The sequence below is a fragment of the Anoplopoma fimbria genome, chromosome 6, assembly GCF_027596085.1.
Source record: "Anoplopoma fimbria isolate UVic2021 breed Golden Eagle Sablefish chromosome 6, Afim_UVic_2022, whole genome shotgun sequence".
Taxonomy (NCBI): Eukaryota; Metazoa; Chordata; class Actinopteri; order Perciformes; family Anoplopomatidae; genus Anoplopoma; species Anoplopoma fimbria.
In genome coordinates, this window is record NC_072454.1 from 13,568,726 (window position 1) to 13,631,265 (window position 62,540).

General features: G+C 41.0%; 3 protein-coding genes across 4 annotated transcripts in view; 1 reads left to right on the top strand and 2 right to left on the bottom strand.

Moving 5' to 3' along the window:
* Positions 1–313, bottom strand: part of sfrp5 (secreted frizzled-related protein 5) — a 13,040-nt gene extending 12,727 nt beyond the window's left edge. For both annotated transcript variants that reach the window (XM_054600327.1, XM_054600326.1), the window contains exon 1: positions 1–313. This exon is cut by the window's left edge and continues 673 nt beyond it. The gene's annotated coding sequence lies outside the window, so the exon portion shown is untranslated.
* A 21,820-nt stretch (positions 314–22,133) lies between these two features.
* On the top strand, positions 22,134–33,316 carry golga7bb (golgin A7 family, member Bb). The gene is made up of 5 exons (XM_054600634.1): positions 22,134–22,203; positions 26,918–27,043; positions 27,857–28,009; positions 32,021–32,122; positions 33,230–33,316. Exons 1-5 carry the CDS (start codon positions 22,192–22,194, stop codon positions 33,314–33,316), a joined length of 480 nt encoding a protein of 159 aa, XP_054456609.1. The 5' UTR covers positions 22,134–22,191.
* An 11,091-nt stretch (positions 33,317–44,407) lies between these two features.
* Positions 44,408–60,658, bottom strand: crtac1b (cartilage acidic protein 1b). The gene is made up of 14 exons (XM_054600543.1): positions 60,477–60,658; positions 58,365–58,561; positions 57,863–57,999; positions 55,236–55,392; positions 53,021–53,155; positions 52,751–52,893; positions 49,327–49,463; positions 47,768–47,850; positions 47,432–47,532; positions 47,167–47,335; positions 46,330–46,475; positions 45,051–45,093; positions 44,805–44,948; positions 44,408–44,535 (listed from the first exon to the last, which is right to left on the bottom strand). The coding sequence occupies exons 1-14, from the start codon at positions 60,656–60,658 to the stop codon at positions 44,408–44,410; spliced, it is 1,902 nt and encodes a 633-aa protein (XP_054456518.1).
* Between the last annotated feature and the right edge of the window lie 1,882 nt (positions 60,659–62,540).

Genomic DNA, 62,540 nt, shown 5'->3' on the forward strand with positions numbered 1-62,540 from the left:
CTGTAATCCCTTTTTTTGTCCTGAGTATGGACGCTGTGGATTGAAAACAAAGTGTTTAATTCCCTTCTTCCCTGCAGAGTCAACCCTCTAAGCCTCCCTGAAACACCTCCCTATGTGTGTATGTGTGTGTGTGTGTGTGTGCGTGTGTGTGTGTGTGTGCCTCAGGTAGTGGAGTAGGGAGGCAGCAGCCAAGGAAAGGTGAGCACAGGACTGCTTGTTTTCTAACTCTCCCTGTTCACAAGTTCTCACTGTCCTTCCCTCTCCCTCTCTTAGACCTGTCTCCAAACCCTCCCCTGCTCGCTGTCTATCAGTCTCTAGCTGTAATGAGGAGTACCTTAGGTTTTAAGAGGCATTGGTAGTTGCTCTCTGTTGCTGCCTGCCCCCTAGCAGGCACCCAGACCACTCACCTCTCTACTGGCCTCCCCTGCACTCACTCACAACAGCCTCAGCCAATCACAGACCTGGGGGGGAGGCTCCCAGCGGCCTTCAGGACACTCCTCCTACCCCTTGTTCTCCACCAAACCCCTCCTCTACAACAAGTTAACATGAGAGAGAAAGAGAGAGAGAGAGAAACTATGGCAAGTTTTTTATTTTTTATTATATAGGTCTTTCTAATATGCACAAGATTCCTCTGGTCAGAAACAAACCCACAAACACTCATAGCAGACATTGTCACCCTCTTAGTCATTTTGTTTTTCTCATACATTAGGAAACTTTATTAGAGGCTCAACCAGCTCCCTGCACATTTCTCAACACATAAAAAAAGATGTCTGCTTGCCATTCAAGCTTACTCACTTTATGAGCTCAAAACAGTCTGGTGTAACAGGCTTCCGCTGGCATCAACAGTGACAAACATGTACTCACACACACACACACACACACACACACACACACACACACACACACACACACACACACACACACACACACACACACACACACTCTCTCTCTCTCTCAAGAACAATTGCAAGTGAGAGAAATCCAAAAGAAGAAAATGAATGTAGAAGCTGAGAAAGAGCTGCAGTGAGGGTACTGAGTGTGGGCTGTGCAGCTACAGGTGGCTAGGTGGTTTACCCACGCTATGGGAGTTATGCTAATGTGTATGTCGGCTGTGAATAGAGGCACGCTGCCCCTCTGTCTCTTTCTATCAGTGCCACTGACACAGTGAGGGCCTTTGCCTTGGCAGCGAATTCTCTAGAAGGGTCACATTCAGACTCAAAGGGAGCAGGATGTGGGATTGGTGGCTCACATGGAGGGTGTTCTTGCATCTGGCATTTGATCTACGTCACGCACTTATGCTTTTCCTCATGTGAATTTGCTGTAAAAGCAGGTTAAAACAAATTATGGTGAAGAGTTTGTTTGCTGGTGCAAGCTAACATTTTATCATGATATAGAAGGATTGTCGGGACACAATCTGGTGCATACTTCGGCTGGATATACTGCTGACACTGAGATGAAGTAGATAGACGTGAGATTTTGGAGTAATATTATTATCTCTATGTGGCAGTACAAACAAGGAGAATAAGAAACCGTGTGTGTGTGTGTATGTGCGTGTGTGTGTTTTGCAAACCGTCGGAGGTGCATTTGGATGAGAACCAGGGATACTATTGTTCTTTGCCTGTAGTGTAGAGGAGGAAATTCCAGAAACAGCAGTCAGTCCATAAAAACTAATTCAATAAGAGGAAATCAAATAGATAAAAATGTGGATCAGTATCAGGCCACCAGGTACAGCAATAAAACCCTGCACATTATCTAAGCACCCATATAGTTTTACAGTATCTTGACCATACTTATTTCCCAATCAAGGGGATTAGAAATACAATCACTGTACCATCCATTTTTCTCTACTTGAGAATGGAGTTGATAATGTTTCAGCCTTATCTTCTCGAGCTACAGTTCAAATCCCTGTTGATTTATTGGTGTGCTGCAGACACTGCGGAGTGATTTTTTTATGGGAATCGAAAAGCTGCCAGCAGAACAAACAAGCTCAATCATCTCCTGGAGCAGTTCTCATAACCTGCCATGTGGAAAGATGAGACGGCGGTGATCTGAATTCACCCCTAACGTGTCGTCATCGTTACTAAAAGCATCATTGAGTGGATATAAAGATATATGTTTTGGTTTGATAAGTTTATAGCCAAAGCTAATTGACTACATTTCCTCACCCTTTTCTCTCCCATCACTCTGCTCCTGCTCTCATTGTGTTTTGTTATTCATGGATAGAAACTGCTCCGCTAACCTTTGCACCACAGCTAATCAATATCACTCACAGCTAATAATCTGTGGACCTTACTCTTTCATGAAGGGCTGGTGAGATTGTCTTGTGCACACCTCGCTATCTCTGTGACATGTGTTGTGTATTCACGTTAGTTCAGTGGTGACCTATTTTAAGACCGCTAGCGTTTCCTCTTGATACAGGCACAGTGCACTGCCTTCAAGTCGGTAACAAAAGTGTCTTTCATGGTAATCAATCAACAATGGTTGTCTCCTCTTGTTCTCCTTCCCCTAACTGGCCCCTGTGGCCAACGGCCAATCAATTCCACTCTTCAGTTTCCAGCCTTCTGATTGGACAAGGGCTATAAGATTAGGGCCAGCCTGTATTGTTGGGCCTAAAGGTTTAGCATGGTTTGAAAAGAGTGTCTCAGCAATTGTATGACTGAGTGTGTGTGTTTGAGGACAGTGATGGTGGGTACTGGTAGTTGTGTGTGTGTGTGTGTGTGTGTGTGTGTGTGTGTGTGTGTGTGTGTGTGTGTGTGTGTGTGTGTGTGTGTGTGTGTGTGTGTGTGTGTGTGTGTGTGTGTGTGTGTCAGTATGATTGTAAAGAGGAAAGGCTGAAGGGTGTGGGTGAGGTGGCCAGACGCCCAGATATGTCCTCCAAGCAGAGTTTGAATTCCAAACCACACAAGAAGATGGAGGCGATGATGTGAACGACAACAGACACATCCACATGTTGCGTGTCCTTCTCCGGCTGGACAAACTGCAGCAAGTACAGAAAAAAAAGTGTCTTTTAAGTACTCTCAGTAAACTCAGTAATCAATTACTTCTATTTTATTCAAATTAGAGTGAATAAAAACTTAAAAGTTTACTGAAATGTTTTTAAACTGCAGTATAGTACAGGTGCTATTTAAAGAAACTTTTTTTGAATATGCTGCAATGAAAAGAACGTAAACAGATTTAAAACTCAAAGTAGACATATCCATGCAAAGTTATTTAACTACAATGTACAACAAGAAAATGTTGTGGAGGAGGCTTTATCCATGCTGTTAACAGGTTTTCTCCAAGATTAAACCCCCACCTCCTCACCACACACACCTCCCAGCGTCGCAATGCAACAATAGGGATTAGCTTGCAGAACTGTCAAAACATGTGTGAAACACACAGACCAGTGTCTCCCACAAATACTTTCTCTTTCTTTTCCTTTTTATCCGTCTCTCTCACACTCACACACCCTTAGACTGTTAGTGTTACTGTCTGTGGTGGAGGCAGAACCGCTGAAGGAGACACTGCTGTCATGCCACAAGAGGAAATAAATGGACATTTAGATAAATCTGATTTTTCAGGATGCAAAAGTAAAAGGTTCAAAATCTGTAAGGGGCAGTAAGTAAGACTCAGTTCTTTTTTTATCTGCCTTCTCAGATGGTGCTCTATTAGATATCAATAATTCAGGATGAATACAGGGTGAGAAACACCTATAGCTCCCACTGTTTGTTTCTTTTACTTTTTCTTTTACCTTTGAGCTTTAATCTTTTTAGTCTTTGACTCCTCAAACTGTGCATTGCAAAATAATAGAAGTAGAAATGCTTACGGTCTAAACAGTTTGACTTCAATAATAGCTCTAGTTTTAAAAATGAGCAGTATAATCTATGATTTAAATTTATTATGCAGTCCATGAGGGTTTCAGGCTTTTGAGTAATTTGCCCCGATATCCTGCTTGTTTGCAAACAATGTAAAGAGGGTCAGGCAGTCCACGGACCACAGTGGATGAAATGCAATAAATCAGCAGAGAGCCTTAGTTCTCCAAGAATGTCACAGACTTGCACAAAAACTGGCAACTTGGGTGCCACCAGGAAATATCAGGTTTATACACTATGACTGATTTCTGCTCCAGCTCAAGCCTTAGGCCAGGAGCGACTGCGTCAGTTGGGACTATTGCACGTAGATGCTGAAATTTGATGAAATAATGTTGAAAGACTTTGGCACCACACAGTCACAGATGTCTGTCACAGCGGGCAGTGGTTAAGAGATATGCTGACAAGTATTTGCTCCCTCCTGTCTTTGACCTTCTTGTCTTCACTATCACCTCAAGTATTTTTTGTTTGATACTTTCCTCCTGCTTTAGTTGTTCCTGATCCAACGTTAGATGCTTCTCCTTTAGACGTCCGGGCAAACACACAAGGGGTCGGAAGGTACATTCAGTCACACAATCAGACAATGTGACAATTTCTCCTCCCTCTGCCGGCCCGCCACACACACTCAGGCACAGACACAGACACACACACACACACACACACACGCACACACACACACACACACACACACACACACACACACACACACACACACACACACACACACACACACACACACACACACACACACACACACACAGACACACCTCCCTGCACTGTCAACTTAAACCCTTACCACTGGCTTTAGCTTCCCCCAATCGGAGTCTTTGTAAAGGCGCTTTGACCGGATCACCGTCATGGAGCCCAATGTAAAGAGACGGAGAAGAGAAAGGGATACCCAAACTGGGGCGGAGGGCTTTTTTTTCAGTGTGTATGTGTGTGTGGCCAACATCTAGTCAGCTTCCAGTAAAACACTTTGAGTGATGGGAGACCTTCTCTGAATCTCGTGACACACATGCACTCATAAACATAAGCAGCAGCATACAGACTGCTATTGTAACGCGGCCAGAGTTGATCTCGTCAGCATTTTGGGTAAAACTTGCTACCACGGTGCTAGAATTCACACAATTGGTACATGTGTGTAAGCATGAGCACGCTTGCATATCCAGTTCAATATCGCTACATGGAAAATGTGTTTCCTCAAACCGGGGTATGTAAGTGTCAGCTTCAGTCTCTTCAGTCAGCTTATTTAAAGCAGCACATGTCCAACATTTGATCTCGATTTCGTCCACGTGTGGACGGATACATGTACTTAAGTGCGTAGTCAGCTAGTATGACAGGAAATGAGATGGGAGAGGAGAACAGGAGAGAAGTAGAAAAAGTTTAAAAGAACAATGCGACTAATGTCCATCCCCAAAAATAATTTCAAAGATCTCTTGACAACAAAAGACAGTCGGGCACATTTAGTCCACTTAACATGTCAAAAAACTGAAACTGCTATTGACTTATTTCACCAACTTCATTACAAGCTGGATATTAACCTTCCCCCTTAATCCCCCTTTTTACTATTTGATCCGTGTATTTTTAAGAAAATGGGAAGGGATCAGTTTAACGTAGGGATTTAATTTAGTTTTGAATATTCAACACAAGCTCAGCGAGTGCCAGGCAGTGAAACCTCTCTGTACTGTAATAGTTTTTTCCAAGGGGAGTTAACCTTTAGTTAAACGCTCAAAGCGACCACAGGTCAGGCTGAGCCCCGGCAAGTTCAGCTACATTCACATTATTGGATATGTAGAATAAATAAATGAGGGGCTTTTCGAAACGCTGATTTATTTAAATAAAGGATGTCGACTGTTTTGAAGCTCTCCAGGTTCCTCTTTGACCCCATATCCATTTGACTCTCAACCTGTATGTGAGCTACTGTATAGCTGAGTATTTTAGCTCAGCTCTCAGTCTTTGGTGTTGTTCCAAGTGTTACTGTTCGTAATCTGAACCCAACTGTGAGTGAGTTGTGTGTTTAGGCTGTAACTGCAAGGTCTGCTGTGATTTATGAGCTGTGGACTTGATGTTAAACACTTTCCTGTCACTTGATCTGTTTGCTGTTTGTGTGTATGTGTGTTTATCGATCCATCGGCTTGTCTTTCAACATATAATCCTAAATATGTCAGCGAGGACAGTGAGAACCCATTTTCCTCTTCACGCTATCTCTTCATCTTTTTGTGTGTGTGTGTTTGTGTGTGTTTATGTGTGTGTGAGTGTCCAAATACCTGATCTGCTCGTCTCCGTTATAGCCGGGGTCATCAGTTAAGGATCAGACCTCACCTCTGTTGAGAAATAGAGAGATAGGAGTTTCAACAAACAGGGAAGGATTTTCCCATATCTCAGTGAAAGATCACATGATAACATTTTTGGCTGATGGGAGAAAAGGTCTTGGCATTTATGTCAGCCTTTAGCCGTCTTTATTTAAAAAAAAAAACCTGTTAACTGCATATTTCTACTTTCCTGGTGCCATGTTTTATTATTTGAATAGTCATCTGCAGAGCATCTTTGAAAGGTTATTTTCAGTATCAAGTTTATCAATGTGAACAAGGAAAGATAAGAACAAGAACGTAAGGGCCCTTTTTATGGTGCCATCACAATATAAATTCTGGAAGTCCTCCAGTAAACAGACTCCTACAGGGCTATTCTTGTTCAGGATGACGATAAAATGAAACTCAATAAGAAGGAAAATAAAAACTAAGTAAGTTTTATCTCAAGCAGACGAAACAGTAAAGGTCAACTGAAACACCTTATTTTAACCGCCTCTTATTTAGCATTTATAAGCAGCAGATAACCATTGAACTACATTTCATTCATTGATTGTACAAGGCAGCTTAAAATAACAAGTACATTCAAACTCAGAAGGAGAAAGAGCTGGATGTCATCATAAACTATAAATGCTTTGTTTATTGTCTTTGTTAACAACTATAACTCCACCTATGAAGCAAGATTGAGTGGTGTGTAAACTGTTAAGGAAAGGTCATAACACAGGAACATTATGATATAGTTGTAGTTATATAGTCATACTGTATGTCTTCAGTATTTATAAATAGATTAAGAAATGTTTTGATTTAAGCTGTGAATGATTTGTATGAATTAATACAAATCATTCAGTTAATAAATTCAGTTAATAAATTAATCTAATTCTCAAATCAAAAAGTCTAATGTGTGAATATTAGAAATAACATTCTTTAGACAGTGGGAGACCTAGACTGGGATTCATCCATTACCAATGTTCTTCCATTGCAACTACTGTATATTTTACAGGTCCTTGAGCAAAGCACATAATTGGAGCTGTTGGAAGCCAGCAGCAGTAGACGACTGAAGCACAAGTGAACTTGGCATGACTGAAAGAATGTGGCATATTGCGTAAGACCATGTGTCCCGAACTCTGCCCAGATAAATGAAGGTAAGAACAAACTAGTTAATTGTTAAATACAATGGCTCTTTTCACCAATGCAGTGGGCAGACATGCTACTGTACTGTGTTAATGGAAGAACAGCAGTCTCACATTGGCAGCAGGGCCGCTGTTCCAAACCACTGCATCTGTCCTCTTCCAGTGTGGTTACCATACACCTATGCTGGTTTTGGACAACACAAACTTTGGAACGGACAAGAATAATTCTCTCTCTCTCTCTCTCTCTCTCTCTCTCACTTACTCACTGTGACTCTCTCTTTCTCATGCACATTTGCCCCACACATACCAATTTGCACAGATGAAAAATGTCAGGGGCGGACCACCTTGCTCTTCCATGCCTGGTCAGAGGAAAATCTTCCCGTCTTCATCAATGAGGCGCAGTGTGCAGCGTGCTCTGTCCCGCTCACATATCACAGCCATTAGACAGGCATGTGTTGGTCTGGCTCCAGGGCTGTAACTGCTGCTCCGCTCACTGAAGTCCCATTCAAGGTAATCGACACCGACCCAACCAATTTCACAGGTGCAAAAATGTGTAACAAGTAGAACTTGAAACATTATTGCGCCGTTCAGATGAACTTTGGGTGAAATAAGCAGCGCAGAAAGGTCTATTTCACAAGCCCAAAAGCTGTTGAGTAGAGTATGAAAAAGCAATAAAGTACATCAGGGGTTCTGAAACTTTTCCACTTAATGACCCTGAAACCCAGCCTCACTCAAATATACACTTATATATCTGTCATATAGGCTATTACAGAAAACAGTGTTTTAACAAAGAAGCCAAATAGAAACAGTAGTAACATTTGTTATATTTCCATCAAAATAGAACATTTTGTTACATGATTCAAAATATTTTTTTTGACATTGTGGTCCTCCAGAATTTCATGAAATGTTAGCCATAACAAGATTATTATAAAAATAACAATTATAACTGGCTCATTGTTGGTGGAGACCAAAGCAGAGCTCAAAGAGAGTGAATATTGGACTTGTATTTTTGTCAGGTGGACACAAACATGACTCCAAATGCCTCTGGATGTGTAAATAATGTGCTAACACATCAACCTAGAAGTTGATGACATGTCAATATTGTGTTCACTACTTATTTTCACTGCCTTAAACCTAACAGTTTTTTCAGGATTAAACCTTTATCTAAAGGTTTGTTGTCGTCAAAGTTTGTTGTTGGAAAAAACTTTAACCTAACCCAAACAAAAAAAAATGATCTGCCAAAAATAAGTGTTGTAAACCTCCTGTCCAGTTTGTGCTATAATTTGTCACATCATTCCAATTGGAGCTAGGATCGTTAAAAGTTGTAAAAAAAAATGTATTCTATATCGATTTTATTTCAGTAAATTTTATGTCTTTTTTATAAAAAATATTTTTTTTATATTTTATCATCTTGATTTTAGTAATGCCCTTCATGTTGCTGATCAGTGCTGTGACTGGTTCAGGTCTTGCCCGAGTTTATACATTGAACAAAAATCAAAATTCTTGACACATTTGCTTTCAAATGTTTTTTTACTTATGTTTTGTGTCTTTCGGTAGCAAGGATTTTTTACCATATTGTGACCTGTGACACATACTGCCCTCAGTGAGGGTACTATTGTGGGTACACCCAGATACTCATACAAACAGACACACTAACATTTTCCTTTCCTCTACTCATTATGAGCTACATCATAGGTGACCTGAATAAGTCAGGAACACAAAGAACAACCACCTAAAATGTAATGAAAACAATTTAGCTTGGCAAGAAAGTCTGTGTTTTTGCTTACATAAAAATATTCCTGTTTAACATGACCCCCACTCTATATGATGATCCGTCCTTTAGCCTACAGTCATGAAAGTCACCACAAGGTGTCCATACAGAGTGTGTAGATGTAGAGAAAGAGCTGCTGGCTCTAATTCTTATGAGCCTGAAGTCCTGGTTTTGAACAGACCTGTCTCAGCGAGGTGAGAAAACAACCTGAGCAGCTGTGGTTTTCTTCAACAGTAGAAACAGACTCTCTTAAGCGCCAAAGATCATACAAAATAAGCTGGTTTTGGATGGAATTACAATATAGCTTTTATTGTGGCACTGTTGGCATATCCCAGACAAAAGTTTAAGAATTTCTCTCTCTCTCTGTATGCCGTGTCATTTTAGATTAGCAGGCTCAACGCTCTGCTTACTGTAATTAATCTAAATCCATCCAGATGGGGAATGGTTTCAGTTTCATCTACTACAAGGAAGAGCTATTAGACGCTGGTTCCTTTGGTTATTTACTCTCATTCTCTCTTTCTTTTTTTGTGACAGTACAAGTGTTCTTCTCGTGACAGCAGAGTAGTCACAAGACAGCTGCTCTCCTCCCTCCATGTATTCAGGTCCAGTCCGGGTGCTGACAGATACTCTCTCCGTCATTTTCTTTCTGAAGCGATCTCCTGATCTCTTTCTTCACCTTCATCCCTCACCCCATCCTTGTGTGATTGTCTCTGTCTCCCCGTTTGCTTCCTGGGTCACTGTTCTGATTAAAGTCACAGTCTGGTTACACTTTGTGCCATTTGACAGTTATAATTTTCTAGAAAAAACATTCCTCCCTTCCTGTACCAGACTGCTGTCATGCTGTATGTATGGCTTTTTATAGCACTAATTGTTTCCATTGGATATGGTATATTATACATCAGCTATGGTACTGTGGAGCTATGAACATACAATAACCACTTTGTCCTGTCTATACCAAATGTCATATGTTCAGAACCAAATGAACCCATTGATAAATCAAGTCTTACATTTCTCTTTTTGGAAATAAACCAGAAATACATATACCCATTGTGTATGGGTCAAGTTCTTTTTCTCGCTTGTTTCACATTTGCACAAACCCAAAAAGACAATTTGATTCTGACAACTGTCTGGAAAACTTAATAGATTAGATCGATCGTTCAGCTCTATAAAATTCTCTATAAAATCATTGTTTCACTTTAAAGTGGATTCCTGGCAGTATTGTGAATGCCTGCGCAGCTACAAAACCACATTCAATAACCTCTTTTCACATTCTGCAAGATCCCAGACAAATGTATTAAGGTCTCAGTATGTGTCTGTGCTTCCACATGAAATACTTGCAGTATTGGCTCCAACAGTCAAACCATTCCCACAGTTTGTATGCATAATCCTGCTCATCTTGTCCCTAAAATGCAAACCATCTTTTCTGACATGTGGACCCCTGACACCATGCTGCCAAAACATTATAACACAAATCTATCTCCTCCTCGCTGTATTTCCCTTCCCTTTTACTTTCACCTTCTCACTCCCACTGCGGTCTCACCTTTCTCCCTGACTCTACTCCCCTGAAAATGTCAAAACTGATTTCTGTTGACTGCCCTAGTTTGTCTCCTTCACCGTTGGAAGGTGATGGGATATTTGGAGGACAGATAGAGCTCATGTTCCTTTGAGTCAAAGAACAGGAGGAGTTGTAATTTCCTGAATCTAAGGTGGTCTCTAAAAATTACCCTGGGCTTTCTCTTGCAGTTTGGAAAATGACTAGTTGATTAAAAGTACCTGAGAAAAGAAACTCTGTCAACTGGTCAATCGACGGGAAAAACCGGGGGCACTATGACGGCCAAGTTTATGGATCTTCATAATGTAGCCACCCCAGAAAGAGACAAATAAAAAAATAAAATATACTACTGATTGTAAGTCGCTTTGGATAAAAGCGTCTGCTAAATGACTGTAATGTAATGTAATGTAATAAAGCATACAAATGTAAAATACCTGTCTAGGGAGTGACAGTAGAAGACATGATATGGTATAATTAGATGTAGCAAGGCTGTGGAATTGATGATAATATAAATGTGCAGCAATACACACACACACACACACACACACACACACACACACACACACACACACACACACACACACACACACACACACACACACACACACACACACACACACACACACACACACTGCTATAATTAACAACGTTTCTGGGTTTTGGCCCTTCCCTGTCAAACCAGGGCCAGAGCTCTGCACAGGGCAGGAAGGCTGTCTGAATGTGGAGAGCACAAAGCACTTCAAAGCAACAGAAGACTGGCAAAGACAGCAAGATGACTGGGGAGATATAGAGAGAGAGAGAGAGAGAGAGAGAGAGAGAGAGAGAGAGGAAGAATATCTCTAGATTTCACTCCAGAGAAAGAAAGGAGAGACAGGCAGAAACTGAATGCACTTGATGCTGAAGCTCTTATCGTGTTTCTTTACATATCTGTGAGAATTGATGTTAATATGATTTGGGAAAGTTTTCTGGTAAATTATTCTTGCATGTGTAGATGTTTTTATAAGAAATAACAGAAATCACTATTAATGTAAACGCATGTCTATCCTTCTTCCTGCCTCTGTCTCTCTCACTTCAGCTCCTCTGATTAAGCTGAAATAAAATAGCCAGCAGTTCTGGGAAGTGGTGGGCAGTGCTCTGCTCTGTGTGGCTGTATCCAAGTATCTGTGATAAAATGAACCCTGTTTTTATGTGAGTCATGTCTGCCTTTTTGTGTGTCCTTATGCGCTTATTCATTCATTTCTTTGTGCTCACAAGTTTTTCTTTTACTGTTATCTTAGATGAGAGGTGGATGAGTCTTTGGAGGCTTCCCAAGTCTCTTATTTGATATTTTGCTTGAACCGAAAGTTGTTCTGGTCCGCCATCTTAAAAGGCCAGCTCTTATTTCTGCTCTGAAGAGACTGGAGGGATCTCTGAAGATCCATGAGTGAGGATACAAAGAAGCAGCCCTCACAGAAATCTTTTAACCGCCGACACGCCCCCTTATTGCATATCACTTATTGGTTGGCGCTGCAGCTGATCAGACTGATTCTTACTGGAGTGAACACAGATAACAGATTAAAATCAAGTTTTATATAAAGGACGTCTCATTTCTTTGAAAAAAAGAATTCCTGGCTTCCTATTTCCTCAAATGGTTTCCTTGCGGCTTGCCATGCATCCTCAGTAGAAGAAACTTGCAAGGAAATGATGCAAGTGAGGGACACGGGGATGCAATTTGTAAGTCTTGGACATGCACCCTTGAGTTGTTGTGTTCTCCATCATGGTTTTCTGACTGATTTGATAAGAACTTCCTCAGGGCGGAGTAGTGTCACTATGCAGGTGTTCAACAAAACAAAAGACATCTCTATCATCCTAAGTTAGTCAACAATAATGCGCTGACTTGTCGAACAAAGTATTCAGTATCCTTTAGTAACATGCTCTCCTGTTCCCCCTCAGGGCTGAAGCGCTGTTTCCCTTTCATTTTTTCTAAATGTATGTTTTGAGTAAACCATTAAAACTTTAATTGTGGCACTGGAACAGAAGATGCTGGTTTATTAGAAACAGACTAAAACAATCCTGTTGGATATATTAAGTTCCTTCTGCATTTTCGCCCAGATGATAGAATAATATGATCCCTTCTGTTCTTTCCGTTATTAGTCTCAAGTTCTGCTCTTTTTTGTGTTGCTCATTTCCCAAACGCTGACGCATGGAAAAAGAATTACCGATTTTCTGTATCAGATAATAAATCACTGATTAAGTTTCTCTTTATCTAAAGAGATAAACAAGAACTCAAACCAAGGCTCTAAATATTAGTGTTCGGAAAAGGAATGCACTTGCATTGATTTTTTCCTCCTTTTCCAACTTTTCTCCATTTTAATTACATTAAGCTAATGACGTCCACCAGAGGGGCCAGTGGAAACAGTTGATCTCTGACCTCTTGGAGGACCACGGATCTCGGGTGCGACTCTTTCTTACAATGAAAGATTACCTAGATACCTCTTAAATAGTGGAAGGGACTTTCTTAAACCTGCCAGAATTTTACTATCATACCAGGTGCTCTTTATTTACTAAGTTCCGAGGAAGTGAGTGCTGCCCATGTACTGTAGAGTTGGATGACAAGCTTTATCACTGGCCGTCGGGACTCTCGCCATCTGCTCTGCCATCTGAAGGCAGGAAACTGGCTGGCTTCATCTTACCTTCTACTATAGACTCCACCAGCCTGTTCTGTACTTCAGCCACCGAAAGAAATAAGCTTCCCAGCAGCCTGAAATTCTGCTCCCACTGTGGGCTACAACAAGGCACACTTGGCGTACATCCCGAGCCCTCATGTTCATTTATGATTACAGTCATTTTCATATGGTCAGAAGGAGAGCTGTGTTACTGTCTGATTTAATGTAGGAGACGTGCCTCAGTCCTTTTTCTCTGGAACCTGATTACTTGCAATTATGAGGCTCATTTAGTGGAAGGAACATTAAACCGTGACAGTAATAGAAAACGTCTTCTGTTCTACCAGCTGTACACCTGGTGTTTCTTGTTGTTATGCACTCAGTCCTCATTCAGAAAAGGCTGGAATCCTCTCGCCCTGTAAACAAACATCAGTCAGATAACTGGCAGGCTGCTTTGCTGGATGTTAGATGGAATAACTGCATTTTAATCCGTGCAGAGACTTGGCTGTGAAAAGCAGATCTACAGCCAAACAGCACATCAAAACTTTGAGGGGGGATTTTTTTGTTTCTTATGTCTTTTTCTTCTCTTTCCCCTGACGGGCTCATTTTTCTTCTCTCAGTTGGATGACTGCTGGGGGTGGTGGTATCATTACACCCCACTACATTACAGAGCGCTCTATCACAGGGCTCAATCCAACAGCTTTCACACTCATTGCTGTCAGTATCACTCACAGGGCTTTACTCCGCGAAGTCCTGAAAGCTCATAAATTCTGTATGTTTAACAAGTCAACCTTTTGTGTCTAGTGTCTCGCTGTGCGCTGTGTGAGCTGCCAACATCTTCAGAGCACCATACCAGGACAGTAGATATTTCCACACGAAATGCTTTAAAGCCACGACTGTCATCAGCCGAGTGAGAACTCTTTTATTTCAGTTTTTGTGACCTCTGCTCACCCCGGCATCCATTCAATGTAGACTGGACATGGGACTCACAAAACTCGTAAAATGACCTATTATGTAAGAAGAACAGAGTCTTCTCTTTGTATCCGCCTCTCTCTGACACGTCTTTTCTTCCTGGCAGGGAAGACTAATGCAACCCTCTATCTTCATTATAGGAGTAGGGCCCTTTTTCCTGTCATGTTCTCAGTTCTCTGAGTGGAGCTGTGTGTGTGTATGTGTGTGTGTGTGTGTGTGTGTGTGTGTGTGTGTGTGTGTGTGTGTGTGTGTGTGTGTGTGTGTGTGTGTGTGTGTGTGTGTGTGTGTGTGTGTGTGTGTGTCTGTGTGTCTGTCTGTCTGCATAATTGACTGACTTCCTCTCATCATTATCAATACTGAGCATAATCCGCTCATCTTTATTGAAATTATTCATAATGTGCTTTTAATCTGTAAAGCTCATAAAAGAAAAAAAGTCACGAGGTAAACAGTTTATATTGATACAGTAATAATTTAGCAAGCTGTATGTTGTTGGTTTTAACAGATCTTTCTGCACATTCTCATTTTTTTTAATAAATCTATTTATAATCTTGCTGACCCAGAACAAACGGAACAGATTCAAAATTATTCAACCTGACTCTTTCAATAATACAGCTTATTCTTAAGATCCCCCAGTTTTGAAAATAAAAAACAGATTTGGCCAAACATCATGCATGAAAATCTATTTTAAATTAGCTGAATCCTCAATTAGCATTTGCAAGCTTAAGAGACCCCCAACCAAAGCATGAAATCACTTCGTTGCATGATAGCCATTAGTATGGCTTTCTGTGAGCCCATGGCTGCTGTTTGATCATGGTAACTTTGATGCTTGGCCCTGAGGAACGTCGGTGTAGCATATGATCAAACAGCACTACACGAGCAAAGACAGCGCAGACGCTAAGCAACATATTTTAGTTCTTAGGGTTCAAATCAATCTGTGTTGAAAATATTGTAACACAATAGACATCCAGACAAAAAAACTGTCAAATCCCAGAGAACCAGTGACTGTTCTTCTAAGAAAGTTAATCATTGATTATTCACAAATATATTTCCACTGCATTTTTTTAAGAGGAACAATCACACAAAGACACAGTAGCAGGCGCTAAGGTGAGTGAAACCATAGCAACAAACCAGACAAAGTATGTAAGCGTGCTGTGAGTTCCACTAGCTCAGAGGGAAGCTATGCGAGCAGACTGGGATGTTTTCTCTGCTATAAAAACCTTTCAACATGTGTCCATCGCAAACCTACAGGAGCTGACGGACCTGTCGACCATTTTAAAGAGCCGTTTTCTAAACACAGTCGCAATGGAAAATAAAAAGTCTTATCATCTCTGCAGCTGCAACAAGATCATCATTTAATTGGTACCTATAGTGAGAGAGCAAACCCTGTGGATTTGGGGTTTCTCTCTACTGTAAGCATGTTTTACAGATCTAGCTTTAGTGTTTTACAGAGCTCCAGATTAAAGCTGGATAAACATATGCACCGAATAATGATGAGCCAAGACTTGCATGTTAACATTGTGGCTCTGTGTTTCGGTAAGGAGGGGCCGCTATACTCTTTGTGTGTCTCTTTAAACAAAAATGGATGTGTCTTTATATGGCAGTAAAGCCGCGTGCATATGAGCCATCTAGGCAGGAATCGTTTGGCTCGTCTCCTTTCTCTCATCCCTTTCCCTCTGGCAGCGGGTAAACTGAAGGACCACATTTGTCACCACAGCATACAGGGAGAAAATGATTATTCAGTAAGACAGTAGAAAGCATGTGAACCATCACTTTAATGTGATTGCAATTATACAATGGGTGGATTTTCCTCAGTCTCTATCAAAATATAGTGATAACCCTTGCTTGTTATTTGTCATTATTAAAAGGACAATGCCAAGTTTATAAATTGTACTTTCATTTTGCAATGTGCAACAAGCGCTACAGTAATATTTTTATTTTTTATAACAGGTGAGTTCATGACAAAAGAATTAAGGTAATTTTCATTCCTAATTTATTTTGTGTGTTCCGACCAAATTTGCATAATGTCTGTTCCTTTTGGAGTCGCAAACCACCTGAAACAGTCAGGGGAATTTCATTTGTTGTATGCTATTATCCTCCTCACTGCTAAATGAACAATATTGTCGGTCACAAGGGATTACGTGCGCACAAATCACATCCTCTCTGTCTTTCCATATTTCTGTTTTTATCTCTCTTTCCCCTTCTCCCGCTTTTCATTCCTTTGCGACCGATGTCTGTGATGACCCAGAGGAACTCAATCCTGCTGATGTCTCTCCCTTGATCTGAAATGTATTAGAGGAAGATCTGTTTTGCCTCTGGGGCATCACTGTCATTCCAGCTGTCCTATTCAATTGAATTGTAATTTGCTAGCGTGCTTGGAATTAATACACATTTATATACTGCTGGATTAGTATGCAGTTCAGTCGGGATTGTCCCTTTATTTCAACTGAGTGCCTGATTTTCTTTTTTTTTCATTTGTTTTTTGAGAGCAGTCGTGTAATCATGTGTGGATTATTACCAAGAGGAGGTTTTTCATCACTTTAATTGTGTCTTGGCCCAAGACATAATAAGGAATGTACAGATCAATTCATCTGTCTCCCTTAGCTTGGCTGCAGCCAATTCTTCCCTGTTATTCCTAGCACTAAAATGTTCACTTCAATGTACAGTCCTCCTGGTCTCTCAGGTGTCCTACAGTCCTTTCTCTTTCAAATATCTCATAATTAGCTTCCTTCTTTCTTGCCATCTAGTCATTTTTTTCATGAACTCCTTTCCCACACTGTTCTTTGTAGCTGTGAATTTGTCACTTCAGTCAGTATGAGCAGATTATTCTTTCCCAAATGTCGTTCTCTCAATTCTTCTCAGCTGCTTTTTCCTGTAATGACGTGTGAATCGAGATGATGAAGTTTCTTTGTGTCCTGTGCAAACCAATATCCCATCTGGCATGCAACATTTATCCAGCCAGCAACATCCGCTGGCTGTGAAGTGAAAAGTCTTCAACTCAGATTTGATTGCCATCAAAAGGGACTTATCAACATTCCTGCATGACCAGGCCAACAGTGGACAGGCCACACAGGCACACAAACAGACATATGAAAGATGCAGGATGTGTGGCAGACAGATCAAAAATGCAGACCCACTGATGACTTGTGGAGTTCTCTTTAGTTTGACTTTGGTTTCCAAAATATTGGAAGGCATTTGAGGAAATGTTTATTTGCTTTTAAAGATTCCAAGTTAATATATTTTTTTGGTTAGAGAGTTCTCATTTCCTGTCATGTTGGAAGAGAACAAGATCTCTTTCAATGTGCTCCTCTGACAGTATCTGTGTATTTATGTGTGAGAGAGATTCTCAACTTGTGGTTAAGTCAATAGGAGAAGGGTGTTTGCTGTGGCACGCTGCCCAGACGACTTGGAGATAGAAAACACGTTACGCATGAACACAGATCTCATGCATCACTCCCCCATACAGGTAGCATGTGCATGCAAAAGAAGAAGTTGATGACACTGTAAGACACATACCAGCTGCACTACAGAAACAAATCTGTTCCAGTGCTCAAATCTTGCCAACAGAGGATCTGTAAGACAGTGTGCAAACCTCCCGGGATTTACAATCGGCTCCAAACCTTTTTAGCTCTGATTTGATTGTCAAGAAGAGGAACAGGTCAACATTCCAGGATGGCTCAGTCACACACAAAGAAGAGAGTTTTCATGGCGACAACGAAACACACAAACAAACACATCGGTGTTATTGTGGAGGTAATGTCAAGGATCACATTCATTTCTGAACATCTAATGCACACGTGTGAACCAACACACACATACAGATACATTAAGAGATGCTCAGACACATTCACACATACATACCGTAGAAGCAGGGTCATTCAAACTGAGGTTGACCATCAGCAGTTCCAGTTTTCCACTCTGTTTCTTGTAAAGCGTTAACATATCTGGAATCTGTTGTTCTGCATGGACACAAACTATTAGAGCAAAACTGATAATGGCAATGAACCGGAATATAACTGACTCAAATGATTATTAACATGTGGATTTATTTATAAAAGCTTCCTGTACTCAAAAACACAAAGCTCCTCCAAGTCCTCAAGTAAAGAAAATGCATTTTTTTCTTGGGTCTTTATTTTTATTAAGAGACTTTTTATCAAAAGCTAAGAAAAATTCAAGCAGTTATCAATAGTACCGAAGAAGTTATGATTTATTTTTATTTTTGTCCAAAAATACCTAAAGATGGAAGGAAGAATAAAGTAAAACAAAATGTTTTATAAAATGTAAGGACAGAGCATCGGTGATGATTTGTTTAACATGACAAATCAAAACCACCAGAAAGTCTGACTTACTGTTACCTTAACACTAAATGTTTAAGGACATGAGAGCAGCGAAACCGCAGTTATAGTTAGTGTTTACTTTGGTTTTCTTTTCCTATCAAATGTAAAGTCAGTATCCCCATCTTCAACACTTCACAGCACAAGCTTCAAATAGAAACTGGCAGTTTTGGGAGTGAAGGAGAAACCAAGAATGTTTAAATATTTCATGAAGTATGAAATGCAAAAAAAGGCAATATTTGTGTGTCAGTGTGTGTGTGTGTGTGTGTGTGTGTGTGTGTGTGTGTGTGTGTGTGTGTGTGTGTGTGTGTGTGTGTGTGTGTGTACAGTGCTATGGGTCATTATGATAATTTCAGGCTGCGGCAAAGTTATTATTTTCTGCTGAAGTGCAAATTCAGACACACACTGGAAGACCAGAATGAGATGTAATATGAAGGCATCTTCTTTCATTAAATTCTCAATATGAATAGGAATGCACATGTTCAGCCCTGATGGAAGTTTGAACGTGACAACCCAGTAATTTTCTTCAGTCTGCCAGCATCCACAGGAAATCCAAAATACAATCAAACCAAAACAAAGATCCAATATCTTTCCTTTTACAGTCGACATGTATAACCGAATACACATTTCTGTTGCAATTTTGTGACCAAATATAGAATATATTTGACAACTGTTAACACACACACATACAGAATAGCAGAAGCTACAGCTTTACAGCAGACTCCAGCTGCTTCTTTGATATCTTACAATATCAGTCCTTCTTAGCAATGCTCGCATGGTGATGTCAGGCTGTCAGGTCAATGCTTTGGTTCAGATTGAAATATCTTAACTATTGGATAGATTGTATAAAATGTGGAACAGGCATTCATGGTCCCCAGTGGTAATATCCTAATGTTTATGGGGACTTCAGTTGATGACAGGATTCCACTAAAATGAAGAACTCTTGTCAGATTCAGCTGCTTTGAGATTACGGCTAAAATCACATAATAACGGTCTTCCTGTAAACATGATGAAATGCAAACACCAATCAAGGAAAAAACAGACAACAAAGGGTTTCCAGCACTGTCTAATTCCCAGGGCGTCAATTAACAAACTATTGTCACTTCCCCTGTGAGTCTGATACAGAGATATGAGACGCACAAAGATTTCAAGGATTTTCAGCGGCAATGTCAGACGCTCAGAGCAACTCCTGCTGAAGTCAAGTGTAGTGTAAAATGTGATAAAGTTTGCATGTGGAGGATGTCCGGTTGGATGGGTGGTTCAAACAAACGCAGGACTTTCACCCAGTAAACCCCAGTTTGTGTCCTGTGTGTAACCAAGCGTATACTTTAACTTAATTAAAGTTATGTGAGTACATTCCGTTAAATACTTAATTTATGTCATATAAATTAAGTTGCGTAACAAATGTACTTACAGTATCACACCCTAACCAAGATCCTTTACTTAACTTTAGCAAGCAGTTTGTTGTCTTAACCAATAAGTGACACCAACGGGGCACCAAGTGTGTTGACAAGCGCTGAAAAATGTCCAAATGTATGTGATGAGTTGGTGGTTTATTTTTCCCAAAACCAACTAAAGTAGATTGTCTTTGACAACCATGACGACAAAGATTTCCTAACCGTAACCAAAAATGTTTGTGCCCAGATCTAACCAAACCTTAACCAAGTGGGAACACATTACTAAATGCTCGTATTAAACATTTGAATGAGTCATTTTTAACGATTTTTGAAGTTACTGACCAAAGATATTATTGTGTTGATGATTATCAGATCAGAAAACATTCATATTGGTGTTTTTGGAAGGAAATGACAAACATATTTTGTTATTTTGTTTTTAAGACTTGAAGCCCTTCCTGTAAGTCGCTTTGGATAAAAGCGTCTGCTAAATGACTGTAATGTAATGTAATGTAAAAGCCCCATTGGTGGTACGACTCTAAGCTTGCTGTTTATCCAATAGTTCAGTTATCTTCGATTTAATGAGCATTACAGCCTCATATGATTGCTAGATATTTTTAGTTCCTCTTCCTATACATTATGCACATACAATGAACACTGAGTTCTATCTGCTGAATCGGTTCCTTAAGCTTGGGTTTATGTGATGTGGTGAGTGTGTGCTCTGTATATGTGTGTGCGTGACTGAAGGCCTTGAGGAGACAATACACAGGAGAATGCAGAATGGGGGAATACACACACACACGTGCATACAAAAACACGTAAATGTGAGCATAAATACCCCCCCCCCAAAGGAATCTCTGCCAGCGTATGATTAGATATGCATCTTTTCATGCAATCTGGAGTAAGCCGCAGGATTCTGGCAAATAATATTAGTTCTGCATAATTCTCATTTTGTTATAGCCCTTCCATCCTACTTTGGATTATGTTTCCATTCATAAGACTTGGATGCTTCCGTGTCTTTGTGGATATATTTGTGTGTGCATCTGAGCGTCTCTGCCAGAAATGTGATCTAAGCATACCTCAGGGAATATGTATTGTAGTGATAGAGAAAGTGGCTAATTTGAGCACATGTCATGACTCATGATGTCAAACAAGTAGAAGAAAAGACGAGTTTTACCCCAAAAATGCCTCATCAAAGTGATTTCACTCGCCATCATTCTCCCAAGTCTTTTTTTATCTAATAAAAACATTTTACTGTCCTTGGGATCGTCAAGAGCACAACAACGTGAACTTTTATCTTGGCTGCCACACTTCTAAAATCATATTTGTGAATTTTAGGTCAACCTTGTAAAACATTTAAACCAAATAAGACCTTGAACGACTCCTGAACAAAAATGTTCTATTCCTGAAAGGGATGATGAATGTTTAATAAGAGCACTTTCTAATGGTGCATTAAACATATGGGCTACAGGATGAGTCACCGCAGCATGACCATTTGCACCACAACAAAAGGCTACTTGCTGCAGTAAACTATAGATGGCTGCACAGCATTGACCAAATAATTTGCATGCAGGCTGTAACAAGTGATTTATGCTTAAGAAAAATCTCTGTAATATTTCCCTGCTACTCACATTGTCACTCTATGGTGACTTAATAATAATCTAATATATTCTTTATCTCATGGGTATTAGTATAGCACTTCTGTATTCTCCTTATGGAGCAAAAGAGAGCTTTGGTTGGTTCTACTCAAAGATAGTACTAATAAAGCTCAACATTAAAGGAGGTTTCATTCATCTCTTGCCGTTGAGTGATTAAATGTTAGTTGGTGTTGTTGTTGTTGTGCTTGGACTGGTCACAAATAGAAATGGAAACCAAGGCACTTTATTTGAATTATTGATAGTCTATGAAATTATTGATAGCCCCCAAAAAGAAACACTAAGCTAAATAAGACGTGAACATTTGGGAAAAATCACAAATTTGCCTTTTGAAAGCCTGGAGGACTGAATCTGAGAGCAAATTATTTTCGGTTTGTGCATTAATACAAATTCATATGTAATTAGCATATACCCCCCCCTTCCCCATCCCAAGATAACACTTGCAGGGTGCGCGCTCAGTCACGCGCATGCACGCACCCTCGTGCCTCCAGTCCGCCTGCCAAAGCCCGACAGTCGCGTTGTCCCGAACAGCACGAGCAAACGGTTGTCGTTTCCAGCACGGGACCGATCCTGCACCCTCTGACTGCAGTATGGCGACAGAGGTATGGAATCCAGCTCTTCCGCTGCCTTTTTTTTCTTTTTTAGAAAATGTATGAACCAATGCGAGAAATGAATCCGTACCTCCGTTAATTCTTTTTTCTTTTTTCTCTTTTCTAAATGCAGGATAAGAAACGCAGTCTCGTAAACTGAATGTCTTGATTGTTTTGCCTCCAAATGTCTGTATTTGTATTGCGGTGAATGGTTGAATCTTAGTTTAATCAAATCAAATCAGCCGACTGGACCTGCTGGCATGTTGTGAATTTGAAGTGGAATAGCAGAAAGTGCTGTCACGTTATCTTCATATTTTCCATCCAGGAGCTTCAATTTAAAATACTTTCATCTCACTTTAAGAGCTCTGTAATTACAGGCAGTTATCATTATTATTTTTCTTTTTCTTTTGTACCATACATAGTGGTTTTTTTTTAATGCATTTTGTAGTAAGAAAACAAAAAAAACAATGTCATTAAGGTAGAGAATATCCAGTAAAGACTCAAAGCCCAGGAGCCTGATGAGAGTGATGGTGATGATGATGATGATGATGATGGAGGAGCAGTCAGCACCATGGACAGGGACAGCCTCTCCCTCGGTCTTTCCCTCAGTCATACTTTTAAATTAGCTTGACAATGATTTGTCCTTGCATTTTAAATGATCCACATAGTGAATCAACTCTGCATTAAATGCATCAACATGATTTGCAATTTACAGCAGTAAGCATAAGAAGCACCAGGAGAAGTCCCTGACTGGAATGGTAATGTTTAGGCAGTGTTCAATAGTACAACTACTTACTCCAAACAGCACCAAGAGTGTTTGCTGGTGTATTTTTAGCCTGAGTAATGCCTGGAAGCTCTCAGGCCAGCACGTCTTCCTCCCCCCCCTTTCTGTCCTTGGTGATGTCAACATAATGCTGAGCATAGCTGCCTTAGTTATCATAATTTTAATCTCACTAGAGGAGACAGCCATTACTCTTTACAAGTTGGAGCAAGCTTACACTTGTGCAATATGTGCATGCATGAGTGTAAGTTTGTGTGTTCGTATGTATTTGGATACACCTGAAAGCATCCAAATTATAAAGGGGGGGGAGTTGCAGTTCAACCTTAATGCTGCAGCAGGTAAGGGTGCAGTGGACAGTAAGCTCGGCGTGATTCATGATGTGTGTTTTTTTTTTTTTTTTTTTTCTGAGCCTGCAAGACATCAGCAGTGTGGCCCTGATCTCCTTTGGTGGCGTGCCAGTATCCCTGTCCAAGCTCCATCAATCACACATAGACAACACACAGTGCGCATGCACAAAGTTCCATGTGTGTGCAGCCAGGACAGGTTTTATGTCCATGGCCCATCAATTATCTATGGCATATTAAATGTAAAGAGGCTGCTGCAGTTTGTAACAGTCAGTGATTGGAGTTTAAGATGAGCAGCACAGTTTACTTCCTACCCTTGATTTATCCACCTGCTTCTCTCTCTCTCCCTCTCTCTCTCTCTCTCTCTCTCTCTCTGTCTCATATTATAAACTATAACCATGACATTTATTATATGCAAAGTCAGCAAATGAATACGCTAAGTGACTGAGTAACACTCAGCTCATACTGCAGACTGTTTGTGCTGCATGGACATTCTCTGGATCCATTAAGTCCACTACTGCCAGATCCCCCTCTCAGTCTGTAGGCTAGCCCTGGCTCCAGTGTTACACTGTTGACGAATAATGTGTCAAAGCACAGTGATCATCTCAGGGACTGGAACAGGCTCAGCTCTTTGCTGGAGCGATGCTCCACCTTTATCCAAAAGAGATTTCCTCCTCCAGCTTTGGCCTCACACACACTGATCTTCCACCTATATGTCATGGAAATTTGACTGTTTTGTCAACACTGTCTAAACTTAAATGATTTATAGACTTCTGGCTAGTCCAGCTTGGCAGCAAACATAAAAAATGCTACTCCCAATGGCAGAAAACCAGTTATGAAGAAATGAGAGGACTGAAAGTAAGAAAAATGCTGAAGGGTTTTTGAAACTGCATTTTCTGTGCATGCTGTAATTGTGAGTGGGCCCTTTGCACCGTCTGCCCACTGGCAGCACTCACCCTTAGTCGTAGTGACTACTAGAGAAACATGTCATGGCAATAAGAGAAACACAAACCCACTGATCCAACCTGGAGGAAATACAAAGGGGGAGGATATCAGAGTAGGAATGAGAAAGAAAATATGTTAAAAATGTTTTTTTATTTCCATTGTGGTCATGAGAGGTCATTGATGCATCATGTGTCATCTTGTTCTTCTGGTTTGAATTGACTTGGGTAGTTTAGCTCCAAACATTTTATTTGTCTGGTCAGACAGTGACTATTTCCAAGCCAAAAACATGAAATTAATAATTGTTTGTACTTTTCTTAACTGGTGATAAGTCCTCCCTCTTTAACTCATTTTTACTGTGTTCTATCAATGTGCAACAACAAGTAAAGCGTGTGTGGGAGGATGCAGAAGTCAGACAGTGCCACATGATGCAGAGCTTCTTAATAGCGCCCTGTGTGATCAGTATGGCATTTTAACATTGCTGTCTGCTTGTGTGCTATAACAAGACACAGTTATAGACTGGATTTGAACTCCGATCACCCACGCAGGAAAGTAAACATCAGCGCTCAGCCAACAGAGAACATTTATCTTAAAGGCTAAAATGGACACATACAAAACCGCTCTGCCAGTAACATCAGCACCACGTGACAGAAGAATTATTTTATGAAGCAGAATAACTGTTGGAGCACTTTGGAAGTTGTAAGTAACTTATAAGAGGGTACAAGCTCAGTCTGGAAGATGTATCAGTTTTGAACCACAACGTCCCCATACGATCAATCAGTTTAAACTTTAGACCAAACGTTTCCAAGTTCACTGAAATGAGGGGAGTGGATGTCCTCAGAGACGGCGTGTTGGACAAATTACTGGACTCAGTGTTTGGCTGCCACAGAGACACATGACTCCTGCTTGCTTTGCTCAGCTGTGAGCTACATGTAGCACAGAGATGTAAGACAGAGGCCAGTGGGTCAACAACAAGCCAAAACACACAGGGATGTCCCACTGGCCTGAACGCAGTGCATGTGACACTCCGATGCCTCTGAACTTGACTCCTAGCAACTAAAAGGCCGTCATCCAGTCTTTTTTCTTTCTTTCTTTCCTTTCTTCTTGTTGTTCTTTTTCAATATCTCTGTCTTCCATTACTTTTTTCCATTTTTCTTTCCTTCCTACCTTTCCTGTACCTTTGACTGTCCTTTTTTTGTCCTTATCCTTCTTAATTATTACCTCTTTCCTTTATTGGTTACTTCCATTTATCCCTATGTCTTTCTTACAATGCTTGTAATCTCCTTTCTTTCCATCCTACTTTTCCTTTTTCCGTCTTCCTTTCTGTCTCTCTTTACTCTCCTCAATTTTCCCAACTTTTCATTTTTTTTAATCAACTTGAATGCATGTAAATAAAAAAACATCTGTTAGAAGTAAATTAGTTTAACCTACTCAAGTAATATTTGAATACAGGACCTCTACTTTTAAAAGAATATTGTTCCCTGTGATATTGCTTACACACATTCTTCCATGTATATAATGTTTACACACTTACATACACTCACCTACACACATTCTCACAGTGACGAACAAAGGACCTTCATTATCTGAATGAATCTCACTCTCGGCCAACTGATTCTAACTCGGATAAATGTTTCTCAATCGTGTGCTGATAATTGCTTCTATTAATAGAGTGACTTGTTGTTCATCATGATGGCCCGAAGATAGCCGGGGAAGAGGGGGGAGGGAGAGTGTCAGAGAGATGGAGAATTCAAAAAGAAGGATATTTAAAAACTCTGGCAGGCAGACAGATCTAGTGTCTGTGAGGTGATTTTGGCTTTTGGCTGACAAAAATAGCAGCTTGGATGCTATTCTTGGTTGTGAGTGATATGCCCTGTATAGAGATGAAAGGCTGGCACTGTACGATGCCTTCTTACTTGGGAATGACTCTCTCGGGCTCATACATGCAGAGACTCTGCTTGCTTTCAGTTATAACACCACTGCATAAGCTATCCAAACTATCCATAGAATTAAGTTTAGTGAATATAATAAGGTTTAACACGAGAATGATGTCGTTTTTATTTAATCATCAAAGGCTCTCAAATGATAAAGTGCCTCTCTTTCTGTTTCTCACTCTTATTTTCTCCCCCGCTCTTGTTGTTCATCCCTCTCTCCCTCCCTCTACATTCCTACTGTATCTCTAATTGCCATCCTCTTGAGGGGAGTAATTTAGAACAGCAGGGGGCAAGTTACTCTGGCCCACTTGCGTGCTGCTGTATTCTCCTGAGGGGAATAAGTGTTTGGGTGTAAACCACACCACTCACCAAAACAAAAGTGCTGTAAAGGGATGTCTTTTAAAGTGTTCATTATTACTGCAACTGGGCTTATTGATGCTGGAGGGATGCAGTGAGAGTGCTAACTACGTCTGTGCTGTTGTTGTCAGTTAAAAATACAACTCAGGTAATATTTGATAACTTAAAGTGAAAAGGGTTTTGGGTCAGACCGGAGTTTTCCGTATGGACATTTTTGATTCTCTGTATCTGGTGTGAACCTCAGTATAGCACTGGATCCAGGAAACACTAAATCAAAGAGACCTACTACTCTGTGAATTTATGAATATGAATGTATATTTGACCACATGTTTAACATGTTTTTTTTCCTCTTTTGTGTCACTGCTCAGTTTCATAATCTTCAGGAGCTGAGGCAAAGTGCATCTCTGGTCACAAAGGTGTTCGTACAGAGAGACTACAGCGAAGGAACCATCTGCCGCTTCCAGAACAAGTTCCCTTCAGAGCTCGACAACAGGGTGAGCACAATACAGACACACACTCACATATACACATCCAGGCAAATGTTGACAAAATCCCAACTGACCTGAAACAACAGTCTCAGGAAGAGTGATGGCTCAATATAGCGTAATACGATTATTACAATGGTGCACCCTGGATGACAGAACACATGTGAATGATGGATATTGACTTGTGCATTAAGTTGTAGGTAATTGCAGTCTTTCCTCTCCATCCACAAGTGGATATAAACTTTTGAGGCATGACCTCTTATATCCTGCAGTCTATCTCAAAAGAAATAAGTAATAATCACAACTTTATTAAAAAGTCTTCTGTGTGTGTGCTCAGAAGCTGAAGCTAAAAAGCCCCAATATGTTTATTTCCACTCTTACTCTGCTGTATTAGCATCTGCAAATCATGTTATGCAGGGGAATCATGGTAGATGTATCGAGCAATTAGCATCGGAAGCAGGCAGGCCATACACACAGAGCCAGAGAGAAACATGAACACAGAGGACCATTAATACACAATTTAAATAAAAAGGTTTTCTGTCAGAAGCTCAAACCACTACCCATTGCTGTCACACAAGAGTAATTTTCCATTTTAGCCTGAAGTTTCTTCTTAGTCTTGAAGTGAGGTGTGTTAATAAATGGTTTGACAAAGTAGGAGTACTTTGGGTTCGGCAGAATGCAGCTGGTATGTTTGGCAGGCTGTTTTATAGCTGAACAGCTTGCTCCCACAGATATGACAGAACACTTTTCACTCTTGCGGTCCTTATGGTGTGTGCATGCGTCCATATCTCTACCTGGATCTTTGTTTGTGTTTGTAAGTAGATTGAGCGTACCTTGCTCGAGGAGACAGTGAAGACGCTGAACTCTTACTATGTGGAGGCTGAAAAAATTGGAGGTCAGTCGTACCTGGAAGGATGTCTGGCTTGTGCAACAGCTTATATCGTCTTCCTCTGCTTGGAGACACGCTATGAGAAGGTAAAAAACAAGTGGGGTTTTTTTTTGGTATTGTTACTCAGTGTTTTCTTCTTTTTGATAGATAATTCTATAGAAAACATAGCCATTATTTCAGAGCCCACAGTCTCATTATGCAGTCTGTTAAGACAACTTTGCCACATTATGGATCGCAGAGCAAGCCTGATGAAGCCTTAATGGGAAAAAAACAATGTTTGCGATGTTTAGAAAAGAGATAAATATCCAATTATCCTTTTTCTGACCTGCATATCTTGTTGAGGGTTGCAGGGGGCTATAGAGTCTATCTTAGCTCGTATTGGGCACGAGGCAGTTAAGACCCTGGACATGTCCCCACTCTTTCACACAACTACTAAATATAAACAAACAAGCATTCACACCCACAGGCACAATTTACCAATCCTTCCGTATCCTGCAAATGTCCTGCATGTGAGGGAAAACCGGAACCTACACAGGCCCTGGGGGAACATGCTAACTCCACACAGAAAGGCCCAAGTGGGCCCACTGTGCTGCCATGACAGATATTTAAACATTGAATTCTTTTTTTTTTGAATGGATCTGGATCCTCTTTGCGTGCATCGTTGTAGGAATATTTCAGCTCAACCACATTTCATGAACTGTACAGCTGGTTATTATAAACTCCACTGCCCATTCTCAAGACTTATTTACTGTCCATTTCTCTCCGACACACAAGCCTTCAATTGTGTGTTCTAGTGCACTATGGCTCTCTGAGTTCAGAACACATTGTTATTTACTCCCACTGACACTAGGAGCAGAGCCAAAAAACAAAAGATGTAATCTGATTCTCTCTTGCACAATGTTCGCCTCAGCTGTCCGTCCACTAGCTTTTACAATCAGTTCTTAAGCCCACAGCTGCGTGGCGGTGGGCAAGGCATAGCACGCAAGCTGTAGCATAGATTCTGCAAAACCAAGGTGTCCAGCTTAAGAAAGGGGCAGGTGATTAAACCTCCGTGTGGCAGCTTGTCACTGCCTGAGATGGAACAAGAGCATGCACACCGCAACCACATACAGTGAGTTTGATTAATCCTCTTGTTGCTGTGTGGGCACCTTTCAGAGTTTTAAGATGAAACTAGTGTGGCGTGAAGTCCCAGCATGCCTCTGTGTTTCTGATCTCTGTCACCCACAACATTCATCTCCTTAGTTTTGTTGCGTTTTGTAAGCACTTTCTTTTTATCAAAGCAGCACAGGGGTACTGCCAGGGAGCTTGACCGAGAAGCACAAAAGGACTGCTATATAAAAGCCGTGCACAAACGACCCGGTCTGAAGCTCCTTTCATCTCCCCGTCAGCTGGGTGACGCTCCATCGAGTCGCTCAGATGCTATCAACCCCACAGGAGAGTTGTTTATTTACTTGGTCATCTTGGCTGAATGATGACTGACGATGATCAAATGTACCCACCCAAGTTGATGCTGTTTGTGTGCGTACGTGTGTGCGTACTGATAAAGAGGCCACACACCAGTAAGCCTAGATCAGTGTGCAGATTCACTGGAGCTCCCAATGCTTACATCTCAGCCTCTCAAAGGACACTGATTGCGCCCAGCAAGTCAGAACAGATACACGTGCGCACAAGCATAAAACTTCCCTCACATATTGTGTTTGCTTTCTACTATTCACAAGAATTTGCCTGCACATATGCGACTCACTGAAACACACATAACTCCCTTTATATTGCACTCGGTGACATAAACAACTTTCATTCCAGCAGAGGAATAAACACTCGTTGGCATGTGTTTGAAACAGACTGTGACACCTTTGCTTCTTAGGCGACATATACACAGTCACAAAGCTTTTCCCCGAAGGGCTGTCACAGACATGCCACTACAACAGCGGCACAGCTTGTACACTTGACTGTCATAGTGTTGCGCTGAAGAGGATTGAGCTGCCCTGAGAGCTGGCTCGCAGTGAAAGGATTGGCCTTTTCCCTGGACCACGATAACCCCATTAGTTATGCCTCTGTGTCTCTTATTCTTCTCTTTGATGGAGTTCATAACAAAAGGCAGTTTGTATTGTGTTTGTGGAGATACAGTCATTGTTCCAAGACGGATATTGATTGCTTTCTGCTTAGGCGCACTTGACATAGATCTGACTTATTTAAAGCAGCTCAATGGAGCAAACCACTGCCCTTTGATGGCTCCTTATGGGTTTTCACTGAGGAATTGCATGTCTTGTTTCCTCTCAGATTGTAACAGTATCCAGACATTTTCTTCTTCCAGTGGGAGACAGAAAGAAGTATTCGTCTGCGGTTTAGTCTCCCCTAGCAGGGGTCACTATATTAGCAGCTGTGCCGGCAGCTGTAGGAGGCCTTTGACATCCCAGAGGAGCGCTGCTCAGTGTGTTGCTCAGTTTCTATTGTTTTAATCTCTCGAGGCTGAGTGCTGCACTGACCTTTAGTTAACTTACAAAAGGGGAAGTGAATCTGTCATGTTCAATAAATCACATAAAAGTGTTACATCTCATTACAGCAAACTTGAAAGGATAATTGTAGCTTGTAACTTGGATCCTAATTTTGTAGTTTGAACAATGAATTGCTAAAAAGAAGTCTGGCACAATTTGTCAGACAATAATTCAGGTTAAAAAAGAAAAAGTGAGCCAGACTTTCAGGTGCCTCTATGGCTGAATGTTTGCTTTAATTCTAGCTCAACTGGACTCGCCATGCTTCGCTATCTCAACAATTAACGTGGTGACTAGAAACAAAAATACTAAAGCTACAAAAATAAGACCAACTTTTAAAAAAACAGTTATTTTCCCCCACTTTTAATATACAGTAGAATATACAGCATGTAATGCTGTGATTTTTTAATTTTTCAAGTGATACAAATGTGTGTTGTTTTAGTAAAGACAGACTAAAGAGTGCACCTCCTCTTTAGGAGTGGTGACAGCTCTCTCCGTGTACATGAGGCCCAGTGAAGCGAGGTTTAGCTGATTGACATGGTTAGGCAGAGTGTAGAAGAGGCATGGCACATCAGCATTGTTGGTGTCCACAGAGGCATAGCTGAGGCTGAATAAGCTGCTCAAATGACACTTTAGCTAATATCTGTCCATTTAGCCTCACAGGGCATCAGTCAGCGGCCATTTGGTTGCTATCAGCAGCGCCATGGGACGACATCACAGTGCTGGAACACTCTACTAGTTTTCAGGGCAAACCGGAGTTCAGTTGAAATGCGTGGGAGAATGTATACTGGCATGCTTGTTTGAGTTTGTGTGCAAAGGTATTGCCTGAACTCAGTGCTCAGCTTCACTCCACTGCCGCTTTGTGGGTTTTAGCACATTTAATGCAATACTCACTTGCAAAACGGAGAAATAAATCCGGTGAGTGCCAATGCAATCCAAATATACTGTCCACCTCACATTTAAGATTGTTTCCAAATTGCCCCGAAAGTTAACCAAGGCATGACATTTAGCCTGAGAGAGCCATCTTTTGAATTAGGAACTAAAGCTTCCAGATGGAAAACTTCAGAAAGAGAAAAGCTCATGCTAGTCAATTTTAGTAATTCAATTCATACAGCCTTGCTTTACATGAGTGGATTTGAACTATGTATAAAAATAAATGCCGTACTTAGAGCATAATGGAATTACTTTGAGTTTAGATTATAATGTTCAGGAAAAATAGAGACGGTCGATGATTTAGGAGAGTCAGTATCAAATTCCGTTTGCTCACTATGCACAGAAGAATCGCAAACTCATTTCTTCCATTTTTCATTTTTTCCACCAAAGACAACACAAGAGGAGGTTAAAGTTGATGCAGCCCTGATATCGTTTAGCCTCTTTTAGGATCATGGTTATCACATGGAACACAGAGTGAACTTTGTAAAGCAATATGAAGGTAATGGATCCCCAGTTGGAATGTCTTCTCAGATTATTTTCTGCCAAATCACATGTTCTGCTTGTGTTTTTAGGTTTTCATTATGCATCCAAAGGTTCTTATCTAATCCAGAATATCTCCAAATGTACTTCTGTCTTTTCTAACCCCTTTCTGCACCCCCTGTTTTACTCCAGGTGCTGAAAAAGATATCAGGGTACATCCAGGAGCAGAATGAGAAGATCTACGCTCCTAGAGGTCTGCTGCTCACAGACCCCGTAGAGAGAGGAATGAGGGTTGTATCCTTCTCTAATCTGATGCTTTAATTGTTTACTAAATAGATAAAGCATATAGGGCAGTAAGGCATATAAAAGACTGAGAGGCTTACTAGTCACTAGTTAGAATCAATGGAACAGCTAGGATACATGAATGAGAAATACAGCTAGGATACATGAATGAGAAATACAACCACTTCCTCATCAATTACACTAAAGGTACCCTTGAATAAGTCACTTAAACTCCAGCTGCTGCAGAGGAGTTGTTCATTGTCCATCTGTCGCTCCCAGGAGGAATTCTGAAGCAGGACAATGCTGGAAGAAGACATGCATGCTCCTTCAAATGTCCTTTGATAAGAAAAAGGTGAAAGAGAAACAGGGTGATGTAATATGTCAGCAGATGAAGTTGAGTTTGCTCTTGTGACGTTGTGCTTTGTTTGCTCAGGCCATCTTGTTCTGTTTTTTCTCATTCCAAAATAAGGTGATCTGGTGCAAAGAACAAGCTCCAAGTCACAGAGCCAACCTATTACTAACACGTATTAGTCAATACAACCCTACACAATATGGTCTCTGTTTGTGAAAGCTCGTCATAAACCTTATTCTCCCAAAGAAGAGTTCTATTAAGATATGGTTCCCTTGTCATGAGCTGTTCCACATTTTACAATCCTTTTCAAGTAAAAACAACATGCAATTGTATTCAGAATACCTTGGAGACAAGTCTGAGACAGCGGATGAGCAGTATCCAATGAGAGCAACAGGAAACCTGTGATGCAGATGGAGGAAAGAAGAAGCAGCAGACACAGTGTGTTTTTGTTTGATTTTGCTCATTCACGCCAGTAACTGATCTCTCCAAGAAGGAAAATCTCATGAGTACATCTCATCTGAGATCAATTGTTTGGGCTGCACACCCTCAGATTAACATGACAACACTCTGGGATGAAAAATGAAGTGTGAGCAGTTCAGAAACTCGTAGCTCTAGTTTTCAACTTGTAAGTGAGCCATGGGTTTGAATATGACAGGATCCAGGACTGTCGTCAGGGATTGTGGAGTTGTATCTGCCAGCACTTTCTTAACCCTGTATTTTAATAATGTCTCTGTCATAATGATCCTTGACATTCTACGTGTCCTCAGCTAGAGATCAGTGTGTTTGAAGACCGAGGCTCAGGCAGCTCCAGTCCCAGCAGCAGCATGTCATCGACGGGCGGCAGCGCTCGGTGACTGGAGGGGCAGCGCCAGGCTTACGGGTACCACCACAGGGGCAGCGGGACGCTTACCAACATCCGCATGCTGAAACATGAGAGCACCAGGTTCTAAGACAAGTGGAGTGCAAAAGAAGAGGAGGTGATCCACAGCATTCACACTCTCCCTGCTGGGCCTTACTACGTACCACCTCGAGAACAGGAGCTGGCTTACACAAACACACTGGATAACAGAATAAACAACAGAACGCACACATAGACAGCAGACACATCTACAAGTGTCGGTGGGGGGAATATATTTCACTCTCCAACAGCTATCCAAGCCAAAATAATCACAATTTCTTCTGTTCCAATTTTTCATTTCACCATTTCTCTCATTTTTATTACATCTGTTGTTTCCATGAGTCACAACATCTCTATTGTATTGCTGATTCAGCAGGCTTACCTTTGATTAGATTGGATATTTACGCTTGATTGTTTCCAGGGCGATCACTGTCACCATGTCTATCTGATGACTCATTGGCAGGGTAGTCTTAGGTCTGTGCAGCAGCTCTGAATTCTGGAAGGAGGGAAACTACCAGCCTCCTGGGAGCCACAATGTTCTCCGTTCTTGCTGAGTGATTGCATTCATGTCAGGTGGTTGGGGTCAAGCCGCTTTGAATGCTGGCAAATTGGGCCTGCTGTGGGACCGCTCAGTTCTATGCTCCGTTCACATGCATTTGGCTTCAATATCAAACAGCTAACAGAGAGCACCCTTGGATGATTAATCCTTCTCAGTCACAGCAGTGGATACTAGTGATCCACATCACAGCTGTAGGTCACACTCCTACACACACACACACACACACACACACACACACACACACACACACACAACACACACACACACACACACACAAACACACTCACAGACTCACACACTGTACGTACAGAACCGTGCCCAGGTACTCATGTGGCCATGCGTTCCTGCACACAGATTATGGCAGACGTGGAGTTGGAGTCGACCTTAGTCAGACAAAATTCTCTGGGAATGCAAGAAAACCCAGGCACTGTAATCCTGTGCTGGTTATCCTTGTAGTATGTACATGTATCCGGTCCGGTGTGTTGTGTACAAGTGTTTGTGCCATCAGTCCCTGTCTTACCTAGTGTGAGATGAAAGTTTGCTCATCAGTAAGGAGAGTTCAAAAAGCAAGGATCAGTGTGCCAAGTGAGAACCGAACACACTGACACATTCTGTTCGGGGGAAATAGTGTGGGCTGTTAACTCTTCAGCTGTTTAATGAATATTACCAGTATAACTGTTGATGACTGGTGTGTGTAGGAAAATCAGCACGCTCAGAGATCAATACCTCAATCAAAAATAGACATGAACACAATTTATTGATTTGACATGCGCACAACAGCATTGAGATGTGCAGGGAGATGTTACATATAAAGATTTGATATGGATGGATATATCTCTATCATCAAAGTCTCTCAGTTCATTGATGCCATCTGTCATTTGTCAGTTTTGAATCATCAGATATTTAGGGGTGAGTTTTAATGTCATTTTGTCAGTTAAACACAGTTGTAGCTCCCACCAGGTTCAGACTGATAGTCCTGAATGTCTGAAAGTAAATTCACTAAAAATGCTGAATGTAAAGACAAAGATGGTAGATTAAAATCATTTCTAGCTCCTGAGCAAAACCTTATAGTCATCAAAAACTACTTATTCACACTTCCGCACTGCCTTGCAGGTTCCTTTCTAGTACGATATCCTCAGTGAACTCATTTCAGCCTGAGGAGCATACATTCTGTCTTTCTTTGTGGGAGATAGTGCATCCTGTCTGGCTTCTGTGTGTGTGGAGGATGAGGACACAAAAGATGAACGATATCTTGCAAAAATGTTGAAGCCAGTCGACAGCAGACACAAACACACACACAAACAACGTCTAACCAAAAACAAGAACAGAAAAAGCTAAAGCCCTGTTTTCTCTCTAATTTTGTTTTTGTTCCCACAGTTTCTGTCTCCTTCTTTATTTTTCCAATTTAAGTTTTGTTTTTTGTTTTCTTCCAATTCGTCATAACATCATCTCTAAATCAACTCTGGGAGTGTAGCCCTTTGTCTCTTCTTAGCCACAGCTAGCTTTGCGCAAAACGCTCAGCAGAGCCCCTGCCTTGCAACCAGCCATAGTTTAATTTTAACTAGAAGTTTTACTTCCTGGATGATTGAGATGAACCTACACAGACCACAGCAGTTGAGTTCAGTTGTGCTTGTGTTCAGCCTCCTGTTCTTTTTGATGCCTTCATGTTTCATCCCGGTGGAAATGGATACCCAACCTGGAGCTGATGGACTGACCAATTACAAAATGATTCAACACTGCCAATTAGCGGAGAGGGAGCTCATTGGACAATGTATAAAGAAAAAGAAAAACGAGTGTGTACAGGTGAAGAATTGTACTGTACAGGCTTGTCAATGATTACCCATGGTAAGTTTGTGAAGTGTAAAGTAAAGGATGGAAATGCCATAACGCTATTTAATTCCAAATCATCACTGTTGCCCAGTATTATTCCCTAAATACATTTTTAATGTTTTGATATTCTCTCTAACTTGGGCATCATGTGACAGAGCAGCTAAAGCGTATCGTCTGTACAGCTGTGAGCTGCTCTGTATCTTCTGTAAAATGAAGATAACGTTTAGTTTTGTCCTAAATATCGGTGATTATGTAGCTTATGATATTGATAGTAATGATAACGATGATGCTCAGGGAGAAAGTCTGAAATGTGCCAAATTCTAAGGTTTTAAGGGATACGGTCACATATGGGTTGGCACTGTTGATCTGAACTGCAGCCATATATGCATTGAAAGAGCATGTACAATTACAGGAGGAATGTTTATAGCAACAAATAACTTGTACAGCGGCTCTTTAAATGAATATATGGGTGTGTGAGTAGTGTATTTAATGTAGATGAACTCCAAAAAAATCTGTACCTATCCTTTAAGGCCAAGGTGAAAAAGAAGCACTGTGTGCCATCTTATCAGGCGATATGTAGCTAGTTCTTTCAAGAACAACTTTGATTAATGAAGACAACCAAGGGAGTGAAGATTAAGATATTAAATGTATTCTCGTAAGAAAGATGTGCATTGAGATAAATGTATATTATCACAGAGATGATTAAACGATGGGTCCTTGAGCCTCCATCATGCTGACTATTAAGATAACCTCTGTGCCAACAGGTTTAGAGGGGAGGCGGAGATATAAAACTTGTGGACCAAGTGATGATGTATAGTCCATTCCTGTATGTAAATTCCCACCTTTCATATATTTATCTTGTACTGTATTTGAGAGACTTCAGCAGGTTCGTTCAGACGCGTGGAGTCATCACTACTGTATCTATGTTATGCTGTTACAAGTGAGAGATCATTCATAGTGCAATATGATGTCTTCCTAAAAACGTAAAAGATGAAGTGTAGAGTCTTGGTACCAGCGTCTTTGAGTTGCTTCAAGTCCTCGGGGAAACAAGAACTGCATTGATGTTTAATGCTGCATGATGTGTGTGTAAACAAAACGACAGAAGTGAAATCCGATCAACAAAGTCCCTCAGTTGTGCTGCTAAGAGAGAGGAATTTACATCTTATCTTGATGCTATTTATGTGTTTACATCGGATAATTTACATATTATTGAAATGGTTATATGTATTTTTTTTTTCTCAAAGCTGATTATTATTCAGAGCCTGTGGAGAGGAGTTTCACCTGCCTCCAAGAGACGAATAAAGTTTGATGAAGTTGTTGGAAAGAGAATTACTGTGACTGCAGGTGGCTGTTGGTATCTAACAACGTTCATCTCATGGTGTTTAGAAACTCAATGCTGTCTCCTGCTCCAAGTTCATGTGAGGTAATGCAACGGCTCTCTCTCTCTCACACACCTCGGGATCCTAGTGGTCGGACTGGAAGGTATCTCTTGGGCCTCAATTCTGAGGTTATTATACTTTACTTGAGTGTGTCCATTTGTTGCCACTCTCTACTTCTAATCCACAACATTTTGGACACTTATTTGACAACATTTGTTTACAGATTCTGATTATAAATGCCTAAGATAAATAAACTAAAGTGGTTTTATTATTGATTTAGCTACCAGCAATAAATATAGAATATAAAAGATAGCCCGACCTTTACCACTGCCAACATTAGTGATGCACTTATAAACACATCACTAATTCTGTGTTTTCAGATAATATGTTTTGGATAAGGAGTATGATTTCTTATATTTATTTTGGCCCGCACCCCACATATCTTCCTCCGTGTTGCCTAACAGTGGAAAAACCTTACTAACTGCTCAGCAACAAACAGCAGACAGACACTGCTACAGCTGGTGAAAGTAGTAGAGCATTTAGCTTGAGAGCCACATATTTCCTTCAAGAATTGGTGGAGACCAAAATAGAGCTAAAAGAGAATGATCGTTGTCTTAAATACACCAGAGGGGTTTACTATGAGGCAAGATTCAGGACTCAGTTGCGTATGTTGAGTTTAAAAACAGAGTTTTCCACGTCACAAAAATGGCTTTTAACCCCGACTAGATCACCATGAAAATGTATACTTCACACCTAACTTGCTCCAGAGGAGGTTGAGGTTTAGAGTTTCCAATTAAATTGTTTATAAAAACCCCCTTTCACTAGTCAACTCCTTTGGAAATAGCATGTGGATCTAGCTGCCAGAATTTAAAGATGTTTTCATTGGAGGAAGAAAGTATTTAGCAGCCAAATAGATCCATTGATATTCTCTATGAGTAATATAGATTCTCAGCCGAGGGAATACGTTATGCAAACTTGTTGAGCCGTGTTTTATTAATGCCATGCAATTACAGTAGTGCAAACTGTATGCATCACCACAGGAACATGGATGTGTTCAGTTGTTGGTGCAGAAAATCTGAGCAAGAATAAAGTACACCCCAAGTCAAATGATTTATTTTTGGCCCCTTTTGCTGACGCTAATATTAACAGTTTAAATTCACAGCATATCATCCATACACTTAAAGTATGATGAAGGAACAACAACAGCATGCTTCCACTTTGGATCATGTTTTTTTGCTTGGTCCTGACACAGATTAGAAAATTGATTAGTCTATTCATATTTATCACAGATAATATTCAATCAATAAAAATTATTACAGTTTCATTTAGCCCCAAAACAATAGTGATTTCCATATATACTTCATTGTGGGACAGTGTCAGCCCTATGTGCAATTCTAGAGCTGGAGTTTCAGGATTTTTATCGAGCCAGCCAACGCAAATAAAGCCCAGCTATGTTGAACTTGCTTTGTAGTACAACCCTCAGTAAAATGGTAATGCCGTTCCATGTTTGCCAGATGTGTAAATGCAAGGGCACTACCGCCCTATCAACTTTATAAGGTAATGACATGTCAATGTCACTGGCCACAAGTGGCCAACAAATTATTTAATGTAGGTTGAGGTTAGACCGACTTATTTCATTGAACATTTTTTTGCAACGGCGACCATCCAGACTGCTCTTTGTACATGTGTGTGTGTGTGTGAGCATGTGTGTGTATAAGAGGTGTACAGTAGATCCATCATAGCCTGCTCATAAGGCCAGAAATTAGCGATAACATTCTGGCAGATATTGAGGCTTAGTGTTGATCACAGGAGTGGAGAGAGTGAACTGATATTTTCTCAAAGACAGCAGAGGAGTGAAGAAACATCTCAACACCTGTGGGGAAAGGTCACTCCCGTGCTAACAAGCTTCTCTCTCCCTCTACACAGACCTCCTTTGTTGCTCAAAATCTTTTTTTCCCCCCACCGTCTGCTACATGTTGTTGCTGCAATTGTTTTGAGTTTCCAAATTTTAAAATTCCTCGTTTTTTGGCTGCACAACACTTTCTCTGTCGGTTTTACTTCCTCTTCTCCCTCCCTGCTCTTTCATTCCTTGTTCTCTAAACAGGAAAAAAAGTGGCCAGCTTTACCTTTTCCACAATTTCTTTTCATTCTGAGTCACGGACGCCCAGTAGGGAAAAAAGTCACTTTCTGGTATTGATGGATTAAATTGTTTATTCCTGCAAATGACAGAGAAATCAGTATCCCACTGCTGCCTCTGTGTTCCAGAAATATTTTGACTGGCAGCGGTGCCTGGCAAACACAGAGCAGTCATTATATTGAAGTTTACCATTGTGTGCTTGCATGTAATGCATTAAACAGGAAGGCCCTCAGGAGAAGTCAGGCCTGTGGTGACGTTAGAGGAGGATGTTTCGCTCCCATATTCTGCTCTTGACACTCATCTGTGAGTGGAATCACACAGAAATATGCATTTAGTTCACTGCCCTAAACAAAAACTAACAAATCAACAGGAATGCAGTCACATAGAGTCAATTGTTAACTCTACCGCAGAGTCTCATGAGGCATCAGAACTCTGACTGCGCTCACTCAGGCCCACCAAACATTTATCCACATCTGCCCAAATTCAAGATCACCTTGAGTTATGATTGTGCATTAAACACCACTGTTATGCAACAAACAGAAAGATTCATTGCTACTGCTCCCTTTTAAACACAGACAGTCTGTACACAAACCCCTCCTTCACACAGACCTTTTAAACATATATATAGATGTCGGATTGTAAGCTTTTGTTTTGAAATTCTTCCGGGAAAACCACAATGCTGAGTTGCTCTTTTAAGAAACAAAAAGGTAACACATGGTGGAAAATGGATGATTTGTCTCTCATGTTTTGACCACACTTGATTTATTTGCTAAGCTAGGTTTGGAGACTGCTTTAAACTCATTTTTTCCGCTTGATTTTACCACTGCCCTGTCTATTGGCTTTGGCATGAATATCCGCTCATTTTATTCAACCTCTGTGTGATTGACAGGCCTTGTGTTTGCCACTGGACCTACCCAGTGCAGCCCAGAAATTGGCTACATTAAAACACAATGTTAAGCATCCAGGGCTGGGAATGTGTGGTTCCAGTTAAAATGTCACTTCTGATCACCTTGTTAATTGTGGAACAGAGGTCATTGTGTGCCCCTTCTTAGATCTGTTGCTGAAGGCAAATTAATGGTGCCATGAACATGCAAGCCCAGCTTGTGCAGGGTTTGCATGTTCATGGCTTTGTCAATCAGATGAATTGGAGACTTCTTATTTTGTAGTTATGCCTACAAAAGTTATTTGTTGCGATCGGGAAACATTGTAGCAGTGTGGCGAGGCTCCCAGGTATCAGCAGCTTGCCTGAGTACAATGCTCTTATAAGGGATAGAAATGATAACCAGCAACAAAAATCAGTTTTAAAAATCTGTATGCCTTCTGCTCATTCCATACTGAGATTTGTTCTAGCCTCTTGGGACCCTAAAGGTAAGGAAATGGCAATGCATTTAATAATGCACTTATTTAATTATCTTTGACATGATGAGAAACGGGTTGAAATTAGCAGCAATTACAATAAGCTGCCAACTTCTTACCAGCCAACTGTTGTGTGGGATGTCTTTCATGCTCAAGTGGTTATTGAAGTAGCTTAATCTGTAATGTCATTGATTTGTTTTAGTGCCGGGGCAAGATGAAATTTGTCAAACAAATTGAAATCAAAAGACTTGAGATGGGCTCAGGCAATTATAGGAAGGGATGATGAAGGGTTCATATGATCAGAGGCTACAACGAACCCCAATGCATCACCAGAATTAGGCCTGTACTGGCCTGAAGAGACAGGAGACGTATGTTTGCACACTGCACCACTCCACTCCACTCATAAAGCCCGGAGAAGCCTGCTCGATAGTTTGCATCAGGGACAAGCTCGTTTCACAGAACTAAAGAGAAAGTAAACATACAAACTCTTTGGCTGCAGCTAAAATAAATGGCCACTATAGTGTATACATCCACATTTATACTGCTTTTTCTTCTCTTCTTCCGCTGCTTTATTTCTGGTTATTTCCGTTCAGTACAAGTATTTTTCTTAACATGTATATCTGATCATCTGTCATTTTCTGTGAACGCTTTGTGGCGTGTGTACATTGTGCAATTGCTGCTTTTGGGACATTTTGTAATTGGTGGTCTGAAGCTCACAAGAAAAAAAAAAAGGGGCATTTGGGTTATTTTTCCACGTGGAGCACATGCTCACATACTAACAGACTAGGCACACACACACACACACACACACACACACACACACACACACACACACACACACACACACACACACACACACACACACACACACACACACAAACACACTGGTCCAAACATTCCTGATACGCACACATTGAGCATTGTGTTCCAGGTTTTTTTTTTATACACAGGGACATCTCCACTTTCGGATCATTTCAGCAGAAAGAAACCCAGCTGGAGCCTCTGGAATGCAAACATTGCCGTGGCAGTAACCATTACGCACACACACACTTGCACACAAACACACGCACACAGAGCATCCGTCCTGCAGGTCGTTGGGCATCATTCAGTGACACTGATAAGGTACATTACACAGTTTAAGAATCACAGAGTGAAAAGTTTACCTTGCTCTTATTAATGTCTATTCTGTTATGTCACATACTTCCACTCTATCCCAAAAACTTGTACCTCAACTTCTAGGCATGTCTTAAATGGTTTAGCAAAATAATCCATTACTGTGAATATTGTGTTTCATTTATTTTCTTCAGCGTTGGCTCATATTTTGAATAAACTCAGGTTTCACTGGACACAGAAAGGCTTCATATCTTGAATTGTATAATGAGCTGTGATTTCAGAAACCCCATGTTGAATGGCCAGACAGTAAATACTGTAAATGGTATGTTTGGTTGAATATCACATGAACATGTAGTAAAGCGTTGTCAAATACAGCCAGCAATCTTCAGTGGTATCCTTTCTCTGCTGTACAAACTTCAAACCCATTTCAACACATGTAGAGCAAAAGATACAAACTGGATTGACACAACCATGTCTTTGACAATAGATGACTACATTGTTATTTGGTTTGAGGAGATTAGGCAGAATAATGTAAGCAATAGGGTCAAAAACACAGATATGTGCTTTTAAAGCGTGCAATTTTGATAAACACTTGTGGATCTTACTGTTCATGCAAACTGTGAGCTTACATATAAAGTTCGTTCAAGTCTGACCCAAGAGTGTGATTCAAACTACAAAAAATGATTTACGCTCTGTCTTTACAATAACATCTTTACAGCCACTTCAGGTTAACCTCTTTGACATTTTTGTTAGTGAACATTTCTGCGCAAACATTCAAATATTTGACAAATATTGGACGTGATCTTGGTCTCTCTCTCCTCCACAGAGTCTTTGGCGCACACAGAGAGCATGACAACATCCTGGATCCAACAGAGATCAGTGGTGAGTCATTTTAATTGCTGTCCATCATTGTTTGTTTATTCGTTTTTCATGCTCTGATGCCTCTTGGTTTTCATTAAAAACATCTCAGAGAGAAATAAGTTCAGTCTCTAAATCCCAACTGAAACGTTTGATATTTACAGGTGGCATCTGTGGTTTGGGTCCAGCTCATTAGCGGGCTCGGGGACCGATCTCATTCTGGTGCTGTTTCCTAAATGGAATGTGTGAGGCATTTTTGGTTAACACTTGCCTCAGCCAGTGAATAGGGAGAAATAAATCATCAGACACAGTCAGTGCTCGGCCAACACTCGATGAATCTATCCTCTGCTATGACGATGGATGCAGTCTAACTCTGGATAAGATGATTGTGTTGTTCAGTTTCAGCAATGCGGATAGGAAAGAGTCGTGAATTAATCATTAACATTAAATATTGTTAGTTGGGTTTCACTTAATATTTTGCACTTAAATCTGGTGATATTTTCCCTTGAAAAAGAAATCTGTATTGAATTAACCTTACTAAAAAGATTATATTCCTCTATGCCACAGACCTCTGTTGTTGTTCAAACATTATTAAAAACAAATCAATGACACGCTGTTGCATTGAGTGACACATTCTTTCATCACAATGAATTTGGGGGATGTAGTTTATTTTTCTGTGCACGATCCTGCTGCCATAAATAGAACACCAAATCTGCAGCTGAAAGTGTTTCCCAATAAATAAAATGTACTCCTGTTTGAGTTACATTTGCTAAAACCTACAGTGCCAAGCTTAAGGAAATAATTCATAAGATATTAAGGAGACTGACATAATATGGAATATCACCAGTCTAATATTATGTTGGAAAAAAAATTCATGTTCCATTAAAATCCACATCTTCTTGCCCCGTCCCATTATTTAATTTAAATGCTGAAATAAGCAATAAATCATTTGGGATTAATACCGCAGTAGATATTGCAAGATGAAGCTTATTTAAAATTTACAGTTCTGAATTTTATGGCAAATGATTTAAAAATTGCGAAATAAATAATATTTCAATTGCACCTTCCGGCTTCTGTACTTTAAGTAAATGAAATTGTCCCTGCCTATTTTTGTGCTCACACACACACATACACGTGTGTTTATATTCTTCAGTGTGCTGTAGTATTATTCATAGGTAACAAAGCGTTACCTAGACAGATGGTCTGGCATATGTTCCTCTACACGACTGCCTCTTTGGGCACAGTACATCTACACTCACACACAGAACCCGGAGCTCGGAGAGACCTGGTGTTCCTCAGCATCCCAGAAAGCCCATAATAAGAATGAGAGGGACATTGCAAGGATTAGCATAGTGGCATTGGGGAGATACAGATGGGGTCTCAGCGTGTCTCTAATGAATGTGGTCTTTGGAGTCAGTAGATCTGCCTGCTGTACTGTATGTGCAGAGGTTTATACGCTCCAGCTCCACTTATTTACTTGGCCTCAGTTCAGGTCCCACTAAGATAAGTGCCAGGTGATGACGTGAGGGCTCTGCAGGTTTGACACAGATAGTTCTGAACCCTGTAGCTCCCAGCGAGCATGCTCCCTGTGTGTTTCTTTATAGTCCAGAGGGGGCCGGGAGCCAAGAGGTGACACATAGCAGCGATGAGGAGGGGGCCAGGCTGTGAATAACTAATAACTAACTAATAAACGATAGCAGAGATCCACAAAGGAGAAGAAGGAGTGGATGTGGTAGTGAAAAGTTTGCTCCGAGAGTTTCTGTACATCCCCATTTAGCAGTGGAGAGAGTTAGGAAGGGCAGGAGAGAGTGACGGCTACAGCAGTCCAGTCTGGAGACGGCTAGAGATGAGTAGCAGCACAGAGAAGGGGAGCATCCAGAAAGAAAAGCCTGAACGCTTGCGCTCCCCAGAGGACCGCGTCCCTCCAAAGTAGGCCACCTGGGCTGCAGAGAAAGAGGCAAAACAGAGGTTAGCCGACATCTGCGTCTTTATGGCTGAAAGAGAGCTCATTCACATGGGGGAGTTAGTCATGCAGGACAGCGGGGTGCAGAGAGCAGACACGTTCAGAGGAATGCTAGCACCTCTAAGCCTTAACTCAAAACCAGAGTAATTAAGGCAGCTTAAGGCATCTCATACTCGGGCAGTGCTCGCTTTGTTCTCCTGATCTTGGTAATCCAGCTAAGTCTACCCTGACTCTGCCAGGACCACTCACCCACACAGGCTGACCCATCATCGTTGGGCTCAAAGCCCTGGTTGCATCTCCTCTTGGCGCGGCACTTATAGCTGCCATAGGTGTTGGTGCAGACAGGGCGGTCAGAGGGGCACACAGTGGGAAACTGGGTACACTCATCTTCATCTGAGGGAGGGGGGAGTTGAGGGAGGGAAAGAGGCTATTTGTCTTGATTTAAAACAAGGACACAAGCATAGAGTGGTCAACAGAAACATCTTTGTATCTTACCTGTGCAACGGCCATTCTCATTCAATGCAAACCCGTGACCACACTGTAAGACACAATTAGTTTAATAAGGAACAAGAATGTTTTTGAATAAAAAAATTCTTAAACTTGCTATGTGTAGGTTTTTTTGATTTGATTATACAGAGGGGTGACAAATTAAGGGAAAAGCTGATAAAATGAGTGGAGAAACATAACTAACGCAGATGTTTCCATTCAGAGCGAGGCCCATTTTGCTGGCATTGTTGGACCTACTTGTGCCGTTAGAAGGGTTATTGCTGATCAACACAAACTTATTCTGAGGGATCACCTTAATCCTACAATGAACTAATTCTGTGCTCTCTTCTATCATGACAATGCCCTCAAACCACAGGACAGGAGAGGTCACCGAATGGTTTGATGACTATGGAAATTGTGTGAATCATACAGTATGCCATGGCCTTCACAGTCACTAGATCCCAACTAAACTGAACATCTATATGAGATTTTGGCGTGTTTTTTACATGTTAAAACCGCACTCATGACCACCATCACCAAAACACCAAATGTGAGAACATTATTTTGAACAATGCAGTTAATCCCTCTAGTCGACTTCCAAAGACTTGGATAATCAAATTCAATGAACATGGAAGCTGCTCTGGAGGCTTCTAGAGGCCCAACACCTTACATATACATTTTATGTTGGTTGTTCCTTTACTTGTCAGCCAACCGTAGCATATATAAGTTATCATTACATTACATTACAGTCATTTAGCAGACGCTTTTATCCAAAGCGACTTACAGGAAGTGTATTCAACATAGGTATTCATCGTGATGGCGTATATTTTTGATTTGTAGAAAGATATAGATAAACCCAGTGATTTTTTTGTGAGGTCTATCAGTGCCAGGCTTACCTGGGGAAAAAATGAACCACTGATCCCCACTAACCGCTAGAATAATACCTGGCCTCAACGTTAGCTGTGTTGGGATTTGACTTAACAGAATTTAATTGTAAAATATGCAACATACTGTAAGAGCACAAAACTTAAATTATCAGGGGCTTGATAGTAGACTTTAACTCAGGGATTCTCTTCAACAAAGGATTAGTAAAGAAACAGATAGGGTAATGCACCGTAAGCCTGGAGTCTGAGTTCCTTTGAGCCCCCTCATCTCTGTGCAATGCTTAAATGACCACTGGGAGAGCCAAAGAAGCACATTCTCTAAATGTGCACATTGTGGCTAAACAAATCCTAACAAAAGGATCTATGAGATGATGAGAATTTAGAACCATGAACTACCGCTGTACCTCTATTTCCACAGTAGGAGTGACTTCTTCCTCATCTCTTGGATAGTGGATCTCCAGCACCATGTTGATGTCTGAAGGCTCCAGGGGTCGCGCAGCTGAACGACCGTCTGGCCAGTAGACCTCGACATTAGTGGCAACATCCTTACCTGGTCAGACAGACAGAAGGGACACAACACACACAGAGGAACATTCACATGTCCTTTAGTCATTCTCAAAGGTTTAATAAAGCTCCCTCTCTTTTTCACTGGCACAAACACAGTGGGAGACATAGTGGAACTCTTCTCTCTCCATTAACTACTTTAATCAGGCATAAAGACAGACCCTCTCCAGAGGGCCTCTGCAGCACTTAATTAAAGTGGCATTTCTAATGTAAACAGATCTTGAGTTACCTTGCCAGACAGCGATTTACTCAGCAGGTGCTCTGCCTGAGAGCCAAAGAATATTTCACCTGTTCTGCATCCGTGGGACACCCTCTCATTTAGTGGTGAGGAGTGTATCTACCAGGAGTCAGGTTGTTTTGCAAGTGTGGAGGTTTTTCCTGACACCTCGAGGTGTGGAAAGTTTGCTCATTTAGTGTGTTGTGAGTAATCATGAGGCATTAAAATTGAGGGCCTCCAATTGGACAGAACAGAGACAGGCCTGGTTGGTTGACAAAAATTTGCTGGTTTCGCAACTCAAATTCAATTTGCTGCTTTTCCCAGATTTCTATTATCGTAAAGTGATATCATTGGGTTTTAGGCTGTGCGTTAAACAAAACATGCAATCGGAAGATGTCAATAAAAGGCTAATAGGTTCAGGACAGCTTTGTGTCTTTTAATTGTTGAAATAAAAACATACCAAGGCCAAAGTGGGCGACAGGCTCCATCTCACACAGGTACCCCGAGCCACCGTCGATGATCCTTGTGTGTGGGCCGCTCTTTTTAGTGTACAACACAACTTTAGCTCCTCTGGCGAAAGCACCAAACTTGGTCCTAGGAATCACTCTCAGCCAGGCGTTTGTGATCCCCTTAGGCACAAACAGAATGAGAAAATGGAGGATAATGGTTAAGATTACACAACGCTGAGTATTTTTAAGATTTTAAAATGTCTCACAAACACATACCTGGTTGACTTTGTAGACAGAGAGCGGCTGAGCTGCGCTTTCACCATGAGAAATCAGCAGTTCCAGACGGCCATCACCATCAAAGTCTGTGGCTACTGCTCCTGTAATGATGCAGCTAAACACTTAAGGATACATTTATTATCCACATGCAAGGGAGCATAATGTTTCAGCAGTCATAGAACTAATTATGTGGAACAAGCCTTTTTTTCTTTTTATGAAGCACATGAGGAAGCCCCAATGGAGCTCTGGTGCCATCTAATGGTGAGATGTTTGAACAGGCTGTTCTTTCACTGCTTATCATTGTTGTAAGATGTCTGTCTGTTCTGCCACACTCACCGGTTCCTCGTCCTTCAGGCTCTGATGCCTCCCCAACATTCAACTCTTCTATTTGGGGATCTCCATGCTCTCTCCTGCTCACCCTATCAAATCAATATCACAGCAATTACTCATCAAAACACTGTAAAACATAACTACCAATGCCTCTCTCTCTTTTTCTCCCTCTCTCTCTCGCTCTCTCTCTCGCTCTCTTACTCTACAGATTAAGATTGTAAAAACAACATTACATTTTTGCTTGCATGTTTATGCATCAGTAATAATACTCCATTAATGTAATGTAATATCAGACATGACAGACAAATGGTAAAATGAACAGATACAATGTAAAAGTTGAGTCTGGCCCTACAATACATAATATACTCAAATTAACGTCCCCTTTCCTATTTGTATTTATGCCTGCTTTAAAAACGCTCGAGGAATAATGAGCCAATGACTCTGGCACTCATCAAAGTGCCAGACTTTCATTCCTCTTCACATCAGAAATACAAGAGGGAACCACTTCTTATATGCTTATTAGTAATTATTAGTGATAGATACCTAATGAAATATGTTATCTTAAATAAATAAGTATAAGTATATATGTATTTCTTACTATTTCTCTTTTTTATGTTTGTGGTTGTATTGGATTGTAATTGTCAACTACTTGAAAAGAATTTGGTCAAAAGTTGTTTCTTTAAATACGGTCTTGATTTGAAGGTCTTCAGAAAGACATTAGTTGGGAGAATTCATGCTCATTAACTTTACTGCCTTTACCTTTAGTGACAAAGCATTTCTATATCCAAGTTTCCTCAAGTTATAATTTAATTTCACAGTGCACTAATGTGCTGATCCTGCTTGTTAAACCCCTAAGCCCAGCTAAATATTGATTAGTCGTATTATATTACTTAGCTTGGGCACAATAGTTTGAGCTTTTTAGTGCCAAAGAGCAGATTTATATTAGCTGATTCATCTTCACACTATAGAGCCACAGGCTGCGGAGCAGTGACCCCTGTCGGACATCATCGTGTCCAGGAAGACAAATTCTCCACCGTTGAGCTGGCCAGCGGGAACATTCAGATCAAGGAAACCTCTGGGGCTTACACTGATTATTGATATTCAGTATGAATTGACCCACCAGCTCATGACAACTTTCATCATGACTTCTGCATCCTGTTCAGAAAAATATGCCAGATAAGATTTTTATTCAGACAGGATGGATTTATTCTACTATTAAGAGCTAACAATTGATATCTAATATACTGCATTTTATTTTGTAGACTGAGTTCATTAATATTATCTAGAGAGGAAGACAAACCCTGATCCAAGAAGAGAGCTAAAACTGTCTTAATGAAAGATTCATTCATGTGTGGAGGAGGAGGCGGGATGCCAGACTAGATAAGTATCCTTGGCTGGGAATTTAAAATTCTCTTCAGCTTCCAAGCCAAGTTTTAGAATATTAAATCAAGACACAAGGTAGTCCATTAAGCTCATGATCAACATGCTTTTAAACCTTAGTATCATACTAGTATAACATGTGTATGTACATATATGTGTGTCTTGTGTTATTTCTGTGTGAGGACCTGAAGAGCCTGTTGGCGGAGGGGCCCCTGTAGGCGATGTTATTAAAGAAGACCTCCATCTCGTTGTCATTGTCAAAGTCAGCAGCCATGACGGTGCGAACCGGGGACGGCATAGAAAACTTCTGGGATGCAATGTCCTAAACAAGAGAGAAAACATAAGGTGATTAGTGACACACACACACACACACACACACACACACACACACACACACACACACACACACACACACACACACACACACACACACACACACACACACACACACACACACACAGTAACACACATGCCTTTACAGAAGCCAAACAAATGCATGAAGTAATTTTATGCTTGAAATTACTTTTTACTAACAAATTGTAAACACAGTCTTTGCCTGTACTCTAGGTGTATGAATCATCAAAACGTTTCTTTATTGCAATGCTCTTCACACATTTATGTCACACCTTAACTTCTTGGTTTCTCTTATATTATTCATATGTTTTTTTCCCTTTTTGAAAAAATGTCATAAATTAATTATTTATTATTATCGTTTTGGAGTAAGAGCAAGTTTTAGGGTTATTAGTTAATAATCAAATACTTAAATAAACACAAAGTACATTTCTTTTTTCTTATTCTTTATGCTGACCCATTCGGTGTGAATGGGTGAGTGATGAAAAGTAGTGGTGTTAAACTACTAGAAGACTTTAAGACTAGGTCGGAAGAGTAGAAAAGCACTATAAAAATAAATTGACCATTTACTACGAGCATCAAAAGCAGCCAACTTGCTACATTGTTGCAAGTTGTCGTTGTCGTTGAAATGTTGCTCAAGCGCTTGGTGATGTAGTTATGTTGCACTGGGAACAGGCTTAGGGCATTTTTTTAGATGGAATGTAACAGAGTGAAACAAAATTATATGAATGGTTGATGCTTCACCGGGCCATTGGAGCGCTAAAGCAAAGGGTTTGAGTTTTGTAGGGCGTCACGCCCGTCACATGTCGGGTGTCAGCATGCAGCTTCATGTCACTGGCATACATTGAAAATGACTCGTAGCCTGTTGCTATGTCGCCCGTATAGTGTGAGCACAGCACTGGTGGCTGGAGAGACTGTTCCATAACATGAAGGTCACAAGTTCAATCTCCACAACATGTCCATCAATAATCAGTAAGTGAGTCCTTGAGTTAGACGTTGATCCGTCATATGCTCACTCACTGTAAGTTACCTTGGCTGATAAGCGTCATCTTAAGCTTAAATATAAGAACAAAGGGCCTTTTAAATCCTTTTGCATCAGATAGACTGCAGCTCCCCTAGCCCAAAAAAGTCTCCTCAGCAGAGGAGTTTTTGCACAAGAAAGTAACGGATATCTCTCCGCTTCAGTGACACGGTGATAAGTCGGGGAAGAGTTATAGAGCAGCCCTTCACTCCCTCCAGTATTTACTCCCTGTTTTAATTATAAGGCTCATAAAGCCGGGGCTGGGGAGGGCTCACAGTGACCTTCTGCTTCTCAGGTGAAGGAGAGGGGATGGCCAACTGAGGGCCAAAAGGGAGGGAGGGACGATTCTCCATTTACTATATTACAAGGTGGAAGAATATATGTTCCATAAGGAAAGAGAAGTGGACTCTCACCAAAAAATGATGGAACACAAAAACATGAAATGTAAAGGATAAGAGGGGGGATAGTTGAGAAAGAAATGTTTTTCTTCCAACAAAATATATATTTTTTATATTAAATTAATAAATGATATTATAAATGTGTTTATTTGAAATCATAAACTTATAATAAAGTACTTTATTACTGTTAATAATCCCTTTAAATACTAACTAAATATGTGTGGGTGTGTTTTTGCATGTGTGTTAAACCCACTGCAGGGAAAACCTCGGCAATAGATTTTAATTAAAGCACAAACAGGCCTAATCTGCACTTTCTACTGCTCAGGCAAGCTGCTGCTTCAGCCCAATTTAATTAGCGGTTTACTGGAGTGATACAACAGCTTCATTATACATGCCAAAGGTCAACACAGCTGGTAAGAGTGTCAGCTTGTGTTGGGGGGAGGGGTCTTAAATGTGTTGTGGATTTGTGATTTAACAATCGTGGTTAAAAAAAAAAACATGGTCTAGATATTCAATTTGTCTTTTGTGTGTTTGTGTTTGCATTAGAGTGCATTGTGTGTGTGTGTGTGTGTGTGTGTGTGTGTGTGTGTGTGTGTGTGTGTGTGTGCGTGTGTGTGTGTCAGTGTGTGTGTGTGTGTGTGTGTGTGTGTGTGTGTGTGTGTGTGTGTGTGTGTGTGTGTGTGTGTGTGTGTGTGTGTGTCACACTGATGGAATTGTCTCTGGACTAAGCATCACACATTAACCCCTTATTTGACCCCTATAAAGATGTCTCTTGTGACGTTTATCTCTTTGGGAAAAGATGCAGTCACAGCTGCTGACCGATAGATCACCGAGCATGAAACCTCTGCAGATTTACACGCAGCAGAGCCCGTCTCTGTGTTCACCGCTGTTCACCGTACTACACGAACACATGCACACTGAATGCTGTCTCACAGAAGTTGCCTATAATCGAGCTGATTGAGTAAATCACCGTCCATCCGTCTTTAAATCACACTAAATCCCAAAGTGAGCCAGCACCGAGTGGTGCTAACTCACTAGCCATCCGTTAGCATTGATAACTCTCGTGATTCACAGAGTTAATAGGTGAGACTTGCTGTCTTTGCGCTGCTTGTTCATTAGACATTGATTCTGGACAGAGAAGAAGAGAGAGAACCCCAACCTCACTCTGAAATGCTTCTGCCTGATATCCTGACTGGATCATTCGATACAAAGTCTGTACACTTTAAATGAGACCTGGTGACTCTGGATTATCTACAGACCGACACATGATCAGCTTTCTTTGGAAATACTTTTTAGCAAAGAATACCCCCCCCCCCCCAAAGAAAAAAGATGTGTCAGAACATATGCGTTTGGTCATTTGGGTCAGCTGATAATAAAGGCTTCAGAATGCTTCAAACAAATTGCTTGTCAGTTTGTCTGGCGATGTCTGAAATCTGGCAGGAGGGGGGCCTTTCCAAAATCAACAATCAGACATTATGTCTACTATATACAGCTACTGGCCTGGTGTGTTAAGGTGGGACAGCTATTACAGTTTTAACTTTTCTCTAAAGTTCCTCTTGTTCGCTCTTCATACAACTACTTCAGTCACTGTTTTACATGTGCAACTGAAATTGTGTGCACATCCCTTTTCATTTTTGTCTGGCCAGCAGCCTTGTCACCTTACCTTTTATTGTTAACATTTGGAACAGTTATGTAAAATTGTGACGCATCAACCAGCCAAGTTTGTTTAAAACATACTGAGACTTACTTTTAAGCCGATATTGATTCAACATTTTTGTTTAACTATTGGCGTTTTTGTGCATTAGGAGTTGTTAAATACCCTGGATTGACTGGACCCACCTTGAACTTCTGTTTGCGGTTATTCAGCTGAATATACAGGCGATGAGGTCCATTCCAGTTCCCATAGACGATGTCTGTCTTGCCGTCACGGTTGAAGTCAGCCAGAGCGACCCCTCTGCCATGCTGCATCGGGTCCTCCACGCCTACAGGTATAAGGTTATTCACTCTAACGTACAATAAAGCCTGCCTTGTGTACTGTTTTTGCAGGATTTGTTTTGTGATTAACTGATCCAAGGCTATGATCTGTTAAACTGTACATGTTCCTCTTACCAGCCTGCTGCGCCACATCAGTAAAAGTTCCATCTCCGTTGTTCCTGAACAGGAAGTTGGGACCATACTCGTTGTCGCAAAACACATCGGACAGACTTTGGCTGACAATGGGACCCACCACGACTCCTCGCCCTCCTGCACAAACGGAGACAGAGAGACAAGGCTCGACGGTAAGAGGAAATGAGTCAGTTAAAAAGAGGTGAACACAGTGTTTTAGTAAAATTACGGCAGGAATGTTGAAACAACGGAGTGAACAGAGGGAGAGATCAGCGCCACAAGAAATGTGAATGGTGAGAGATCAGATAAACACATCTAGGCACAAGCGCAAACAAATAAAAAGAATGAATAGACGCAACACATGCTGAGAATCTTTTGCTTTAACCAAAAGCTAACAGTAATTTTCTCATGAAAAGATCTTTGTGACTGTTCTATAAGCTCTCAATATCACTCCAGGATTTTCCAATGACATTCTATAAAGTGAAGTGTCTCCCTAAAGTGTCTCATCTGAGACCAGCAGAGTCTAATTATGGAGTTGAAAGGGCTTTGATTGCCCTTCTAGTATGCAGAGTCAGTGCTGTGAGTCAGGACTCGCTCCTGATTTACTGGCCCGCTCCATCAGCCCAGACAAATATCACTCGCCCCCTATGGCCATAAACCACTAATGTCCCTCCAGAGATATGTAACCATTAGATATGCAACTTCGCTGCCTGTCCCCCCGCTCTGATTAACGGCGGTTTGATGACAAAGCCATCCACCGTACATCATTCACAGCAATTCTGGGTCGACTCACCCTGCCCCTCTGGTGGCTTGGATGACATCATGAATGTAAAAAGGATCCATAGATGATGAAGATTTATTGTTATGCTCAAATACAAAGTCGTCTCCCTTTTCCAAAATTTACTTGGACATCAGCGTCAAGGACTTTTCAATGCTTACAATAAAGTATCATAGAGGCAGCGCTATTATCAAAGAAACAAATCATAGAGAAATCATTCATTTTGGCATTTATTGTTCTCCTCTACGATACCAAAACAGGTATCCATCACAGGGTTAAGCGAAATGTTGATCCAAGTGAGCAGAGGTGCGGTGATGAATTTCAGTGCTACTGGTGAAGTAAAAAAATATCTATTTCAAGGTTATCCATTAAGTTTCAAAAGCATTTAAATGGCAGTTCAGATCTTTATTTTCTCACCAAAAAAGAGCTTTTGCAGCTTAAAAAAACAATTAAAACACATTCAACATTTAAGACAATAGAGGCTGTTACATTGGTGAAGACAATGCACACAATGAAAATACAACAAATGGTCAATGAGATTAAAAAAAGTGCTCGTGGGTGTGAGATGCAGTTTATGGTATGTGTGCAAATGGAATAAATTAAACTGTTACATTTAAATTTCAGACGTCTGTATCTTCCTTAAAGAGAGGATTATGTGAAACTGCTTAAATGGGTTTGGCTTTTTGGGTGAATTGTCAACTAGAACTGTCCAACAGGGAAGGATTTTTCTCAACAGGGATTTAACTGGCGACTCAAATCCCCTTACAAACCAATCAGTAGGAGGCTCAGGAGTGATTCTTTGACCAATCTGTAAAACAACATTAGCCGATCCCTGTCAACATTAAAAACAAATAACCTCTGCAGAAACACTTTCAAACTGACTGAGCTGATGAAATGCACATAAAATGCTCCGTGCAGTAGTGACATACGTAGTTGTATCCACGCCTTCAGAGGTCTAGGGTAACCCTAGCAGGCTGTGATGGATGCCGTCTCTTGGCCGGAGAGCCTGTCTGATGTATGTGCGTGTCGCCCTTCGCCTTCGCTTCCCTGCGACTTTGGCTGGAGTAAATAGCTGACAGGGCCAAAAGAGCCCACTAACACTTTTCTCTCTCTCTCTCTCTCTCTCTCTCTCTCTCTTTCTCTTCGCACGCTTACACTCATCATGTTCTCTTTCATCTCTTGCTTCTTTCTTTTTTTCCTCACCTGGCACCCGTCCAGCACCCTCTCTGTACTGAAGTCCTATATTTCAGACTCCATGGGTACAGCAAGCACATGCTCTAACCAGTCTCTACAGATGTCTGTGTAAATCAGACTGAAGGTGCAGTTGGGATGAAGGTCTACGTCTCACACACACACACACACACACACACGCACACGCACACACACACACACACACACACACACACACACACACACACACACTAATTTCAGCATACTTACCAGTGAACTTATTGACTCCGGCCTGCTCTGCCACATTGGAGAGGGCAATGATGCCCTGTGAAAGATCACTGGCTGCCTCATCCATTTCAATGAGAGCATGAGGACCCACGTTGCCACTGGCATAGTTGGCTATATAGATGGCATAGCGCCCTGTACCCTGGAGGAAAAAAATCAAACGGTTTACATTTAGATTTTATTAATTCAAGAATTGGAAAATACCTGCAGCTCTCCCCTCGCTGTCCTTAGCTCTGCCTACAAGACGAACAGCAATTTGCACATGCTTCATACATTAACCTATAGAAGTTCTAGTCATTCATTTCTATCATCATCCAGATCTTGTTTCGACCCCAATCCTTCCTTTTCTGTGGCTCTCAAGCATGTTGGTTCCTGAATACGTAAATCTGACCATGAAGATATCCTTTCACTCAAAACTGCATTAACAGATTTATTCTGTCAAATTTGTTGCATTGTTTTCAAATCGTTGTTTGAGACATTGTTACAAAATGCAATTATAGCTGCTTTAAATAAAAGCCAAATACAGAGTTGGGCAGCGTAGTTTTAAGTAAACTAAAACAGGATCCATTTTTTTTTTCTATTTTTATGAATATTAAACACGGTTTCACCTTCACCCAATGAACCCTTTTCCTTCTCCGTTATCTCCCTTTACCCTGTTTCCCACCTTTTACACCCTCTCTCTCAGCCTCTCTCCCTACTCCTTCCTCTGCCTCCCTTTGGAGATTAATTTCACACTCCATTATCAGTCAGAGTCCCTGCAGACACAAACTCACAGACGGAACCACACTAATAGACTACACACTGGATTCCAATGAGCTTTCCCACCAGGCCTAGCATATTTCAATCAATACAAACACATACGCAAACACAAACACACACACACACACACACACACACACACACACACACACACACACACACACACACACACACACACACACATTCATGCCATTTCACTGATAACTTTACTGTATTTTTACAAGACAAGAAAAGTAAATGAGTCTAGTTGATGTAAATGTCATGAAGCGTCACATTATAGCCTGCTGAGGTGGGGGGGGAGTGGCGCACACACACACACACACACACACACACACACACACACACACACACACACACACACACACACACACACACACACACACACACACACACACACACACAGTCATTCACTTGACAAAATGAGAATGTACTACAATGAAAGACCTGAAGGCCACTGGCAGTTACTTAACAAACTTAAAAGTCAACGATTTTTCAATAAGTCTTTACCCAAGGCTAATTTCTGTCACTGGAATTGGCATTGTGAATAGTGTGACATGCATGCCTGCAAAGTGCATGCAGGTGCAGGGATATGAGACTGTGTGCCCTTTACATCAGTCTTAACAGCTATCACTGAGAAGCCTGAATGAACTACCACCTCTAATGTAGCATTTCCATTCTTTTGTTTTGAAAGGTGCTTTTTATCGAGCGCATTTCCAATTATTCTGGCTTTTAAAAAATCTACTTATAATCAGGATATCGCTCCTTGCTGCCAGTGCAAAGTGAACCACTCAATCAGTTCAGAGTGAGTCCCCTCAATATGTCACCTTCATCCGTTTGTATAAGACTAATGATGGGACGTCACTTTGAAGGAGACTGGGATGGATGAAACAGTTGGATGACCAATTATCCCTCTTTTTTTCTTGAATGATAACACATTATTTATGAGTAAGCAAGAACAAACAACAAGATGCTCTGGTTTTGGCCTATGCAACCCTCTGCTGTCGTTCCAAATCTGTTGTAATAAAACTTGCTCGGCAATAGGAAAATGTATTCTCTCTCTCCGTCAGTTTGCATGGAAGAACACACATCAGGTTTTTGGCGTCCTCTAAAAGCATTATGCCATTAAAAGCAAATATCTTTCCAATCAGTCTGGCAGCTGCACAACCTATTGGTGTTCAGTGAGATGGGACTGTGGTTAAAGAAAAAAACTATTTTAATCCCTACTGTCCTCTTTCCACTATCACTTTCTTTATCGCGTCCTCTGATTGGAAGTGAGAACTGTATGCGCGTGTGTGAGATAAGAGACAAAGACAGAGTGTGTCAGTCAGAGAGAGTAAAAAGGGAGTAAAGGAGGGAGAAAGAGGGAAGAAAACAATGGGAAAGAGACTGAGAGAAAACGCTACGGGCAGAAAGCAGTAGTGTGCAGTCATCACTCCTCCCCTCGTACGATGTTCTATAAAACAAACGAGCCCTGGCTTCTGTAATTACACTGGTGCGATGGACAGAAGAGAGAAAATGGCACACCATTCCCCCAAATGAACTGTCATAGCACATGCAGAGAAGGGCGGCGTAGGCAGGGCATGAGTTATCACTGGTAAACAAACAGAAGCACCCATGCATGTGAACAGAAGACACTCTGGGGAGTTTGTGCGTGTGTTTGTGTGTGTGTGTGTGTGTGTGTGTGTGTGTGTGGTATGGATCTGCATATACTCTACTTTTCTTGTGTGTTTGTTTGTGTGTGTGTGTGTGTGTGTGTGTGTGTGTGTGTGTGTGTGCGTGTGTGCGTGCGTGCGTGCGTGCGTGCGTGCGTGCGTGCGTGCGTGCGTGTGTGTGTGTGTTTGTGCTCGTAGTACCTTTCTGTCCACACAGGCCACTGAGCGCCCAGCCATTCGGTTGGCCACATCTCTGTGTTCGTTAATGTTGTCGTTCAGCAGATCTTCAAAGCGTCCATTACGGAACTTAAACAGCTTGTCAGAGTATGTTGCCCGACCTTGATGCGGCGAGACGCAGAGTTCAGGAGAGGCAAAGATTGTTGGGAGAGTAAAGAAGTGTTATGCAATACAAGAACCGTGGGTGATTGGAAACACAAGAGGTTGTTGTGGTTGTAAAGTGACCCCTATCATTTTTATGTGAGGTGTTGTAGTTTTGACAGCGTACACTCTGTGGCTCTCCGATTGATTAATAGCAGCACAAAGCTTATCTGTTATCTGATGAAGATAAGACTAATATCTGCATACTGATTCTCCTGCTTTGTCTCTGTACAAGAAAAGAGGCACAACCCCTGTGAGAGAGTGTGTGCACACATACATTATTTTTGTGATAGTGTACCAGTGTGTGTGAGAGCATGGACTGTACCAGAGAAGGCGTTATTGGTGTTAAGGACATAAATCTCCTCCCGACCGTCTCCGTCGATGTCACACGCCGTCACTCCGATGGCGTTGCCTTGGCGGTCTCTCAGAGCGTAGAACGGGGAGCTTTGGTTGTCAACAGCGATGTTGAAAAGCCTTTTCTGCTGCTTGTCGTACTTCAGCACCAGGTTCGGGCCGTTGTAGCTGTCAACAGAAACCAATGACACAGCTGTTATATTTTCATTACATAAGAGGAATCTTGAAGACTGAATCATGGAGTGGCAATTTTTGTTCTACAAATCATTAGTAGTGACTTATGTTGCCTAAAAATCCTGAAAACAATGCTTCTAGCCACTACTAATAAGCTCCCCATCAAACTGTCAACATGTAATGTAACTCAGTGGAGTTGCATTATGGGTAATGTATCGTTTTGACAAGGAAGAATGCCTGGGATGATAAAAGGGATGTCTCTGTTTCTGCTGCATCAATTTGAATACTTATTTTTTAAATTGTCCAGCATTAATCCAATACTGTTAGTAGTAGGTATAGAGATGCACTTATTGCAATCTTCTTGGCCGGTTCTGATTTTCAATTTCCAGTGTTTTAAGTCAGACCTGCAGATTCTGATTTCAGCCGTTTCCCAAGTTCAACTGTCCCAATGACACTGTAAACCATAACAATTGTAAATTTTTATATTTTAAAAAACTATAGATTTGGATCTATAGTGGTTATTTGCATAAAAACACACAATTTAAATGATTAGGATGTAAATTATTTTATTTTTATTTTATGACTTGCTTGGATTACAAAAAAATCTTTAAATTAGTCGTTTTACTTATGTATTATAAGCTTCTTAGAGCTAGTGTTACAAAGTTAAACAGATCCTAATTTAGATTAATCTGTAATATTGTATGCACCTTCAGACAACTGTAAACTGTAAACTCTATTCAAGTTTCTTGCTGAAATCTTAATTTTACAAGATTACATTTGAACACATCATGATAGTGTTATACTTTACCTTCATCAAATACTTATTTTGGAGAAATGGCAAGCTTTTCTCGCTCAAATCAAGGAACTTCCACACTGAATGTGTGTGTGTTGTGACGTTAAGGTCTGCGCCACTGTGTGCCAACGTCAACGCCGATCGATCGGTACATCTCTAGTTATAGGAGTTCAATGCCAGTCTTATAACTAGTTCCCTATAACTAAAACAAACAGCATTCTCCATGTTTAACAATCAGTTTTTCATTTTCATAATTGTTATAGCTAATTGTTTTAGGATACCAATTAAATCAATCATCCTTTTGAAAACACCAGGGTCACTATAGTGACGCAGAAGCCAGACTTTTGCATAGTATCTTGATGCAGAAGTGTTTGAGGCCAGACTGCCATGAGAAATGTTTGACAAAGCCTGTTAGTGACAAAAAAAGAGGCCACAAGGAGAAAAATCTGACTTTATCAAAACTTTAAACACTCTTCTAAGTTCTGACTTTAAAAAGTCTGATTATGAGAGAATTGTCACACAAAAGTGGGACCACAGTGACTTCGTGTGGCTTTTTCCTCCTTTATCTGTATAATAAAAAGTGTAAGAGCAACATTAACTGAAACCCTCTACCCTATGATTCTTCTAAACCCAATGAAATGACATCCTCTATGAGGTTTAGTAATGCCTTCCTGTCCAGGATACCTGCTGAATAGGGTGTATTGGCCAAATGACATTTATTAAGCAGGGTCATTTTGGTCCATCTATATTCTGTTAAGCATTGGGAAATTCATTGCCGCTTCACTGGATAGAGGCAGGCTTGCCAAACTGTTCCCATCAATGGCTCTCCATCCAATCACATCAATTTTCATCAGCTGAGTGAGCCTCGGGGCACACTACCATCTCTTGTCTTTTACTCTTTTGCCTTTGTCTTCAACCTTTAGCTTGGAAAATGACAATGCACTTTTTCTTCAGCCTCTGATTTAGAGTTGGATATCAGTCACCACTGAATTCATTGCTCTAATTGTGTGTCATGAAAAAACTATTGTGCTTGTGATATCAGGGATTTAGGATTCACGAAGCTTGAATAAAAGTAACAAAAGGCTGCTTTGCACAAACTGCCTCCCCCTTTCTCACCCAGCTACAAACATCTCCAGGTCTCCGTCCCCGTCCACATCGGTGACGGCCACCCCGTAGTTGAGCTGGGTGGGGTTGTTGTCATAGTCGGGAGGAAGGACGGTCTTGGTTATAGCTGAGAACATGGGCTCTGATCGCTGAGCCGAGGAGATGGCAGGCAGGAACATAACCAGCCACAACATCCTCACCTAAAGGGAAAAACACACCGTTTTTAACAGTTACATCTAAGGAAGGCTATTGTCATGCCCTTTGTCTGTTTTGCTGCTAAAAAAAAACCTTTCAAATGCATTTACAAAGAGCAAAAGTGCATCAATAATATGTCTGAATTAAAAATTTGAACAATGCTGCTGCTGTTCATCCGTAGAAAACACACACACACACACACACACACACACACACACACACACACACACACACACACACACACACACACACACACACACACACACACACACACACACACGTAAGAACAGCACATTTCCGATCCAACAAATTCACACACACCACTCTTCGAATGAACTACAGCGCACTTTTGTCCCGGCCGATGGGGCAAATGAGAATCAAATAAAAAACATAAGTCATACACTTGCAAACTGCAACACATGCTCTTGTTGCTAATTCTCCAAATCCATCGTGAGGCAAACACCAGCAGATAGTTGGCAGAGCTTCCTCCTATACTCAGACATAAAGATGAAGATATACCACCACAATCAGCAGCGTTCTGCAGGGTTAGATCTGAACAACCCATCACATGCAGACGGCTGAGGAATTACAGGACAGGAAATCCATACCTGGAGCAGGGCATTAGCCAGAGGCCAAGAGAACACAGAGGAAACCAATGATGTGATATAACAGGACTGAGGTGCTGTTTCCTAAGAGACGGTGACCAAGTCTAAACTGGGAAAGCTTTTTGGGGATAAAAGGGCTGTGTGATGTGTAAGTGTCCTTTTACTGTTCAGAAGATAAAAGGTAAACATGGAGGAATTGATCCAATCGACCTGTGAAGTGCAAGCAGGTGGAGGTGAGCTTTCTGAAGCTCAAACTGAAAAGAGAAAAAGGGAAACTTGACTGAAGGGGAGAAAGGAAAGAGAAAGGTCACCTCATTAAGGCTAAAATAAAATGCTCATCACCAACAGCGCTGCACATCTTTACACACACATACACACACTTAATGACATTTACAAGCTGACTACTTGATTTGCTGTGCCAGTGGATTTATGTGCACAGCCCTCGTCATAATGCTCGTTCTATCTGTAATGCCATTGAGCCTTTCACATCTCTGCTTCCATACTGCTGCAGATTTCCCTTTTTCTTCACTATGTGTCCAGGTGATGTATGGCTCTTTAACATCTCCCTCAACAATTCAATTTAAGATAAAACCGCATTGCCGTTTGAGTAATACTCTCAAAAGCACGTCGGCAGGGAGAGGAAGCACCTCCGCTGACACCTGCAGAAATATGGCCAGGGCTAATGCTAGCTCTGCTGGCAGGCGGCGCAGTGATAACGCTGGCTGGAGAGCTGGTAGCGATGTGTAGACTGTGGCTGTTAGCAACAAGGGTTAATTAACAACACTGGGAGCTCAAGATGAGGCAGTTTCTCCCCATTAGAGCAGGATGTAATGACAAATGGGCTGAGCAGTTCCCGACTACAGAAGGCAGCTTTACAGACTGTCTCCTATAGTCCATGTTAGATAGCAAGCTATAAGTTAATAGAGAAGGAAAAGGAAACTTGAAAAGTTCAAAGAAAAGTGTGGTGAAAAAGGATTCACTCTTAAAGTATTTTTTAAAGTGAGGATGCACTTAAACAATGAACAAATGAACAATGAGATAACCAAACAACTTAAATAACAGTCACAGGTGGGAAGATGAACTTTAATGTCCATTCAAAAAAGGATAAAATATATGACAGGGCTTTATTCCCATGGTGTATATATATATATATATATATATATATATATATATATATATATATATATATATATATATATACTTAATCCTCCCCATGAGGAAGTTTCACCCGTCAACACATTTGGGCACACAACACAAGCAAACAAAAGACAATAAG

What these genes read in the sequence shown, in the direction of transcription:
- golga7bb (XM_054600634.1), top strand. An exon ending in TGGAGACACGCTATGAGAAG is followed by an intron (nt 28,010 to 32,020) that starts GTAAAAAACAAG and finishes GTTTTACTCCAG; the next exon opens with GTGCTGAAAAAGATATCAGG. An exon ending in TAGAGAGAGGAATGAGGGTT is followed by an intron (nt 32,123 to 33,229) that starts GTATCCTTCTCT and finishes ACGTGTCCTCAG; the next exon opens with CTAGAGATCAGTGTGTTTGA.
- crtac1b (XM_054600543.1), bottom strand. Translation starts at nt 60,658, where the DNA reads ATGTTGTGGCTGGTTATGTTCCTGCCTGCCATCTCCTCGGCTCAGCGA. An exon ending in TGGCCTGTGTGGACAGAAAG is followed by an intron (nt 55,393 to 57,862) that starts GTACTACGAGCA and finishes TTTTTCCTCCAG; the next exon opens with GGTACAGGGCGCTATGCCAT. An exon ending in TGATGGGTCAGCCTGTGTGG is followed by an intron (nt 44,536 to 44,804) that starts GTGAGTGGTCCT and finishes CTTTCTCTGCAG; the next exon opens with CCCAGGTGGCCTACTTTGGA.